Source organism: Lathyrus oleraceus, chromosome 4 (genome assembly GCF_024323335.1).
Source record: "Lathyrus oleraceus cultivar Zhongwan6 chromosome 4, CAAS_Psat_ZW6_1.0, whole genome shotgun sequence".
Classification (NCBI taxonomy): Eukaryota; Viridiplantae; Streptophyta; class Magnoliopsida; order Fabales; family Fabaceae; genus Lathyrus; species Lathyrus oleraceus.
The window spans coordinates 71588182-71660270 of NC_066582.1; the positions used below are offsets into that span (position 1 = coordinate 71588182).

General features: G+C 36.9%; 3 protein-coding genes across 3 annotated transcripts; 2 read left to right on the plus strand and 1 right to left on the minus strand.

Annotated features, from left to right (window-relative positions):
- Positions 1-11706: 11706 nt before the first annotated feature.
- LOC127136073 (50S ribosomal protein L16, chloroplastic) lies at positions 11707-12742 on the minus strand. Its single transcript, XM_051062676.1, has 2 exons — positions 12602-12742; positions 11707-11934 (listed from the first exon to the last, which is right to left on the minus strand). Exons 1-2 carry the CDS (start codon positions 12740-12742, stop codon positions 11707-11709), a joined length of 369 nt encoding a protein of 122 aa, XP_050918633.1.
- A 1582-nt stretch (positions 12743-14324) lies between these two features.
- LOC127136075 (uncharacterized) lies at positions 14325-19865 on the plus strand. The gene is made up of 6 exons (XM_051062678.1): positions 14325-14490; positions 14611-15138; positions 15226-15362; positions 15450-15483; positions 15965-16119; positions 19800-19865. The coding sequence occupies exons 1-6, from the start codon at positions 14325-14327 to the stop codon at positions 19863-19865; spliced, it is 1086 nt and encodes a 361-aa protein (XP_050918635.1).
- Positions 19866-23031: 3166 nt separating this feature from the next.
- On the plus strand, positions 23032-23998 carry LOC127136076 (uncharacterized). The gene is made up of 2 exons (XM_051062679.1): positions 23032-23512; positions 23655-23998. Exons 1-2 carry the CDS (start codon positions 23032-23034, stop codon positions 23996-23998), a joined length of 825 nt encoding a protein of 274 aa, XP_050918636.1.
- The last annotated feature ends 48091 nt before the right edge of the window (positions 23999-72089 follow it).

Here is a 72089-nt window from a genome sequence, read left to right on the forward strand (position 1 = left end):
TTCCCTTGTATAAATTAAAGTTCTGTTATGATATTTTCATTCATGAGTCAAGTCTAATCAATAGCTTGGTCTCATACTCTTCACCGCGACAGGAAGGTTTAGGTTCAGTGACGATTCCTAGCGACGGCTGGAATACCTGAATGTAATGGTGAAATTTAGGTCCAGTGATGGTTCCTAGCGACGACTGGAATACCTGACTCCTAAAGATAATGGTCCCTAGCAACTGCCGGAGAGAAATGACATTTAATGATAATCCCTAGCAACGACTGGGAATGAGTGAGATTTGAATGTGGCATATGCGTGCATGTCCCATTTTAAAGAGTATACTTATGATGTAAAGTTATGTATGCAAAATGTCGATGTATGTTCGGGCTGATGGGGATATGCAATATGCGAGGTTTATGAATTGTGCCAAGTATTATTAGGTTTTGTGGTTAAGGATTTGTTGGGAATGTCAATAATGATTGGGTTTTGGAGGGGACCCAAACAAGATTGGGCTTTGAGTTTTCTTAGGGGAAGTGAATTGACTTCCCAACGTCTTGATCTAGATCTTCTGACATTCAGCCTGCATCTAGTTTATTTATTGTTGGTTGCTGATCATCTTAACGAGGAGACCTTGTGGTGTTCTGGTATGCCAAGCTCATTGGAACTGTGGTTACCTTTAGCTACTTTGAAAGGAGAGCAACTTCAATATTTTCCTTTGAAAGTTTTTTTTTATTTAAACCAAAAATTTCCTCATCAAAATATGCTTCATTCTCCCTATGGAAATCCTATATCCTCATCAATTTACTCCAATCTACTCTATAAAAAATGGTGATATCATCGGAACAGATGGTGAGAATATGTTGATGAGGTATAATGACGAAGGAGAGCCTATAGAGGGTTCCTCATACATTTTCTTTCTAGATAGTGCAGTTTCATGTGGATACCCATCGATAATGTATACATAATCATTGCTTTCACTCCCTGGTGACTACATGGAAGCCTATGAAGATGATTAAGACTAGAATAATCAGGTGTTGAAATATTCTCCTTCACCATTTTCTTGATGTTTACATTTTATTACGATTTATTGGGTTGCAACAGAAAACAAGGTCTAGTTTCATATTTATTGGCAATCTTGATAATTTTGTTTGTTATTCATTGTTATTTATGAATGTGTAAATTTAGAGCGGTAAAAAAAACCCTAAATAAGAAAGCCCCAACAATTAGGTCCTCTATTTAACCCCATTTTTTTAAACCCCCTACTAAATCAATAATTTTTTGGCCCCTTATTTTTAAGCCCTCTCATATTTTTGGTTTTTAAGGGGCCTAAGTGAGGGGCTCAAAATAAAATTTGTTTGAAAAAAATTATTTTATTTTTTAAAATATATATTTTAAAAATAATATATATTTTTGAAAACTATTTTTTTCTGAAAAATTAAAAAAAATTACAAATTATTTTCGAAAAAAAAACGTTAATTATTTTTCGAAAAAAAAAGTTAATTTTTTTTCAAAAATTAAAAACACTTTTTTTTGAAAATAAAAAAATCAATTTTTTAAAAAATAAACATAGCCGATTTTTTCGAAAATATTAAAAATTTTGATTTTTTTTATAACATTGATATTTTTGAAAAAAAATCAATTTTTCCGAAAATAGAAAAAAACAGATTTTTTTTTAAAATGAAAAAGTCAATTTTTTTAAAATAAAAAAATCAATTTTTTCCGAAACATAAAAGTCATTTTTTTCAAAAAAAAACTCAATTTTTTTTATAAATAAAGGAATTCGATTTTTTTGAAAATAAAAAAAAAAAACTAACTTTTTTCGAAAATAGAAAAAAAAATTTGAAAAAAAAAAACTGATTTTTTCTGAAAAATTAAACCGATTTTTTTAAATAAAAAAATTAATTTTTGTTAAACAAAATCGATTTTTTCTTTAAAATAAAAAAAAATCAAATTTTTATGTAATAATTTTTTTTTGATTTTTACAAAAAAAAACTTTAAAAAAATAGTCAATTTTTACTTTTAAAAGTCAAACTTTAAAAAATGAATGGCTCTTAATGTCTCACTTGAATTTTATGGACTTTTAGTTTAGGGGGCTTATATATTTTAGGGCTCATTTTTTTTTTATTTTGGACCCCCTGTATTTTTGGAGCCTTAAAAGTTAGGCCTCGGATCCCTAAATTGACAGCTCTAATTGAGAGTTTGAGGCATTGAAAAATATTTCGGTAGAAAGTATGATTTGTTTTTGAAAATTTAAAAGACTATTTTCTTGTAACTCATTTATAATCTAATGTAAGCATTCTTATAGAGTGGTGAATTAGAGAGCTTCTATCTCCCCTATATTAGATCAATTTTATCTGATTAGGTAAACAACTTATTTGTGTGTTCGCGTCACTTAAATTGATTCATCTTCTTCTCCTTCTCGTCACTTAATCAAAATAACATGAAGTTGAAGATGACTATTCTAATGTTATTGAATTCATTCCTATTCACTTTTAATAATGGGCTAAATTTACCGAGTTTCTCAACGATCTCGTTCTTCATGGATTTTTTTTTAAACTTATAAAAAGACTTGTATCTTCTGGAAAGTTTTGGATTAGATTTTTGGTCCAAATTCTTGAATCTAAAATATCTGTTAGTTAAGAATTTTTGGCCCCAATTCTTGAATCTAAAATATCTATTAGTTATAAATTTTTGGCAAAATTACACGAGGGATTGTTTATTTTTTGCCCCAATTCTTGAATCTAAAATATCTACGAGTCATTACTTTAAGTTAACTAAAGTGTGCACAATTATGTGGCATTAACATTGGTGAGGTTGGAAAATTCAAAATTTCCACCATAATTCTATAATTGTGTCTTCTCAATAAAACTATGACACTTAGGGCCCCCGTTTGATTCCCTTTTTAAATATTGAAAAATTAAAAACTCATTTGATAAATAATTTTTAAAAAAGTGATTTTAAAAACTGTTTTTGTTTTTTAGTTTTAAAAACTAAAAAACCAAAACTTGTAAAAGTTGTTTTACTTTTGAATTTTTAAAACACCAAAACTAAAAACACATGAAAAATTGTAAATTTTCATTATTAATTATAATTACATTGATTTGTTAAATATGAATTTGTAATAGAAAATATGTTTTTGCTATGTTTATATGCATAAGAGAATTATTTGCATCAGAAAAACTCAACAAATGAAAAATACTGCGTTTGCACAAGAGAACACATTTTAATTGGTTGGATATTTTCATGTTTATAACATCTACATTATATATTTATCTATTTTTTATTTTTTAATAAAATTTAATTATCATTCTTTTATGTATTCATTATGTGATTGTTTATGTTTTTTACATGAACATTCCGTAAAATTACTATTTAACATATAGAAAACAAATGAGAATTTGTAAATTTGTAAAATAATAATTTATAAATTTTATCTCTTTTAAGAAAATTAAATTAACAAAAACACAAGTAAAATGATATGATTGGAATAAAATTAACTTACAAATAGTATTTTACAATAAATTATAAAGAGATTAATGGAGATGTACTAACCTAGTAAAAAAAATTTACACGATCATTCAATAAAAATATATCATTTTGCTATATCATATAAATCATTTAAAAAAATTAATATGATTTAGCGGAATATAATCGTTATTGATCGAAAGTGTAAAATAATTTACACTGTATCATCCATTTTCTCAATTGTAAAATAATTGTTTAAAATTTTAAATTAAAAAAAAATTAATTTAATTAATTACTAAAATAATTTTATACTTTTTCTAATAACTATTTAATATAGATAATATTTTATCATTTACTTATAATCACACTATTTCTAAAAGTAAAAATCAAATAATATTTGAATTACTTTTTAAAAACAAATCCACCAAACAAGTTTTTTCTTTTATCATCTCAAAAATAATTTTACAAAACAAAACTTCTAAATAAATTTTTATTTTGTTTTTATCCTAAAAATAATTCTTAAAATTAATTTATAAAACACTTTTTAAAAACAAAAAGTTGAAATTGAATCAACAAAGCCTTAGCTTTTGAAGAGAGACAAAAAAAAGTTGAAAAATTCTGAATTTCAACCATAGTTCTATTATTCTTGTCTCTTATTGTTCTTCCATGACTTCAGAACTTTACATTGTCATGTAATGGTCAGATATCATGAAATGACTGTTAGGGGAAGAAATAAATACTTAGCACTAATTAAGAATCCATTGCATATAAAGTTATACGGCTCAAGATTATTCATTATTATTCAATTTCATTATACCATATGATATGAAGACCTTATTCATAATTAATATTTCACTTTTGATTCAACTTGTTACTTGCGTTCTACCCAACATAAAGCGTAACTGATTCTTTGGGTGAGGACTCTGACCGATACTCCTCGGCCGAGAGTGCTTGGGAGGACGGAACCAAACAATTAAACAAACTAGTGGCCAAATTACAAGATGAAAAACAGTAAGTTAACCAAATTACAAATGAGACCGTTAAATTAATTGATAATTCTTACTTGGTCACTTGAAATGTTTATTTCCAAATTTTAATGTAAAAATTATTTTGTTTACTAAATTATTCTACTATTTATTCTAACGTGAATAGTTATAACGATCTTGTCATCAACAGAAGAAGATTGTCAATCCTCCATTAGCTGGGGACATGTAAAAGGGGCAACAAACCACAAAAAGATGAAGAGTTATCAGTGAAGCAGAGAGAAGAATAATAAAATAATGGTGGAAGTTCATAATTTTTTAACTTTTTTCTCTCTCTCTTCAAAGCTATGTGTAATAGGAGACACATTCCTGAGTTTACTATTTCATTTAATGTCAGCACAGTTAGTGTCACATCATCAATGTTAGGATCACATAATCTTTTTTGGAATGAAATTTGTAAAAATGAGTAACGGTACACACGCTAGTTAACTTAGTGTACCGACTTGTAGCAAAATAATCTTAAATGACTAATCTGTTACAATAAAATAACTTAAAGGATCTCTGACGTAATTTTATCTAATTTTTTTTTTAACATAATCTTTAAGAATTCTATTCTTTGAGCAATGTCTATAAAGACGACCTTCATATTTATTTGGTGTTTCATCTTCCATGATAAGTATGTTCATTATTTCTTGTTCGATCTTGGGAAAATCTCTAAGAATAACTTTAAGAGTGTTCTATACTTCTGTGGAAGAATCACAATTCAAATTTTTAAGATACTCTCTTGTGCTTACAACACTCATCATTAAGTATTCACTACTACAAATAACCCTATTTCACCTCGAACACAAAACAGATATAACTTCGGTCACACATGCAAGGTAATGAAGGATGACCTGAAAACATGTCACTTTACCCATTGATTTTTGAATGACTTGGGGAAAAGTTGCACTGGTCATGGGTTCGATCCCCATTAACTTCATTTTTGAGATTTTTAAAATTGCATTACTTCTTACCTCGGTTTTTAACAATAATCGAGGGGTTCTGTTTATAAAAAAAATTAATATATTTTTTTCCGTTTTAATCTACAAAGAATCAAATTTGTTGACAAATTCTAAATCTTCTTCATCAGTGTTGGTGCAAAGGTAGAATATATGATGAATGGAAATATTCTTATTCAGAGAATGATGGCTACAAAAAGGATTAAAAGTTACAATGATTGACACCCTATTTATAAGCCTCTAACAAACTTAAATATGAATCAAATCTAATATTTAAATCTAATATCTAACAAACTTAAATATGAATCAAATCTAATATTTAAATCTAATATCTAACAAACTTAAATATGAATTAAATCTAATAATTAAATCTAATACCATCCCTTAATTCATATTCCATCAAAACTTGTAACACCAATTCCATCCCTTAATCTGAGAAATTGATCAGTCTTGATAGCTTTCGTCAGAACATCTGCCAACTGCTTCTGAGTGCTGCAGTGTACAACTTCTAACACTCCCCTCTGAACTTGATGTCTCAGAAAATGATACTTGGTCTCAATGTGCTTGCTTCTCCCATGCAACACTGGGTTTCTGGCAAGATTGTTTGCAGACTTGTTGTCAATCATCAGCTTCAGAGGTTTGTTTACTTTAATCTTCAGATCCTGCAATAGATTCAGAATCCACACAGCTTGGCATGCAGTAACAACAATCTTACAATTCTTCAGATCAAATCTCTTCAGAAGTTCTAATTCATACTTGAGCTGATGCAAAATAATACCTTTCTCAGAGTATCTGAACTCCATCCCTAGAAAGTATGTCATTTTGCCTAGATCAGTCATTTCGAATTCATTCATCAGAACTTTCTTGAACTTGGCTATCTCTTGTTCAGAACTTCCAGTCTTGTTTCTCTCTATAGCATCAAGTTCTTCTTTCATGGCCTTCAGCCAGAGCTTCTGCTTAAGAGCCTCTTCTGTACTTATGGGTTCAGAGTCTACTAACATGGCACACTGAATAACTTCTCCTTCAGAGTCTACTTCAGTGTCTTGCAGCATGTCAAATTCTGCATATCTTCTGGGGATGTTTCTGACTCTTTGTGGTCTCTGAACTTGTTCAGAGTCTTCAACTTCAGAGTTTCTACCTTCAGATGGTTGACTTCCTCCAGAGCTTTGACCATCTTCAGGGTCTGGCATATTTCCAGAGTCTGAATTGCCACCAGAATCTGGATTACCATCAGAGTCTGGGTCATCAGAGTCTGGATCATCAGAGTCACCTTCATCTTCTGAGTCTTCTCCAGAGTCAGAATCACTATCAGAATCAGAATCAATATCAGAGTTTACTCCAGCCTCAGAAATTCTGAACTCTGACCTTTCTTCAGAGGTTCTAACATCAGAGTCAGATTGAGACTTATCCCAATTCCAAACTTCTGATTCCTTCACAATCACATCTCTGCTGAATTCAATTTTATTGGTTTCTGGACAATAGAGCTTGTATGCACCTGTACTGTGGTACCCTATCAGAATCATCACTTTGCTTCTATCATCCAGCTTCTGTCTTCTGGCTTCTGGAACATGTTTATAGCAAACAGAACCAAACACCTTCAGATGACTAACACTTTGCTTATCTCCAGTCCACTTCTGTATTGGAACTATTTCCTTCAACTTCTTCGTAGGACATCGGTTGAGTACATACGTTGCAGTGGCAACAGCTTCTCCCCAGAGCTTCTGAGGAAGCTTCTTCTCCTTTAGCATGCTTCTCACCATATCAAGCAAAGTGCGGTTTCTTCTTTCAGCAAGACCATTGTGTTGAGGGGTATAAGGAGCAGTAACCTCATGCTCAATTCCATTCTCCTCACAGAACTTCTGGAACTCTTTGGAGTTATACTCACCTCCACCGTCAGTTCTAAGAATCTTCAACTTCTGACCACTCTGATTCTCAGCCTTCATTCTGAACTTCTTGAATTCATCAAACACCTCGTGTTTAAACTTAATAAGGGATACCCATGTCATTCTTGTGAATTCATCAACAAATAACACAAAGTATTTATTCCCTCCAATCGATGCTACTGGAAATGGACCACACACATCAGAATGTACAACTCCCAAGGCATGTTTTGCTCTTGGAGCAGTTTCTGACGCAAATGGCAATCGTGGTTGTTTTCCTTCCATGCAAACTTTGCATGACTTTTCAGGCTTCTTAATTACAGGAATTCCATGTACCAACTTCTTTGAATTCAGATGTTTTAAGCTTCTGAAATTCAAGTGACCAAATCTTCTGTGCCACAGCTCACTCTCCTTCTCAGCACTTGTTGCACTAAGACATTCTGAGTCTGCAGTTCTGACATTCACCTTGAATGTTCTATTCCTTCCCTGTTCTGACTCCATAATCAACTTCTGATTGCAGTCATACAGCTTCAGAAGATTGTCCTTCATGGTAACTGAGAAACCTTTCTCAATTAATTGTCCCACACTCATCAGATTGCTTCTGATGCCAGGTACATACCACACGTTCTAAATCAATGCTGTTTTCCCATTGTTCAGAATCACTCTGACATTTCCCATACCTTCTGCATTAAGATATTTGTCATCAGCACATCTGATCTTTGTTCTCTTTTCAGAGTCAAAGTCAACCAGCCATTTCTTGTTTCCAGTAAGATGATTTGAACAGCCAGTGTCCATATACCACCAGTCTATCAGATCCATATCATCAGATTCAGAGGCCATCAATAGCACAGATTCGTCATCAGAACTTCTGGCTATATTTGCTTCTTCTGATTTTCTCTCCTTGTTTGACCAACAGTCTCTAGCAAAATGACCGAACTTCTTACAGCAGTAACATTGGATTTTCTTCTTGTCATACTTCTCTTTTCCCTTCTGAGCATTCTTTTGTCTATCAGAGGTTGAGCTTTCTGACTTCTGACCACCATCAGATCTTCTCCTGGCTTCTGACTGCTTCTGATACCTCCTATCAGAAGTTGCTTTCAGAGCCTGCTGCTCTACTTCCCTTTCAGAAGTTCTCTCAGTTAAACGCAACTCTTGCGCTTCTAGACTGCTCTGCAGCTCTTCAATTCTCATGGTGCTCAGATCTTTGGAATGTTCTATTGCTACCACAATGTAATCAAATTGACAGGTAAGGGATCTCAATACCTTCTCCATGATTGTTTCTTCAGAAAGAGTTTCTCCACACGCTTTCATCTCATTAGTGATCAGAATCACTCTGGAGATGTATTCAGAAACTTTCTCATTATTCTTCATGTTGAGATTTTCATATTGCTTTCTCAAGGACTGAAGCTTCACCTTCTTCACTGATGCGTCACCACCATAACATCTAACCAGTGTGTCCCACGCAGCCTTTGCTGTCGTTGAATCTGCAATCTTCTCAAACACATTTACATCAACACATTGATGAATGAAGAACAATGCTTTCTGATCCTTCTTCCTTACTTCCTTCTGCGCGTTTTTCTGTTCATCCGTTGCATCTGCTGCTACCGGAATATAACCATCAGTGACAAGATCTAGAACATCTTGAGCACCGAACAGTACACGCATTTGGATCATCCAACGATTCCAGTTTTTACCGTCAAATACTGGAAGTTTGGTGTTCATGTTGCCGTTTCCGTTCATCTTTCTACCTTGCACAGTACACTCAGATTTCTCACACAGTGTTTCCCAACCCACAGAATTAAAATTCTGATCAGATTTTGTTCAAGATTCAACACGAATCTAAGAATCAAAATCAAACACACAAGACCTCACGTTCACTCGTGTTTCCCGTGTTTCCCAATGAATCCGAACCAGGCTCTGATACCAATTGTTGGTGCAAAGGTAGAATATATGATGAATGGAAATATTCTTATTCAGAGAATGATGGCTACAAAAAGGATTAAAAGTTACAATGATTGACACCCTATTTATAAGCCTCTAACAAACTTAAATATGAATCAAATCTAATATTTAAATCTAATATCTAACAAACTTAAATATGAATCAAATCTAATATTTAAATCTAATAACTAACAAACTTAAATATGAATTAAATCTAATAATTAAATCTAATAATCAGCAACAACACCAATAACAACAATAAAAATAAAATCAATAGAATTCTTAAACATTAAATCTCTACAACAAAAACAACAACAACAACAAATAAACAAAATCAATAAAATCGTTAAATACTAAATTTCAACAATAACAACAACAATATTAAACATTTTACTTTATAAAACTACAACTAACATTATTAAGTTATTTTCATGTTTTTCTAACTAACATTAAACATTTATAACAAAAATCAGTAGAGAAAAGATTATGTTAAGAAACAAACGATGAAATATTTTCCTTCTCTTGCTTTCATTATCGTTGTTTTCAATAAATTAAATTTAAATTTCATCACTTTGCATCCAAGATGAATAATTATGTATTCACATTTTGATGGGCTAACGAGAGTTTCTTGCGGATACTAATATTTCACGTGGATTGATGATTTTGTAATGTTTTGGCCATTGTTACTTTATAAATGGATAACAATGATTTTCTACTTAATTTCTTCATCAAATTGGTCCTAAATAAAGAAAAATAATACAGTACTTTATCTCTCGATTTTCAACAAAACCGAGGTCTTAGGTCAGAATTTTTTTATAAAAAAAACTAAAAAATAAAAGTTGCTGAAATTTGAAGACGTGTCCTCTAAATACTTTATCCCTTGGTTTTCCGCATTCTTCATTAGTCTAATTCGTAAGAGGTTAAATAGAATAATATGGTTGAAGCGTAATTATCATATGTTTATCGTAATGATCATACGTTGTTGATGAATTTAATCTTTAATACTACAATATATGTTTTCTCTATTTCCTTCATCATCATAATATCTTCGCTAAGTTCTTCCGATAATTAAGATATCCATTTTTAAGAGAATTCAGATATCGATAAAAGAATGATGATTACCATATATATCATAAACCCCGCCCAATTCTTTCTAATCGTGCCTCTCGATCTGTCATTATATCCCTAGAAGTAGAAAGAATTACAATCCACATCCCTCCTAATTTTTTTGGAATTTTTGGACAGTTAGAATAGATCCGAAGACCACATGTACTAATCCTTTTTAAATTTAAAAAACTCTTATACCTTAGAGTTAAAACAAAAAATTATTTGTTGATTTCTCGATGTTTTCTGACGTTTTCAACAAAACTCTCTCGTAAAAGAATTTTTACAATGTTTTCGGTGATATCAATAAGCCGTAATTAAACAATTCTTTTTCTAATCATGTCAGTATTGTGCATTAAGGTAGTATATTAGCGATAATATCTTTACCTACGATATATTTTTCCTCCTTACTTTCCATATAATCAACGTGCTCACGTTTGTTTTATATTTTATTCTTTTATTCAATAAAATGACTAATATTGAATATGAGAATAGAATAATACTCTATATATTTATAGAAAATTTGATTGTAATTAGGATAATGACAATCTCAATATATAATATAGAATATTTTAAAACTAAAAAAATAAAATAAAAAGAAAATGAACGAATGACCTATTCGAAACTATACAAATAATCTTATTTTGAATTAGAATTCAATTTTTTTATACAAATAGAATTCTAATTTTTATTTTGAATATATTGAATTGAATATATAATATATATATTTCATTCGTATTATCATCTATTTCCCTCCTATTCATTCAAATCATAAATAATATATCTATATCACGATCTCTTATTATAATACCTCAGGTGCTAATGAAATTATTTTAGTGAAATTTTACTATCTCAATTCTCGGGCTATTACGGAAAAAATTCGAGTTCCTTTTGGATTTCCTTCTTTATCAATAAGAATCGATGCATTATCATCATACTTTATTATTATACTATTACGTCGTTTTACTTCCTTACAAGTACGTACAATTACAACTTTAATGACTTGAGATCTTTCTAAAGATGAATTTTTTCATTACAGCAAAAACAATGTCATCTATATAAGCATATATTCGATTACTAGCTCCTATGATTCGAATACAAATCAATTTGCGCGCTCCATTATTATCGGCTACATTTTAATAGGTTTGATGTTGAATCATATCCTTTTTTCTTATCTTTGAGTCAAAAAGTTGAAGTAAAAATAATATTCTATGCCATAAAAAAAAAGGAGAATTTCCTTTTTCATACTAAAGACCTCTTTCGTTATAGTGATTATTTGGAAAGAATAAATTGAGTTCGTATAACAATTTTGGATGCCTCTATTGAAATTGACTTTCTAGCTATATTTTATGGGACTCCTCTCACTTCATAAAGTATTTTGGCGGGTTTAACGACAGCTACCCAATATTCGGGCAATCCTTTTCCCGAACCCATACGTGTTTTGGTAGGTCTTACTGTAATAGGGTTTTCTCGAAATATGTGTACCCATATTTGTCCACCACGGAAAACATTTTGTGACATTTCTCGTCGACCCGCTTCTAGTTGTCTAGATGTGATCCAAGCGGACTCAAGTGCCTGAAGAGCAAATTTTAGCCATACATGTAAAGAATTAGAACATCTTATAGATTGCATCAAATTCAAATTTACAAATAGTTGGAAAATTCTCTCTCATTGTTCTTTAATGGGTTCAGAATTTTACAAATCATATGAAACAAATGCAGGATAAGGCGAATGCAATTTATGCATAATTATTCGTGAATCAAAAAATCCATCTTCATTCATTCACTCATACAATCATGGTTTAAAATTGTGTACCGCGTCACTTGATACGGCCGTAATATTGCGGTTGCGTCCTGCAACGCATCGGCAACAGACTACAATTGCGGTGTGAATGAAAATCACACAGAACAACCGCATCATTGCTGCAACTTTACCGCAACATAACGGTAATTACCACATCAGAACCGTGTTTCTACCATAATAGGCTGCAACACATGATTCTCATACATAATTCAATTTTGATTTAAAAATAAAACTAAAGAATCAGAATCTTTTATGCAGGAAATGAATCTAGAAAGCAGGAACCTTACCTTTATGTCAAAATTTCTTCTACATCAAGATTGCAAATACAAAAACTAATTACTTTATGTCATTCTATCTGCTCCATTAAGATTCCAAATGCAAGAAGTAGTTTTATTTATATTGTATTTGCTTCAATAATTTTACATTCACTAACTCATACCTTAAAGACTTCATGCTCATCTTCTTCTCTCTTTGTTGCATTTTGTGAAGCAGAACAGGAAAAACTCACATTTTCTTCTCCAATTTCATCAATTTTAAGGTATGAACTTTGAACTCTACTCCACTCTCTCACTTCACTCATATTCTTTGTAGTAGTTTATCATTGTAGTATATTTGTGGTAGATTTTCTTTTAGTATATTCTTCACTCAATTTCATCCATTGTAATAGATATGTGGTGACTGGTTTTTTCCATTTCTATTACAAGAGTGTGAGACCGTGAGAGAGAAATAGAAAAAAAAATTACTTTATTATTGTTGTATTGTGTGGGCATGGCAAAGTATTGGTGGAGTGAGAGAGTGGAGCAGTAAACTTTATCATTATGTTATTTATTTTATTTTATTGACTTTATCACTTGTATTTTTTATTTATTATTTAAAATTTTAGCTAAAATTTTAGTGAATGAGTGGGAGGGAATTTAGAGAGGGAAACTAGAGAGAATAAATTTTAGTGAATAAATGAGAGGGAATAAATTTTATTAGTTACATTTTTAAATAGTATTGGTGAATAAATGGAAGAGAATCTATAGAGGGAATAAATTTTTAATGAATTAATTTTAGCTAAAGTTTGTGATTTTGTGATGCTTGAATAATTTTAATTTTTTTAAGAATTTATAATCTTGTGTCTTGTAGTTAATTATGTAAATATTAAAAAAAGTAAATTACTAAATTTTATTCATCCAATACTTAAAATAAATATTTTATTTTTTTGACAAACACTTTTTGTTTATTTAAATTAATTAATTAAAATTTAAAGAGAATATTATATTTTATTTAAATTTTATATTTATAACTAATTATTTATATAATCAATTAATAGGTATTATTGAATAATGCACCCACGAGAACAATTTCCTACAAAAGGTTTGGATGGTGCTCTAACTTAGGATATTGGATGGTATTTTGGAACACCAAAACCCGAAAATCGCAATAATGTTCGTCGCAAACTTTGTAATGTAGTAATAAAAGGTGGAATTATAAGACTGAAGCAACATATAGCACACATGAAAAGACAGGTTGCAGCTTGTGGTAGAGTAACAACTATGGTTAGAGAAAATATTATGAAACTTTTACTTGATTCAAAAGAGAAAAGAAATGATTCTAAGAGAAGAAAATAAGAATTTGAAGAATGTTTAAGAGGATATGATAAAGATGCAGATGAAGATGTGAATACTCTTATTGATTATCAATTGAGATATGCAACACAAGAAAGTCTTCAATCAAACTGAGAATGGGAAAATATGCAACAGTTCAGATGAGAAACAAGAGCTTCTGAAAATGCATATCAACATGATGGAAGCTCTCGTGTCAGTGTTAGTGGGGCTGAAAGGCCAGAAGACATCTCTTTTTCTTTGAGATATACTAATATTGATCTTGTTAGAAGTCAAAGTATGAAGCAACCAAGAGCTGATAAAGGATTTTTGAAGACTTGGAGAAAAAGATTTGGAGAGGCTGTAAGTAAACTTATAATTTACGAGCGTTTTCCTATGAACTTATCTAATCCTCCTTGGTTGTATAATTTGATTTATACTGCTTCTTAAGTGGGAAAAGCCAAATGCCCAACTCCATATGAAATCTTAAATGTTTACTTAGAAGCTGAATATAAGGAAATGTTGGAGTGGATAAATAGTATGAAAAAAACTTGGCAAGAAAGAGGAGCAACAACAATGTGTGATGGTTGGACAGACAATATCAATCATACTCATATTATGAATTTCTTGGTATATTGTCATAAAGGTACTGTATTTTGGAAATCTGTTGATGCTTCTGATGTTGATAGTAGAAACACTGACTACTACTTTCAATTATTGGATAAAGTTATGGAAGAAGTGGGTGAATAATATGTAGTTCAAGTGGTAATAGACAATGAAGTTGCATTAAAAGCAGTCGGTCAAAAGCTTATGGAGAAAAGGCCATATTTATACTTGTCTTCTTGTGCATCTCATTGTTTAGATCTTTGCTTGGAGGATATAGGAAAAAAGAAAAGCATACATAATTTATTAAGTGAAGAAAAAATGGTGACAACCTTAATCTATAACCACACATATATTGTGAGTCTTATAAAAAAATATACAGATGGTAGAGATATTGTTCGTCCTAGTGTTACCCGATTTGCAACACAATTTCTACAACTTCAAGCAATTGTGAGACGAAAGGAAGATCTTGAAAATATGTTCAATTCTGAAGAATTTAGAAAAACAAAATATCGTAAAGAAAAGAAAGGACCGGGATATGAGGCAAGGAAAATTGTTATGAGTAGGGACTTTTGGAGTAAGGCTAATGATATATTGAAAGTATTTGAGCCAATTGTAAAAGTTTTGAGACTAGTTGATGGTTATGAGAAACCAACAACTGGTTTTATATATGATGCCATTCATCGAGCAAAACAAGCAATTCAACAAAATTCTCGTTATCATTCCAAATATAATGATATCATTGACAAGCGTTGGAAATTCATGCATTTTGATCTTCATTCTACTAGTATGTGAATATATTCTATAATTTTAATTTTGTCATGAAATTTAAATTTATAATTTCAAATCCTTAATAACTGATTTTCACTTCAAGGTTATTTTCTTAATCCGCAATTTCAATATGGAATTGAACGTGGAAAAGTTGTGTATAAAGAAATATTTAATGGAACAACTAATGTAATCATGAAGATAGAAAAAAACATGGATGATCAAATCAAAGCTTTAAACCAAGTAACTAATGGATATTATATTTTCATTTGATAAATTATTTATTAAGAAATTTATTTATGTACTTATATGTTTTGTTATATTACCTAGCTAACACTTTTTAGAGAAAAGAGTGAAACTTTTGGTACACCTCTAGCTCAGAAATCCTGGTCTAAAATGGATGTAGTTAAAATACAAATTTTTTAATAATTTTTTATAAATATACTTTATTTTTTTAATATAATCAATAATGTTATTTTTTTCTTCTTCTTTGAAAAGCCCAATGGTGGAAATACCATGGTTCATGTGCTCCTGAACTTCAACGTTCGGCTATGAAAGTTGTTAGTCAAACAACCTTTGCCACAAACTGTGAGAGAATTTGGAGTACATTTAGCTATATCCGCACAAAGACAAGAAACAGATTGAAATACAAAAAATTGCATAAGCTTATCTTCACACATTACAATATGAAGTTGAGAATGAGGGATAAATTAAGGAAGATTCAAGAAGAGATAGAAGCAAATTTTGATCTGATAAATCTTGACTATATATTTCAAGAAGATTCGTTATCTCATTGGATAGAAAAGAGGGAAAATTCATTATTGGATGGAGTTCAAAAAATGCAGAATGGTTGCCAATAATTGATACAAATGATGAAAATGTTGATGATAATAGTGAAATTAATGAAAGTGGTGGTGGTGGTTTAAGTCCACCAAGCAGTAATAGTGATGATGGGGTAGTAATGAAGTGGATAATGAAGGTGAAGGTGGAAGTGGAGGTGGTAATGATGAAGGAGAAGATGATGAATTTGATCCATATCATGAAACACCACTAAATTATAGGCGTTATAGGAACTTGACTGATATGGATCGTTCTGACAACTTGTTAATTGAGACAAGAGGAAATGTGTCACAATCTGGAAGAAAGGGGAAAGGAAACAAAATGTTCCACCTGAAGATTCTTCCTCTTCTAATATTGCTCATAATTTTAGTGATTTTGGGATTGATGATTCATCACTAAGTAGTTAAGAATCTTATTCACTTGTTTACCAATATTCACATTTCAACTATTATAACCAATATCCTAGTGATCAAGCTCCTCCGTGCTACCAACAATCAACGAATTATCACAATTCTTATCATCAACAATCAAGTGGTGATTTTTTTGGTTATGTCTTTGGACAAGGAGCTACACAAGATGATAGTCAGAATGAAAATACAAGTTATGCTCCTTCACGCAATTCCACTATGTGGTAGAAAGAGATATGTAAGTTATATTTGAAAACATTTGAATTTATATTTAGTTAACTCTATGTGTGAAAAGTCTTAATATTAGATGTAATTTAAAGATACTAATTAGGAGTTTCATCATTTTTTTGCGTGGACATCTTTATGTGACAAAATGATGTTGTTTTTCACCATCAAGATTGCAATATAGGAAATTAATACATTTTTGTCTGTAGTCCTTTTTATTTTAAATTAATTATAACTTATATTATGTGCTTATATTTGATTAAACTTACATTATTATTTATGATAATGTTTGTTTCATTAGAATTCAACTTAAATTATACATAAATATGATACAATAGTTTAAAAGTGAATTAAAACTAATCCACAATTATAAATACAAGAAACATAAATAATTGCAATAATTTTATAATTTTTTTATATTTAATGTGCGTATAAAACTATTTTACGTCGCAATTATTGACCGCAACCGCAATTTAAAACCATGCATACAATCTACTTCTTGTATCTCCGTTACACACAATAGAACCCAGAGATGAAGCAGATCCATAGCTACTGTTCTTCGTCATCAAAGAATAGAAATGTCTAATAGAAACATTATTTTGGCCCAAAGGATGAAAGGAGCCTCGCAGACATCCATCTGGGCCTTTATGAGACTGTGATTGTGTTTGATCACGTGGAGAAGGTATCTATTATTTTGTATGCACAATACTATTGCAAAGATATAATTGTCATGTAACGGTCAAATATCATGAAATGACTGTTACGGGAAGAAATAAATACTTAGCACTGATTCGGAATCCATTACATATATAATACGGCTCAAGATTATTCAGAGATTTGAACGAAGAACCTTAGATGATCCATTTGAAGTTTATAGAGCTTTGAGAGTTATGAATCCAAGTCCATATATGACTTATTTGCAGGTTTATTTTAATGCAACACAAAAATACTTTTTGTACTTAGTAACAAATGAGATTGTTAAATTCATTGATAGTTCTTACTTGGTCACTAGAAATGTTTATTTCCAAATTTTAATGTAAAAAACTATCTGGTTTATCAAATTATTCTACAATTTATTCTAAAGTGAATAATTATAACCATCCTGTCATCAACAGAAGAAGATTGTCAATCCTCCATTAGCTGGGGACATGTAAAAGGGGCAAAAAAAACCACAAAAAGAAGAAGAGTTATCAGTGAAGCTCTTGAAAGATAAAAAGTCATGGAAGAAAAATGAGAGAAGAATAATAGAATAATGATGGAAATTCATAATTTTCCAACTTTTTTTCCATCTCTCTTCAAAAGTTATGTGTCAAAGTTTTATTAGGGAGCCTCATATTTGGGGTTTACTATTTCATTTAATGTCAGCACTGTTAGTACCATATCATCAATGTTAGGGCGACATAATTGTTTTTGGAATGAAATTTATAAAAAAGAGTAACGGTACACGCGATAGTTAACTTAAAGTACTGATTTGTAGTAAAATAATCTTAAATGACCAATTTGTTACGATAAAATAACCTAAAGGATCCGTGGTGTAATTTTACCTAATTTTTTAACATAATCTTTAAGAATTCTATTGTTTGACCATCATCTATAAATATGACCTTCATATTTATTTGGTGTTTCATCTTCCATGATACGTATGTTCAGTATTTCTGGTTTGATCTTGGAAAAATCTCTATGAATAATTTTAAGAGTGTTTTATACTTATGTGGAAGAATCAAAATTCAAATTTTTAAGAAACACTCTTGTGCTTACAACACTCATCATTAAGTACTCACTACTATAAATAGTCATATTTCACCTCGAATGTGAAGGCGATATAACTTTGGTTACACAGTGAGGTAATGAAGGATGACATGAAAACCTGTCATTTTACCCATCATTTTTTGAAGTATCGAAGGGAAAAGTGGCATTGGTCATGGGTTCGAATCCTATGAACTGCATTTTTGTGATTTTTAAAATTGCGCTACTTTTTAACTCGGTTTTTAACAATAATCAAGTGGTAATGTTCTTTTTATAAAAAAAAATTAACCTATTTTTTTCGTTTTAATCTAGAAAGAATAAAATTTGTTGACAAATTCTAAATCTTCATCATCGTCATCAATAACACCAATAACAAAAACAAAAACAAAATCAATAGAATTCTTAAACATTAAATCTAAACAACAAAAACAACAACAACAATAACAACAATAACAAAATTCATGGAATCTTTAAACATTAAATCTCAACATAGTCGTTAAATACTAAATTTCAACAACAACAACAACAATATTAAACATTTTACTTTATAAAACTACAACCTCATCCCAATTCTTTCTAATCGAGCCTCTCGATCTGTCATTTATCCAAAGAAGTAGAAAGAATTACAATCCTCATCCCTCCTAAAACTTTTGGAATTTTTGGATAGTTAGAATAGATTCGTAGTCCAGGTGTACTAATCCTTTTTAAATTTAAAAAACTTTTATACCTTAGAGTTAAAACTAAAAAGTATTTATTGATTTCTCGAAGTTTTATGACTTTTTTAACAAAACTCTCTCGTAAAAGAATTTTTACAATGTTTTCGGTGATATTGGTAAGTGGTAATTGAACCATTCTTTTTCAATTCATGTCAGTATTGTGTATCAAGGTAGTATATTAGCGATAGTATCTTTACCCTCGATAGATTTTTCCTCTTTACTTTTCATATAATCAACGTGCTCCTGTTTTTTTATTTTTTATTTTTTGATTCAATAAAATGACTAGTATTGAATATGAGAATAGACTAATACTCTATATATGTATAAAAAATATGATTGTAATTAGGATAGTGGCAACCTCAATATATAATATAGAATATTCTAAAAATAAAAAAAAAAGATAGAAAGAAAATGAATGAATGACCTATTCGAAACTATATAAATAATCTTATATTGAATTAGAATTCAATTTTTGTATACAAATAGAAATCTAATTTTTATTTTGAATATATTGAATTGAATATAAAATATATATATTTCATAAATAGTGATTGGCAAAAATTTATCAATTCTAAAAAATCCAGATTTTCGCGTGCGAAAATTGACTCTCTGATTTAAAAACTGAAGATGTAATGTTGGGTTAGTCCGCAACTCCTTAAAAAACAATGAATTCTTAGTTCCTTCCTCCATCCCATATAATAAATTATTAAAATTTCTAATTTTAATAGAATATTTTGTATTGACAGGTTCCGTCGTTCCCGTCGCTTTTCGATTTATGGTTAGGTTTAAATTCTAATATGGAGCCTCTTTAATAAGATAATTTTTTTTTGAAAATTTCTTATTTTATTCTTTTTTGTTGAATCAACCTTCTCAATTTTCTAGATTTGTGCCTCTTGATTTGTTTATTCTACGAATATATTCAACAAAATATGGATAAGTTTTGAATATTGATACTTTATTACATTAGTTTTTATGAGATTACCCATAAACATTTACATAGTAGAATAATATATGATTGATATCCTTTTTATATCTTTCTTTCACCCCCTTCATTTATCTATATATTCTTATTGCTTTACAACTAATAATCTGATTTTTTATTTATTTCAATTGTTATAATTATATCACCACATAGATCCTTATTTTGATTTTATATTTTCGGCAGTTCTTTATATCCAGATAATGGGAGGCGATGAATAGGTTTTTTATAGTAATTAATTCTACGGTTTTTTGTAGAAATTTCGCATTGTATGTAAACATGTACAGTTGAGTTCACCAACTCAAATAAGTCATGATCAGTCACCATTTGTATTAAGTTTTCGTTACTGATCTGACAAGAAACCGAGACTTTTGAAACACTGTGCAAGCATTTTTGATACTTTTCGAGTCAATTTTACTTCCAGTATTATATTTAAGCATTTCCATTCATTGTTCTATTTTAATTCTATTTTCGTGATTTTATGCGTGGGATATCTGTATTTTTGTCCGAAAGGTCCAGGTAGAAGAACTAGGGAACTCAGAACGAGACAATGCGAGATTCCAGCAAGCAAAGGAGCAAAAAACCCCGGTACATGAGGCCTGACACGGGCCGTGCCCAAGCCCAAAATTTCCTTTTTCTCGGGCTTTTGTTCGTCGGGCTTTTTCAAAGATATTTTTGGACATGTCCAATTGCTGCTTGGAATTTTCACTATAAAAGAGGATCTTCTGCCTAAGGAAAAATCATCTTGGAATACGGAAAATACAGTATTGTGAAGCAATCAAGTATTATAGAGAGTAAGGCATTCGGAGAGCTGAAGGTTTTCATGAGCGGGAGCGATTGAAGATCAAAGTCATCCTATTACTTGTAATATGTAATTTTTATCTTGTATTTGTTTTAAACAATATGAGTAGCTAAACCCCCCAATGCTAGGGGGTGTCTTTGATTTAGAATTGTAACGAATTTGAGTTTACATTTGCATTTATAATATTATTTTTACGGTAACCTTTTGATGTGTTTATTGTTGTCTCTTTCGGACCAATCGAGATTGATTTGTGGTTATCAATTAGACTGGACCGTCATTGGTAAAGTTTTCATAAGGTTACTCTACATTAGATATCATCTAGGACTAGGGATACCCTATATGAACCAGAGTATTCTTGATATTATAAAGCTTAACGTCACCTTAATTGCCTATGGACATAGAAATTAGGGTAGATTGATTAAAGGTTTTCTCACCAAGGACTTGAGAGAAAATAACCTTGAGAACTGATAGTAATTGATATTTGTTGATGCAATAGTAACTCAAAGTTGTTACAGGGATAAATCATACACCTTCTCTGGTATTGTTCATTTTTTCCTGTAAACCTTTATTTTCATCCTTATTTGCTTTTATCTTTAATCTTATATTTTTACACCTAAAAACCAAATTAATATTTTTTGTTTAATTGAATGATAATTTAAACTCGATATTGATTTGCAGTCCTTGAGATCGACATTCGGGGAATTTCCCCATTATTACTATAAAAGGCAAAATAGTACACTTGCTATTTTCCCGATCAAGTTTTTGGCGCCATTGTTAAGGACTTCCAAAATATAGAGTTTAAGTTTTAAATTCAATTAAAATTTTGTTGCTCTGTAATAAATTTATTTTTCTGTCATGTCATTTATAATTTACTAATTTGTGTATGCGAGGAGAACCTTCAGCTGAATTTCTTTTTGACGCAGAGATCGAGAGAACCCTTCACCGAAGACGCAAAAATCAAAAAGGGGATTCCAAAGAAGAAAGTACCTCTGATCACTCAAAAGTCAAAGAACCAATGGCTAGAGTTCCTCCAATTCCATCTCTTCCACCTCCGGAAAGACTTTTGGGTGACTATGGAGGTGCAAACGCACCGGGTAGACGATTGACCATTGTCAACCAACCGGTGAATGTGACAAATTTTCAACTACATCCTAGCACAATCAATCAATTGGAAAGAAAACCTTTCACCAGAAAGGTTAACGAAGATGCCAACAAACACCTACAAAGATTTCTGACCATGAGCACCACGCTGAAAATTGATGGTCATACTAATGAAGCAAAAAAATTGAGAATGTTCCCGTTCACTTTAGCTGAAGATGCGGAAGAATGGTTCTATTCTCTTCCTGTCGGCAGTATCACATCATGGGAAGAGATGGAAACTGCATTCTTAAATGAGTACTTTCCAGCATCAGTATTCCTGAGATAAAGGTATGAAATTCTTAATTTCAAACAAAAGGATGGTGAATCATTGGGAGACGCTTACAAAAGATTCAAAAGGGTCTTAGTAGCGTGTCCAACTCACAACATGGATCAGACCGAACAAATGCAGATGTTCGTTAATGGGCTGAAAATAAAAACAAAGCAGTTGATTGATACAGCAGCTGGTGGCTCAACAAATTTCTGAACAGCCACTGGTATTAAGAGGATTGTTGAAGCAATAGCTGCCAATGAACATCTAGAATTATACGACAGATGTACTAGTCAGCCAGAGGGGGTGATTGATCTAAAATTAGAAACAAATAAAATCTGTCTGGAAGACACAGTTGCTGCCGAAGTAGACAAGAAGATGAAAGCTATGGATATAGGTACTCAACAGATAGCGCAGGTCCAGCCAACTCAGGCTAGCACTTGTGAAATCTGTAATGGACCTCATCACACGTTCTATTGCTTTTCTACTCCACAACAAATTGAAGAGATCAAATTCTTGAAGCAAAATAATCCCTACTATAACACTTACAACCCAGGTTGGAAGAATCATCCAAATTTTTCCTGGAAAGATCAGAGAGGGAATGTTCCGTAACAAGGTACAGGGCAATATTAGACTCAGTATCAACAACAGTAGCAACAACAGACACCTAAAAAGGCTGAATGGGAAATCTCCATTGATAAATTAGCAGCCAACAACATGCAAATTCAAGAAGAAACCAAGACTAATCAGAAAAACACCACAACCTCTATTAAAAATCTCGAAGTCCAAATGGGTCAGATAGCACAACAGTTAGCTTCATATTCTCAAGCCCCAGGCACCCTACCTAGTGGTACGGTAACAAATCCGCTGGAACATAACATTGTTAACGTTATCGTAACCCAAAGTGGAAAGTCAACGGAGGAAAACAGTGTTGAAAAAGATGGATTGTTAGAAGTGGATTTAGAAATCAAGGAAACCAAGGACCAAGATGATGAAGTGATACTACCACCTGTCAAGGAGAAAGAGAAGGTTTCAAAACCAGTCATCAAACTCCTTTACCCTCCAAGACAGAAAAAGAAAGATCAACATGAGAAAAAATTTGAGAGGTTCTTGGAAATGTTCAAAAAACTGGAAATAAACATCCCTTTTTCTGAGGCATTAGAACAAATGTCAATATATGCCAAATTCATAAAAGACATCATCTCCAAGAAGCATTCCACTGATATAGACCCGATCATCCTAACTGAAACATGCAGTGCCATTCTCCAAGGCATGAAAATCCTAGTGAAAAAGAAAGACACGGGATCGGTTACTATTCCATGCACTATTGGTGATAGAAATTTCAAGAAGGCTCTGATTGACTTAGGAGCAAGTGTAAGCTTGATGCCACTGTCCATCTATAAAAAAATTAGGCATCGGCACTGTTCAAGATACTCGAATGACACTTCAGTTTATGGATCGCTTTGTGAGGCGACCCTATGGGATTGTGGAAGATGTTCTTGTGAAAATTGACAAGTTTGTTTTCCCAGTTGACTTCGTCATTCTGGAAATGCCTGAAGATGAGGAAATTCCTCTCATAATGGGCAGACCTTTCTTAGAAACAGGACGGTGCATGATAGACATCGAGGAAGGAACTCTGACCCTCAAAGTCTATGATGAAGAGTTAAAAATAGATGTGAGGAACACAATGCAATACAAAGATAATATTGGCACAAGCCACACTATAGAGATAATAGATCAAGTAATTGCTCAATAAAATGAAAGGCATAGACCTCAGTCACCACTAGAACGGGTCTTAAGTCTATCAACTTTTGAAAGTGATGAAGATGAAGGAGAGTCTGAGGTGCTTACAATGATGGAAAAACAACCTGAATGGATTAGATCTAGACCACACTGGTGGGAAGATTTAAGACCCCCACCACCATTAGATTTCACTGAAGAACCAAAAACAGGTGTAAATCTAAAGCAGTTACCAACAAATTTGAAGTATGTATTTCTGGACACTGAAAAGAAATGCATAGCTATTGTCAATGCCAGTCTACAAAGTGTCCAAGAAGCAGAACTCATTCAAGTGCTAAAAAAATACAAAGGCGCGATCGGATGGGCAATTGAGGACTTAAAAGGTATAACCCCGACCATTTGCATGCACAAAATCTTAATGGAAGATGATCACAAACTAGTGGTGCAACCACAACGAAGACTTAACCCAACCATGAAAGAAGTGGTATGCAAAGAAGTTGTAAAATTGTTGGATGCTGGCTTAATTTATCCTATTTCCGATAGTTCTTGGGCAAGTCCAGTCCATGTGGTACCAAAAAAAGGGGGCACTACGGTGATAAAAAAATGAGAAGAATGAGTTAATTCCAACCTGAACTGTTACAGGTTGGAGGGTGTGCATAGATTACAGAAGACTAAACATGGCAACACGAAAGGACCATTTCCCGTTACCATTCATTGATCAAATGCTGGAAAGGTTAGCTGGACACGATTACTATTGTTTCCTAGATGGGTACTTGGGGTACAACCAGATTGTGGTTGCCCCTGAGGATCAAGAGAAGACTGCATTCACATGCCCCTATGGTATTTTCGCTTATAGAAGAATGCCATTTGGGTTGCGCAACGCACCAACCACTTTTCAAAGGTGTATGACATCAATTTTTGCTGACATGCTCGAAAAGCATATGGAAGTATTTATGGATGACTTTTCCGTATTCGGTTCTTCATTTGATAATTGTTTGACTAACTTGCCACTTGTGTTAGAAAGATGCCAATAAACAAATTTGATCTTGAACTGGGAAAAGTGTCACTTCATGGTACGTAAAGGAATAGTCTTGGGACACAACCTCTCCAACCAAGGTATCAAAGTGGACATAGCAAAAGTGGAGGTAATAGCTAATTTACCACCTCTGGTAAATGAAAAAGGCACCAGGAGCTTCTTAGGACATGCAGGGTTCTACCACAGGTTCATAAGAGATTTCTCCAAGATCGCAAAGCCACTAACTAGTCTACTGGTGAAGGATACACCATTCCTGTTTGATAAGGAGTGCAGACAAGCATTCGAGACTTTGAAGAAGGAACTTGTGTCAGCCCCCATAGTTATTGCCCCTGATTGGTCTCTTCCTTTTGAGATAATGTGCGATGCTAGTGATAATGCAGTAGGGGCAGTATTAGGGCAACGAAAGTAGAAGCTCTTGCATATGATCTATTATGCAAGCCACGTATTGAACCCTGCTCAAATGAACTATGCAACCACCGAAAAGCAACTCACGGCGGTTGTGTACGCGTTTGATAAGTTCAGATCCTATTTGTTAGGATCAAAGGTAATTGTGTATACTGACCATGCTGCTTTAAAATATCTTTTTGCCAAATAGGAATCAAAGCCAAGGTTGTTGCGGTGGATCCTACTACTACAAGAGTTTGACCTGGAAATCAGAGACAAAAAAGGTAGTGAAAACATTGTTGTTGATCACTTGTCTCGGATGACTCGGATTCAAGAAACAGAAGAAACACACCCCATCAGATATGAGTTCATCGACGAACGTATCCTAGCCGTTACGCATATCCCATGGTTCGCAGATTACGTGAACTTTGTGGTAGGTGGACTAATACCTAATGACTTTGACTCTAAAAAAAAAGTTTTTGCATGATTGCAGGTTTTATGTGTGGGACGATCCATTCCTTTACAAAAAGGGATTAGATGGCCTGGTAAGGAGATGTATTCCGGAGGAAGAGCAAAGGGACATCCTAAAAGCCTGTCACAACTCAGAATATGGAGAAAATTTTAGCGGAGATAGAATCGCAACAAAAGTCCTCCAGTCTGGATTATACTGGCCTACACTATTCAAAGATGCACAAGACATAATAAAAGAGTGCGATAAATGTCAGAGAACAGGAAACATATCCAAGAGAAATTAGATGCCTCATAATGCCATGTTAGAGGTAGAACTGTTCGATGTGTGGGGAGTAGATTTTATGGGACCTTTTCCACCATCCTTTGGAAAGTAATACATTCTGGTCGCGGTGGACTATGTGTCAAAATGGGTGGAAGCAGTCGCACTGCCCACGAATGATGCGAAAGTGGTAATAAATTTCCTAAAGAATTGCATCTTTGCACGGTTTAGGGTACCAAGAGCACTGATTAGTGATGAAGGTACCCACTTCCTTAACAAGCTGATGGAGAACCGGCTAAGGAAATACAATGTCAAGCATAGAATCGCCACACCGTACCACCCCCAGACTAGCGGACAGGTTGAGGTATCAAATCGCCAGATCAAGCAAATCCTAGAAAAGACCGTTAGCGCCTCATGAAAAGATTGGTCAATCAAGCTAGATGATGCAATCTGGGCATACCGAACAACGTTCAAGACCCCAATAGGTATGTCCCCGTATCAACTGATTTATGGTAAAGCTTGTCATTTGCCGCTCGAACTAGAGCACAGGGCATTCTGGGCTACCAAATTTCTCAACCATGATCTGTCCAAAGCGGATAAATCTCGGATTCTTCAATTACAAGAGCTGGAAGAATTTAGAAATCGAGCATATGAGAATGCCAAGATATACAAAGAGCAAACCAAAACATGGCATGATAGGCGCATTCAGAAGAAAGAACTTCAGGAAGGACAACTGGTTTTATTATTTAATTCAAGGTTGAAGTTATTCCCAGGGAAGCTAAGGTCAAGATGGTCGGGACCCTTTGTGATACAAGAAGTATTTCCGCACGGAGCTGTTGAACTAAGAAATCCCGCAAACGGAGACACGTTCAAGATGAATGGGAAGAGAGTCAAACCGTACCTACAAGACCAGGAGGGTGGTCTAATAGACAAAATCCGTCTCACCTAAACAGACGGAGAACCATCGAGCCATGCAACGTTAAACGAAGCGCTTCGTGGGAGGCAACCCACGCATTTTAAATTTAATCAGTTATGTGTGTTTGTAGGTTTACACAAGAGCTCTATAAGGAGAGAATATCACGTCAACAAATGTCTAAGTCATGAAAAAGGATGATCAACGTGGCCAGAGGTATCGGAGGTTGAACAAGAGAAAAAGCCAAAAAACGGCCAAAAGGGCAGCTTGACACAGCCACCCGTGTCAGCTGACACGGGCCGTGTCAGGAGGGTGCAAATTTAGGCCAAAAAGTGGAAAAACAATGGCCTGACACGGCCACCCGTGTCAGCTGACACGGGCCGTGTCAGGAACACTAAAATAGAAAGGGAATTTTTGTTATCAACAATAGTCTGACACGAGCGGCCGTGTCAGGAGCACTAAAGGTAATACCCAAAACATGGTGTTGGACGGTATCCTGACATGCCCACCCGTGTCAGGCAGGCGAAAATTTTAAATTTTTTTTTGGAAATCCGAATTTTTCAGTGGGACCCACCCATTCAAAATCAGCACCAGTCTGCTACAGTTGCTTCGACAGCATTCGGAATTGATTATCCCCACAGAGGTTCATTTCCCTCACCCGATGGTGACAGAGGTTTATTTCCTCACCCGATAGTGACAGAAGTTTGTTTCTCCCCAGTGAGACTCCCAGCAAGTGATCAGCCTTGCTTCAACATATCCCAGATATCGTTCTTTGTGATACCAGTAGGTGTCATGTCAACACCCGCGTGTGTCTTCTTTGTTTTGGGTATCGGTAAACGCCATTGTTTCGGTGTCGGTAAACATCGAGTTCCACCCAGTCATCGGTAAATGTCTGGTCATTTTTTTGGTGTCGGTAAACACCAGTGTTTCGGTGTCAGTAAACATCGAGTCTTTCCCTCAGTCATCGGTAAATGTCTGATAATCCCCAACAGAAATCCCCAGTAGAGTCATCTGTAAATGTCCTATCTGGTTTTCAGTTGCAAATATTTGTCTGTCTCTCACCAATAAATTTCTCATCCCAGTCATCGGTAAATGTCTGGTCATTTCTTTTGATGTCGGTAAACATCATCTTTCGATGTCGGTAAACATCGTGTCTCATCCCAGTCATCGGTAAATGTCTGGTCATTCTTTTGATGTCGGTAAACATCATCTTTCGATGTCGGTAAACATCGTGTCTCACCCCAGTCATCGGTAAATGTCTGGTCATTCTTTTGATGTCGGTAAACATCATCTTTCGATGTCGGTAAACATCGAGTCTCATCCCAGTCATCGGTAAATGTCTGGTCATTCTTTGTTCTCTTGTCAATAAAATCAAAATCCCCAGAGGTCGTCGGTAAACGTCTTGTCTGGTATCACCACAAAGATTTTGTTCCTCCCCAAGCGGAGATGCCATCGGTAAATGGCCCAGTTTTCTTCGATATCGGTAAATATCGAGTTCCCAGTTGCAGCATGCCATCGGTAAATGGCCTTGGTATCGGTAAATATCAAGTTTGCTTTGAAGCCACCATCGGTAAATGGTCTCGCCTCCTTTCAGCATCATTGTTTCCCAGCAGCCATCGGTAAATGGTCCGGCTGAAATTGATATCGGTAAATATCAAGTTTTAACCATCGGTAAATGGTTTCTCTTTTCAGAAATTTTGTTTTCCCCAGCCGCCATCGGTAAATGGTCGTGCTGAAGTTGATATCGGTAAATATCAAGGTTCCAGTTCTTCAACCATCGGTAAATGGTTTTGCTTTTCTGAAGCTGTCTTGCAGTTTGTCATCGGTAAATGACGTGGTTCCTTTTGTGTCATATCCAGTCGGTGCAAATTCTACGGTTCTTTTGTATTCAATCCCTGTTTACCCTGAAAGTCTGACAGCCGTTGCTCTCATCCGTTCGGGTTCCCAGCTGATTGAATAGGGGCAGCTGTAGCACCTCAAATTTGCACCTATCATTATACATACCATTTCATATTAGGTCATGGCATATCATAATCCATTGCATAGCATTTGCATTGTCCCCAGTTGCCTCAAGTGCAAGCAAGCAGAAATTAGGTCAAATTGATCAGGAGATCAGTCCACCAATCAAGCAAGGTTGTTCCTCAAGGAATCAAAGCCCTAGGGTTTGTCCAACAAGTTCACATGCCTTGGGGGTCTTTTTGAAGTGTTCGAGTCAAGGTTGAAAGGCTCAGAGGTCAGCAGTCAATGCATAGCCAGGCAAAAACCCTAGATAGTCAACAGTCAATCAAAGCGGTGGATGGTGGCCATTCTTGCAGAATTTGGGCACCATGATCAATCATCAAGAGTTCATATGTCTTGGGACATCATCTGAAGTCAAAATCTCAAGGAACTAGGGTTTGGAATTCATCAGAAGTGCACAGTCAAGTCCAAAACCCTAGAAAGTCAAAGTTGGTCAACTGTGGTTGATTCTTTGGATTTGATGGATAGAAATGGTTTGAAAGAGCTTATTCATGTCCTAATAGGCCTCATGTGTCATGGTAATTAACATCATGGAAGAATTTGAAGCCAATCAGAAATTTTTCCAGAAATAGCAAGTGGACCTGTAATTTCAACTGCCAAAAATAGAAACTTCTTGATCCTCAACTTACATCATGATACAAGCTTCAAATGAATTTTTGCCCAACATGAAAGTTGAAGGTCTTGTTCTCCCATTTTCAAAAAGTCCAAGAACTCTCAAATCCCATGTGTGGTTGTCAAGATATGATCAAATCATTTTCATCAATTTGTGAACTTCAACTGAGCATATCTCCCAAACCATAAGGCCAAATTTGGTGGGGTTTTTTCCTACAAACCACATTTTTCATCCTCTTTCCAAAAATATAAATTTCATGACCTAAAACCTTGCCAATCAAAATGGCATTTTTGGACCTATTCCTTTAAAAATCAAGGTTTGACTCATAGTTGACTTTTTGATTTAGGACTTTTTTCTCATTTTTGCCAATTGGGAAATGTTTCATATATTATTTGTAATTTGCTCAAAGTCCAAAACCATCATCACATCACCATTTTACCACCATTTTGAACCATAGTACAATCTTGGCAATTTTAGCAATTGGTTGGAAAAGAGCAAAAGCAAGTACAGCATTCCTTTAGCAGACCAAAGACAGCATTTGTGCTGGCCATTTGCAGCATGCTCAGGCCCAAATTTGTGCAGACAAACACACCTCCACTTCCATTTGCTCACACTTAGCAATTTGCAAAATGCATCATTACACACAAAACCAACTTACCATTTGATTAAGTGATGTTAAACAAGTGATATAAAGCCAATTTTCTGCCCATTTGCAGAACCCTAGCAAGTAGACTCAGCAGCCACACGACCAAATTCCTCCTTTTGCTTTCAATTGATTTTTCACCAAATAGCAAAATCCTGCTAAAACACTCAAAAACCCTGGAATCCCCTTCATTGTTTCTCCACAAAAACACCTTGGTGAGCTCTCTTGAACCATCAAATATCATCTGTCTAGCCTTCATCATTTCCTGTTTTCCAAAGCATCTCAAATGGCAGTTAGAGCTGTGAGGTTTTCCATACACCATTGAGCCAAAAGACCTCAAGCTTCCATCATTGCAAGGCATTGTGGACATCTGTATCGGGCTGCAACATCAAAACCAGCACTGCATCTCACTTGACTTCAAAATCAAGTAAGTAATTGACCCTTTCCTTTCACCAAATCATGCTAGGTTTAGGATAGAACATGGTATGCTAGTGTTATTACAACTGGAATCGTGGCAAATGGTTGTGTGTGTTTGAAGATATGCTGACCTGAAGTTTTGTACACCATTGTTTCTTTGCTCGAATATCACTCTATAGTGTGATATACTGAAAACCATTGCTGGATTTGTGTTGATGGATGTTTAATGATGATGTTAGTATGTGTGATTTTGTTTTCTGAGCATCTCGAATTTACGAGCTCAGAATGATGTTGTTGCTGCTGTTCATGAAAACTAATATATTTTCCCAGAAAAACCATATGATTTATGTTGACTGCTTGCTAATACCATGCTGATGTATGTTTGGTCAAGTTATTTTGTTCTAATGTTGGTGACAACATGAATGTACCCTGCTGCAGTTTGTTCTTAAACCTTAAACTGTCCAGGAATTATACTTGTTGGTTGATTATTTGTTGCTGAATAATGTATTGTATGTTGGGTCAAGTCACTTTGTTTTGATGTTGGTGATACCATGTTGAGCACCATGCTATTTGATTGCTGTTGTTTGGATGATTACATGATGATGATGAATATGCCTTGCTGTCTATTTGTTGGTGTTGGCTGCAATTGCCCCATTTCTAAAAACCTACCACTGATGTTGCCTACTGCTGTTATTACCCTGCTGATATTTTGAACCTTATAACATCTGTCCTAGAAATCTCATGAGTATGATGTATGCTGTTTGTTCATGATTGGTTTTTGAATGCAAATTAGTGATGAATACATGAATGCTATGGCTGCATAAACCCTGCTGCAGATTTAAAACAGGTTATGTGTTGTTGTGTTGTTTATTGTTTAAATTTGCTTGGATGCTGTTAAACCTTAAACTGTCCAGTGATTTTCCATGCTGTTTGGCTTTTGGCATTTGAATGTTTGTTTTGAAGTTGAACATGAGTATATCCCCTGCTGCTGTTTTTTTTAACAGAAAACCCTAAGGCTGCCCATGGAAAACCATATGTTATGTATTACATGCTGTTGTCTGTTGTTATGAGAACATTCCCATACCATGCTTTTGAATGATGTTTGGTTTGATTTTTGGTTGAGTGATGAATGATGCTGTTATGATGACCTTGTCCAGAATTTTCTCACAGATGTTTGGCCATGCTGTTGTGATAGCAATAATGAATATACTCTGCTGCAGCTTTAAATTTGTTCATAAAATCCATGCTGTTGTTTGTGGTATTTGGTCATAGGTGTTGGTTTATTGTTTGATTGTGTGTTAATGAACCTACTGCATAGTGTCCTACGGTTGTTATGATAATGCTGTTTGAAAAGGTATGCTATTAAACCTCAGGACCATGCTTAAAATCCATGAGATCATGAATGCTGTTGATTGCTTGATAAGTAAACATTGACAAATGCTATGTTGATTGTGTATTTGCTGTTTGATTTTGCTTAGATGTTGGCTGAATTTGTTTGAAGTTTACCATGAACCATGCTAGTTAAATCCTGCTACTGCTATGCTGACAGCCATGCTATAGATTGATGGTGATTTTGATGAACATGACTTTCAAACCTTGCTGCTATCAAACTACTTTATCCTGTCCAGAATTTTGCTCGAATGTTGTATTGGTGTGTTGCTGAATGATGTTGCTATATCAGTACAATGCTGTTTGTTTGGTTGTTTGTCTATTGGTATTCCAACTGATGATGATTGATGAACACATGAAATTAATGCTGCAAATGCCCTGCTGCTGTTATGTTTATTTTGGTTGATTGTTGTTGGTTTGTTGTCCATGAGGTGATTGGTATGAGGGACATGCTATTGGCCATGACTGTAGGATCTGTTCTATTTGGAAAGTTGTTGATTGAATGTTGAACATTGATGCTGATTGTTTGCAATGCCCTGCTGCTGTTTGGAAGATCCATGTGAACCATGTTTAATTGCCTGTTGTTTGGTTGTTTGTTTGTTGAAATGTCAATTAATAATGATGTTGATAATAACATGAATGCCCTGCTGTTTTGCTATTTTTAAGCTGCCCAGAAATTCATATGATTCGTGGTTGTTGTGTGTGGTTTGTGGCTACGTGATTGTTGCATAACGGTTATTATATGCTGCTGTTCATTAATTGTTTTTTTGATCAAATGCTGAATGCCATTGCCCAAACCCTAAGGCTGCATGAGAGCCCAGAAAAATTAAAGGTGATTGGTTGTTATGGCTTTGTTTACTGTTTTATTGGGGCAAGCCAATCAGGACATTTCCTGGGCGCCCTTGAAACGATGTCGTTTCAATTAGTGGCGCGCAGAATTACATCTTTGCCACGCCTTTGACTTTGGTTTGACCACTTTGCCTTGCATTTTGTTTATGTTTCACCAATTATTTCACTCAACTTAAATAATTAATTTCTCATTCATTTTTTTACCCAAAAATTATGAAATTTTTTACACATGATCACAAATGAGTCTAGAATTTTATGGTGAATTTTAATTAATTTTTGGTTGGCTGGATTTTATTGATAATTATTTTCTTGACATGTATGCCAAAATGATACATTGTGCCATTCTCTTTGTGAAATTATCATATTGCATCCAATGAGCTTGAAATTTTTTGTGATGAAACTAGACACTTTGACCTTTGTCTCCATATAGACTTTGTGCATTTATCATTTGTGGATTGGGAGTTATGATTTTTTGAAGTCATGTGTTACAATTGTTGCTATACCATGAACATGCATCTTCACAAATTTTGTTCACATGCTTCCCTACATCCAATTGACCCCAAATTTTGCATGAATGATCCCTTGTATGTCTAATTGATGTATGAATTTTCTTGGAAATTAATCTTGCTGTTTTCCATTTGATTGAGAATTTTCTTCCATACCTAGTCATTTGTTGACTTTTTGTGCTATGCCTTGCCAAATCTTTTGTGAAATTCTCAAATCATATTGTATATCCATGAAATTTCATATGTGAAAACTAGACTCTTTGAGCTTTGCATTGGTGTTAATCTCATTCATTTCTCTTCTGTTTTCAAATTGATATGATTTTTTGAAGTTGACCCATGCTTGTTGACTTTCACCATGCTTACTTGAACTTTGTATGACTTCATGATTTTAATTGCCTGCCTTCCTCTCATCCAAATGCCATGAAATTTTACATGTATACCATGTTAGATGTTAGGATTGAATGTGATTTATTTCATGATTTTTGAGATTGTTTAGGTTGACTTTTGATGTAAGTCATTCTGTTGACTTTTGTATGCTTTCCTTTGCCTTACTTTGATTTCAAATGTTCATGAAATGATGATGATGCATGACATGATTGTGGGCCCAATTGTGATTGCTTTCTAATTGGTTGACTTTGACTTTGAGTTGACTTTTCCTTGCTGCCTTGACTTTTTCCTTCATGTTTGACCCTAGGCTAGTCCTAGTGGTCCTTTGGACTTATGTTGAGTTTATCTGTTTCAGGTTGAGCATAGTGCTTCCAAGATCATACCAATTTGATTGATGTTTGCTTGTCTATATTGTGCTAACCTTTTGTTTTGTAGGTGACTCATGTAACTTGAGTCTTGCTTTGCACAGTTGACCTCCTGTGGTTGACTGTTTATCCATTTCTTTTGATTTTGACTGTTGACTTGTTTACTAATGAGTTTGACTTTTTTCAGGTACTTTAGTTGCCTAAGTTCTTTGAACTTGCTTGCTTTGCTATTTTAGCATTTGCTTTTGAGGTATAAATATTTCTTCTTCATGTAGTCTGGAGACCCGGTCTGTTATTTGACCGGGCAAACTGTCTGAAGTCCTCCTTAAGAGGCAATGCCTGTGTTTGTTTAAATTTGTCCTAAGCAGGAAAAGTCCTTCAAGTAAGGCAATTGGTGGAAGGTAGGGATAAGCAATCTATCCCCCACTATTCAGTGTGTCCTCTCTTTGCTCCCAGTACCTGGTTGAAGCATTGAGATAAATACCCAAGATCTAATCGAGTCAATAATGGGGAAAGAGTTCCATCTTTCTGGACTCCCCCACTTTCTATTTGATGCTCTCTCTTATTTGAGATAGAAGCAATGAGGCACACCCCTCATCTCCTATTCATCTGCTTCACCTGAGCCCCTCAATGGCCAGGTTAAGAGCGACCTTCACCCATTACAGTGGACTTTCAAAGTCAAACCCTCTTGTGTGAGCCCCCAATTGTTTGGCTATAGAGTGTGCTGTTTGCTATTCATTGACTGATTGCTTGCTCTATGTGCATTTGCTTGCCTATATGTTATGCATTTATCACCATCAATTGTCATTAATGCATGAGCATCTCTTTTGTCTGTTTGACATCATTATTGTTGTTTACCCATTGAGGACAATTGTAAGTCCCACAAGTTGGCATTTGTTCCTATGATATGGAAGTGAGTATAAGACCATCACATTGGCCACTCATCTTACTTTTGTTTTGTTGCCTTGTTTCTTTGTATGTGAGGATACAATTGTAAGTCCCACAAGTTGGCAGTTGTTTTCCTAGGATCATACTGTGTGTTAGAGTAAGTCCCACAAGTTGGCGTCTGACATCCTTGTTCTGCTTTCTTTGTTTGTGAGAGGATGCAATTGTAAGTCCCACGAGTTGGCATTTGCTTTCCTATGATCATGTGTGGGGTTAACCTAAGTCCCACAGGCTGGCAGTTGACTTCCATATTTCTTCATTGTTCTCTTTTTGAGGAGATTAGTGTAAGACCATTGAGTGGCCTCTGATATCCAGTTCTGTTTTAGGAGATTGGTGTAAACCCAGCCATTGGTATCCGATATCCGCTTTTGTTTGTGAGATTGGAGTAAGACCATTGAGTGGCATCCGGTATCATTTATTTGTTTTATCATTACTTACTTTCCATTCCAAAGGACGCACTTGAATCATCCTCTATATGATCTCAAGAAGTGAACCTCCTAAGAAGTTTTACCTTCCATCATCATTCATTCATCCTCATTATGTCCTAGAACCTTTTCACACTTTGATCTTAAACTTGACATAGACATTGTGCAAACTTCTTCATGCTTTCAAACTAAAAACCTGGACTCAAGTCCTTGACTCTTTTTTTGCAAACTCCATTTCATAATACTTCTTTTGAATTAATCTTAATCATACTTTGACTTCACTTTCATAATCACAATCAATTAACTTCACTCATTCACTTGTTTTGGCCATGTCCATTAATCTTTTCATGCATTAGCCGTAGGTTTCAATTATCATTGTGGTTGATGTAAACCTCACCTTATCTTTAGTGAGTCGACAGTAAGACTTCCGTACTGAAAATAGGGTTAACCCCTCTCGTATGTCGAAGCTATCCTCGCATGGTGGATGTTGGTTTTGGTCGAGTGTTCTCCCATTGATAATGAAAAGCCTCAGTGCTATTGTTTAAAATTGAATCCAACTCACTTTTGGAAATCTTTTAGCCGAACTACGGCGTTTTGATCCTTACCTTTGATGGAAGGTACGTAGGCAGCGGGTTCATCCGCTCAAACCCAATAAAACTTGTACATTCTTTTCTCATCATCTCACTCCTGTTTGCACAATGCATATGTCTTAACAAATAACAATCTTTTACAACAAGTGTGAAAAGGGCTCCCTAGGAGTACCTAGGACGTAGTGGGTGCCTAACACCTTCCCATTGCGTAACTTACCCCTTACCCGGAATCTCTGATCTTTTATTAGTTTTCTACGTGTAAAACTTCTTAGGCTTTTGTTCGCTTTTTAGCCAGTCCTTTGGATAAATAAAAGTGCGGTGGCGACTCGAAACTTCATTGTATTGCTTTGCTTATGGTTTAATCGATAAATCATATGGCGACGAATACACCGCTACAGAAAAGTGGCGACTTTGCTGGGGAGATAACTAGTTTCCTTGGCGGTAGTGCCTACTTTTCACCTTTGTTGTGATATATTGTTATTTGTTATTTGATTTATTCTTGTACCATTTGGGATCACTGTATTGATTGTAATGTGTGAATTGCTTGATATACATTGCTGTTTGCTTCGGTGGTCTGTGAGATGAGTTCTATACCCGAACTCGAGTGCACTCTAGGATAGGAGAATGGCATAGTCTTGTCGACTGGTGTGGAGTATTCCTTAGCCAGTTGACTTGCGAGCCCATTCACTTGGTGGAGGTCATGTTGAACTAATAATGTCACACAAGTCATTTGTGGTTAGGCATTATTCTTTCAATCATGTGCCGCAGAAGCCAAGGACCTTAGTTTACCAAACCCATCTTGGCCTATTTTTAGGACCGTAGTGCGGAGGTCGTTCAGATGTCAGTTCTGATACGATTGTCACGCGATACTACACTCATAAGAGTTTCTCTTGAGAATATTCTTGGAATACGAGTATTCGTTCCTCCGATAATATTCGAAAGATGGAACGATGATTATGGGAACTTCTGATAGAACATGTCTGGCAGGTTTAAACCCTAGTACACTCCTTTTGGGTGGTTCTTAACCGAGCCCCCATGCTCGTGACTCTCAACAAACCCTTGATTCGTGGTTGAGTCGTTCAAACACCGTTAATATCAATGGATCCCGGATCGGGTGCAAAACCTAAAATCCACCAAAGCGGCTGGTTGATATTAGGGATGTTTGAACCGGTTCATGTACCGTTAATATCAATGGAACTTGGGTGTCGATAAGGTGAAAACCTAAATCCACCAAAATGGATGATTGATATTAGGGATACATAGAGCTTTCCCACGACCTTTGTTTGGTGTGACTTGCTTGATTCTTGAGTGTGTTTGTTGCATTCATACATTCATGCACTCATCCGCATACATGTCATCATCAGAAAAAGAAAATGTTCAAGGAACTTAAAGGGTTTATTTGCAAATTTTTCAGACAATGGAAAGACCAAAAAGACATACAAAGAAATACAGCTTCAAGCAGCCTGATGTAAAAGAGTTAAGGAATCTGACATCATATGTATTAGATCCCTTGGGTTTCAAAGCTCGCTATGGGAAGCTTCTGCCTCTGCTCACCACTCAGGTTGACGAAGGGTTGATGAGTACTCTTGCTCAGTTCTACGATCCGTTGCATCGTTGCTTCTTATTCCCAGACTTCCAGCTACTGCCGACTTTGGAAGAATACTCTCACCTCATTGGGATTCCGATTCTGGATCAAGTGCCGTTCAGTGGCCTAGAGAGTATTCCATCTGCTCGAGAGATTGCTAGTCTGTTGCACATAGATGAAGATCTGATTGAAGCTAACCTGACTACCAAAGGCGGAATTCAAGGTTTTCCTTCCGAGTTCCTCATTTCCCAAGCTACTTTTTATGGGAAGGCCATGAGTGAGGACGCCTTTGAGGCTCTGTTTGTGCTACTCATCTATGGGTTGGTGCTGTTCCCCAACTTCGACAAGTTCGTTGATATGAACGCCATTAGGATCTTTGCAGTCCTTAATCCAGTTCCGACCTTGTTGGGTGATACATATGTCTCCATGCACCTGAGGAACATGAAGAATGGAGGAGTCATTGTCTGCTGTTTACCCCTGCTGTACAAGTGGTTTATTTCGCACTTGCCGCAGACAGTCGCTTTCAAGGAGAATAAGGGATGTCTACGGTGGTCTCAGAGACTCATGTCTCTCACCAATGATGATATTACCTGGTATGATCGCGTGTACGATACCGTTCAGATCATCGACTATTGTGGGGAATTCCCTAATGTGCCTCTTCTTGGTACATGTGGTGGGGTTACCTACAATCCTATTCTTGCACGACGTCAGCTTGGGTTCCCCCTGAAGGATAAACCTAATAACATTCTGTTAGAAGGCGCGTTCTTTCAGGAGGGTAAAGATCCCCAAGGCCTGAAAGCCAGATTTGTCCGTGCTTGGCGCAGTATTCACAAGAAAAGTAGGAATGAATTGGGTCCAAAGAACTGCATTGCTTTGGAGCCCTATACCTCCTGGGTCAGACAGAGAGCTGCCACCTACCTGATGCCGTATGATCATCCAAGACCTACACCGTTGGATATGGCTGGGCCTTCAACCCTCCCTACCCAACGTGTAGAGGAGTTGAGAGAGGAGGACCTTTCGCGTGCCTGGATCCGTGAGAGGGAGGAATTGCTGCAACAGCTCAAGGAGAAGGATGCTATGATTGAGTTTCTCGAGCACCGAGTGATCGACGATCCGAACGACACTTGGACTTCTCTGCTTCCTCAGTCATCCAAATTCTGGAAGAGGAAGTATGATCGACTTGCCAAAGAGAAAGCTGACATGGAGGCTGCCTATGAGAGGGAGATCAAGAAGTTGTGCACTTCCCGTCTTCCAGCATCCCGAGCTTCTAGGGATCCATAGGATGTTATTTACCTTTTCTCTTTGTAATGAATCAGAAACGCTGTATTTCTTTGTCTCAAAATATATTGAATGAAATATTTCCGTGAGCAAACAAAAATGTCTAAATATTCAAAATATTGCAAACAATACCCTAAGGGTTCCTTGAAAACAGAGCATTTGCACAAGCATTGCATGCATCATACTCATCTCATTTGCATAACAGGTGTTCTCAGGCCATCTTCTCACTTTGATTCCTGTGTCCAGACAGGATAGCTGACCAAAGGCCGCACCGCTACTCAACGAGGCTCAACCATCAACGTAACATGGATCAAGTACAAGCCGAGTTGGCAGAGATGAGGGCAAGCATGGCCCAATTTATCCACATGATGCAAGGGGTTGCGCAAGGCCAAGAAGAGCTCCGAGCAATGGTCCAAAGGCAAGAAGCCACATTGCCACCGCCCAACCAGCCTCTGCAAGAAGGAAACCCAGTTCCTGAGGTCCCTGCCGCTGCTGTTCCCGTCAACAACTACGCTGTGGGTGAAGAGTTGAGGGGTATCCGAGTCGACGGTCAACCGATTGCTCCGGATGTTGTTAGTCCCAGAGTCATCCATGCTCCGGTCCGTAACAGAATTCCAATTGTTGACAGACAAGAGGATTTATTCACTATGCTCAGCGAAGACGACAATATCTTGGGTAGAAATGATGCGAGAGATCGCAAAGTTGAGGCCCTTGCTGAGAAGATCAGAGCAATGGAATGTCAAAACTCCCTCGGTTTTGACGTTACGAACATGGGATTGGTTGAAGGACTCAGAATCCCGCACAAATTCAAGGCGCCGTCATTCGACAAATACAATGGTACCTCTTGCCCTCGCACCCACGTGCAGGCATATTACCGAAAGATATCCGCATACACTGACGATGAGAAAATGTGGATGTATTTCTTCCAGGATAGTCTATCTGGGGCATCCTTGGACTGGTATATGGAATTGAAGCGGGATTCAATTCGGTGCTGGAGAGACCTGGGTGAGGCGTTCCTCAGGCAGTACAAGCACAACATGGACATGGCTCCGACCAGAACTCAGTTGCAAAGCTTATGCCAGAAGAACAATGAAAGTTTCAAAGAGTACGCCCAGAGATGGCGCGAACTAGCTGCGAGAGTTCAACCCCCTATGCTGGAAAGGGAGTTGACTGACATGTTCATTAGCACTCTGCAAGGTGTTTACATGGACCGGATGGGAAGTTGCCCATTCGGAAGCTTTTCTGACGTCGTTATCTGCGGCGAAAGAACTGAGAGCCTGATCAAGGCTGGGAGGATCCACGATACTGGTTCCTCATCGTCATCAAAGAAACCCTTCTCTGGGGCACCTCGCCGTAGAGAAGGAGAAACCAATGCTGTACAGCACAGAGGGAGTGCTTACAGAGCCAACAACAGGGACCAGTATCGTCCAATCGCCGCAGTGACCATTCCTGCGCCTCAACCGCGTCCACAACAACAAAGAGTTCAACAACAACCACAACAACCGCAACGACCTCAACCACAGCAACAACAACAGCAACGTCCTTTTCAGCAGAGACAGAGATTGAATCCTGATAGGAGATTTGACCCTCTGCCCATGTCGTACGCAGAACTACTACCCGAGCTACTCCGGCTAGGGTTTGTAGAGTTGCGTACGATGGCAACTCCTACTGTGCTGCCACCCGGCTACGATGCGAATGTAAGATGTGACTTTCACTCTGGGGCACCAGGCCACCATACTGAAAGATGCCGGGCGTTTCAGCACAAGGTCCAGGACTTGATTGATTCCAAGACAATCAACTTCTCTCCGGTTCCGAATGTCGTGAACAATCCTATGCCACAACATGGGGGGCATAGGGTTAATAACATTGAAGATGGGGAAGCTGAAGACCTGGTAGTGGATGTTGAAGGTGTTCAGACGTCTCTGTTGGTCGTCAAGGGCCGATTGTTGAAGGGGGGTGTTGACCCGGGCTGCGATGAAGATTGTGTGGGTTGTTCAGAATCTACCAATGGTTGTGACCAGTTGAAGGCTGGTATTCAGAGGTTAATGGACGAAGGCTGTCTACAGTTTAGCCGTGCTACCAGAGATAATGGGGCAGTGTCTACTGTCACCATTTTTTATAAGCCGGCTGAAGGAAGAGGACGTGGGGCTGTCAGTACACCCACCACCAGCAATACTCCGGTTACCATTTCTGCTCCGGTAACCATCAGAGTACCTGCTACTATTGTTGCGCCTGGCAGAAGGCAGAATGAAAATAGTAGAGCTGTGCCCTGGAGTTATGACAATGCCTATCGCCGAGATAGGAGGGCTGGTAACCAGACAAGGCCAGTTAACCAAGCACCGGTTACGATCAGTGCTCCTGTGAGGATCCCTGCTGTTGCAAGTCCGGTGGTGGACAATGTGGGAGGACAGGGAGGCTTCACAAGGAGTGGACGACTGTTTGCGCCTCAGCCTGTGAGGGATGCTGCTGCTGAGTCATCCGCAAGAGCTAAGGGCAAACAGGCAGTGGTTGACGAAGAACCGGCTCAGAAGGAGGCTGAGGGTTCTTTTCAGAAAGATGTTGAGGAGTTCATGAAGATCATCAAAAAGAGTGACTACAAGATTGTTGATCAACTCAACCAAACTCCGTCGAAAATCTCGATACTCTCCTTGCTGATGTGTTCTGAGGCACATCGGGACGCCTTGCTGAAAATGCTGAACATGGCATACGTCCCGCAAGAGATATCGGTCAACCAGCTGGAGGGTGTTCTAGCAAACGTGAGTACCAGGCATGGTGTAGGTTTCACTGACCTAGACCTAACACCTGAGGGTCGTAATCACAACAAGGCCTTGCACATCACTATGGAGTGCAAGGGCGCAGTATTATCTCACGTGCTAGTGGACACCGGGTCGTCCCTGAATGTCCTTCCGAAGCAGATACTGAAGAAGATAGATGTCGAGGGAGTCGTGCTCACTCCCAGTGACCTGATCGTGCGTGCATTCGACGGATCCAAACGTTCTGTGTTTGGTGAAGTCACCTTGCCAGTGAAGATAGGTCCAGAAGTCTTCGACATCGTGTTTTATGTGATGGACATTCAGCCTGCTTACAGCTGTTTGTTGGGGCGTCCTTGGATACACGCCGCTGGAGCAGTCTCGTCAACTCTCCATCAGAAACTCAAATATGTCTGGAACGGTCAGATCGTGACCGTCTGTGGTGAAGAGGAGATTCTGGTGAGTCATCTCTCCTCATTCAAATATGTTGAGGTGGATGGCGAGATCCATGAAACCCTGTGCCAGGCATTTGAGACTGTGGCATTGGAAGGTGTAGCTTGTGCAGAGCAGAGGAAGCCGGGCGCTTCAATTTCATCGTACAAGCAAGCCAAGGAGGTTGTTGACTCCGGTAGAGCAGAAGGCTGGGGCAAGATGGTTGACTTGCCGGTTAAAGAAGACAAGTTCGACATTGGGTACGAGCCTCTCGCAGCAGAGCAGAGTGTACAAGCAGGTCCGAGCACCTTCACCAGCGCTGGGCTGATGAACCATGGGGACGTCTTTGCTACTGATGGTGAAGACAGTGATCATGATTTGGATGTCTGGGTCCGCCCTTGTGCACCAGGCGAGGTTATCAACAATTGGACAGCAGAAGATGTGGTCCAAGTTACTCTACTGACAGAGTAATTTTCTTTTGTTTTTTCATTTTTGCATGAAAACCCTACGTTCCGCCCAGGGCGTAGTGGTTCATTGTAGGGCCACATCATGTTCGCAATGTTTATAAATAAAGGACGTTTTTTCAATCAAATTTTGAGATCTTTGTCTTTCTATTTTCTGTTTTTCCACTTTTTCAAAATATTAAAAATGGCAATGTTTTTGTTTTTTGTGACTTTATTGAAATCTTTTTTCTAAAAACAAAACATTAAACATGCAGAAGTGATCTTTTGGCACCCACTGTGAACGACTCTGTTATGGCTCAGTATGATTTCAACAATCCCATCTACCAAGCTGAAGAGGAGAGTGAGGAAGACAGTGAACTCCCTGCAGAATTGGTCAGACTACTGAAGCAAGAGGAAAGGGTCATCCAACCTCACCAGGAAGAGTTGGAAATTGTCAATCTAGGTACCGAAGACGCCAGAAGAGAGATCAAGATTGGGGCTGCTTTAGAAGACTCTGTCAAGAGGAGGCTAATCGAGATGCTGAAAGAATATGTGGAAATATTCGCCTGGTCATACCAAGATATGCCGGGTTTGGATACAGACATTGTGGTGCATCGGTTACCTCTCAGAGAAGAATGCCCGTCGGTCAAGCAGAAGCTTCGCAGAACTAGTCCTGATATGGCTGTCAAGATCAAAGAAGAGGTTCAAAAGCAGTGGGACGCAGGTTTCCTGGCTGTTACCAGTTACCCACCGTGGGTTGCCAACATCGTTCCAGTGCCAAAGAAGGATGGCAAAGTCAGAATGTGTGTCGATTACCGAGATCTGAATAGGGCGAGTCCGAAAGATGATTTCCCATTACCTCACATCGATGTATTGGTGGATAATACGGCTCAGTCCTCGGTATTCTCTTTCATGGACGGTTTCTCAGGCTACAACCAGATCAAGATGGCGCCAGAGGACATGGAAAAGACGACATTCATTACACCTTGGGGCACGTTCTGCTACAAAGTGATGCCATTTGGGCTGAAGAATGCCGGTGCTACCTATCAGAGGGCAATGACGACTCTCTTTCATGACATGATGCACAACGAAATCGAAGTGTACGTGGATGATATGATTGCGAAGTCGCAGACAGAGGAGGAGCACTTGGTAAATCTGCAGAAGTTGTTTGACAGACTGGTCAAATTCAAACTGAGGCTGAATCCGAACAAGTGCACGTTTGGGGTAAGATCCGGGAAGCTCTTGGGCTTCATTGTCAGTGAAAAAGGGATTGAGGTAGATCCAGCAAAAGTCAAAGCTATTCAAGAGATGCCTGAACCGAAGACGGAAAAGCAAGTCCGTGGGTTTTTAGGGAGGTTGAACTACATTGCAAGGTTCATATCTCATCTAACTGCTACATGTGAACCAATTTTCAAGCTTCTCAGAAAGAATCAGGCGATCAGATGGAATGACGACTGTCAGGAAGCTTTTGACAAAATCAAAGAATACTTGCAAAACCCTCCAATCCTTATCCCTCCAGTTCCAGGGAGACCACTGATCATGTACCTATCAGTCACCGAGACTTCGATGGGGTGTGTATTGGGTCAGCATGACGAGTCTGGTCGAAAAGAGCATGCCATATACTACCTGAGCAAAAAGTTTACCGACTGTGAAACAAGATATTCACTGCTCGAGAAAACTTGCTGTGCTTTGGCCTGGGCTGCTCGCCGACTAAGGCAGTATATGTTGAACCATACTACTCTGTTGATTTCTAGGATGGATCCTGTGAAATATATCTTTGAGAAACCTGCTCTCACTGGACGTGTTGCCCGTTGGCAGATGATCTTAACGGAGTATGACATTCAGTACACGTCTCAGAAGGCCATCAAAGGTAGTATTCTGTCAGACTATCTTGCCGAACAACCGATCGACGATTATCAGCCTATGATGTTTGAATTCCCTGATGAAGACATCATGTACCTAAAGACGAAAGACTGTGAAGAACCGCTTGTCGAGGAAGGACCGGATCCTGATGACAAGTGGACACTGATGTTCGATGGGGCTGTGAATATGAACGGTAACGGTGTTGGGGCAGTGTTGATCAATCCCAAAGGTGCTCATATACCTTTCTCTGCCAGATTGACTTTCGATGTCACCAACAATGAAGCTGAGTACGAGGCTTGTATCATGGGGATAGAAGAAGCCATTGATCTGAGAATCAAAACAATCGACATATTTGGAGATTCAGCTCTAGTGATTAATCAGGTCAATGGAGATTGGAATACAAACCAGCCGCATCTGATTCCGTATAGAGATTACACCAGAAGAATACTGACGTTCTTCAAGAAGGTGAAGTTGTATCATGTCCCCCGGGACGAGAATCAGATGGCTGATGCCTTGGCTACTTTATCTTCCATGATAAAGGTTCATTGGTGGAATCAGGTGCCACATGTTGCTGTGAATCGACTCGAGAGGCCTGCATATGTGTTCGCAGCCGAGTCTGTTATTGCTATTGATGATAAGCCGTGGTATTATGACATCAAGAACTTCCTCAAGACTCAAGAGTATCCTGAGGGTGCGTCGAAGAATGATAAGAAGACCCTGAGAAGGCTTGCTGGAAGCTTTTATCTGAATCAGGATGATGTGCTATACAAGCGGAACTTTGACATGGTTCTGCTCAGATGCGTGGATAGACACGAAGCAGACATGTTAATGCAAGAAGTGCACGAGGGTTCGTTTGGTACACACGCTGGTGGTCATGCAATGTCAAAGAAATTGCTGAGGGCCGGATATTATTGGATGACTATGGGATCCGATTGCTTCAAATATGCTCGGAAATGCCATAAGTGTCAAATCTATGCTGATAAGGTGCATGTACCACCAAGCCCGTTGAATGTCATGAACTCGCCTTGGCCGTTCGCCATGTGGGGCATTGACATGATTGGAAGGATTGAGCCTACTGCTTCTAATGGACATCGCTTCATCTTGGTCGCGATTGATTACTTCACCAAGTGGGTGGAAGCAGCTTCCTATGCCAACGTCACCAAACAAGTGGTTGCCCGGTTCATCAAGAAGGAAATCATCTGTCGTTATGGAGTTCCCGAGAGAATCATCACTGACAATGGTTCGAATCTCAATAACAAGATGATGAAAGACTTGTGCAGAGATTTCAAGATTGAACATCACAATTCTTCTCCTTACAGACCAAAGATGAACGGTGCTGTAGAGGCGGCTAACAAAAACATCAAGAAGATTGTGCAGAAAATGGTCGTTACGTACAAGGATTGGCATGAGATGTTGCCTTTCGCTTTGCATGGATACCGTACTTCAGTGCGTACGTCGACTGGGGCAACCCCCTACTCCCTTGTGTATGGTATGGAAGCAGTCTTACCAGTTGAGGTGGAGATCCCTTCTCTGAGGGTATTATTGGATGTCAAGCTGGACGAAGCCGAGTGGATTCGTACAAGGTTTAATGAGTTAAGCCTTATTGAAGAAAGACGTTTAGCAGCTGTTTGCCATGGGCAGTTGTATCAGAGAAGGATGAAGCGAGCCTTTGATCAGAAAGTGCGTCCTCGGACATTTCAAACTGGCGATCTAGTTTTGAAGAGGATCCTTCCTCCCGGTGCAGATAACAGGGGCAAGTGGACTCCTAACTATGAAGGTCCATATGTTGTGAAGAAGGTCTTCTCCGGTGGAGCCTTGATGCTTACAACTATGGACGGTGAAGATTTTCCTTCCCCTGTCAACTCAGATGTAGTCAAAAAATACTTCGCGTAAATTGACCCGCTGGACAAAAAGAACAAAATAGTCCAGGCAAAAATGGGCATCCCGGCGAACCAAAAAACAGAAAGAAAAGGTTCGGGCAAAAGTTAGGGATAAAAATGGAAAAATTGTACACCCGGTAAGTCGAAAACCCGCAAGGGCGGCTTAGGCAAAAATGGGTATCCCGGTGGATTGAAAACCCGAAAGGGCGATCCAGCCAAAAGAGGGATTAAAGCGAAGACTACAGTCTGAGTCATCTGTACTTCGTCATGCTTCGTCAGCTACCATCTCGACAGATGTGATCGGTCCAGTCATTCTTCTCAGAAAGCAAGGAATTGGGAGGAAACTGATGATCTATGAGTTATAACAGAGTTGGGAAACAGTGGATGCCGTGTTCACATTGCCATTAGGATAGTTTATTTTTTCCTTTTGTGCGCAATTACCTCTTTCTAGGAATTGCTTCCCAATGTATTTTGCCTTTTCAGGCACACTTTCAATCAATAAAAGTCGCTATTCAGATGAATTGCCCTTGTTTTTACTTTTACTGTTTTGTTTGCGAAAACGTCCGATTTTTGATAAACATTGCATATAAAAACATGAAGGCTAAACAATGACGTGCAGAAAGATTAAAACATTTGAAAATCATTTTGAATGTTGAGGACACTTGAGCGTATCTTGTCCATGTACTCCCTGGGGCATCTGTTGTTCTGATTTGCGGGTCGTCACCTGTGAATATTTTCCCCAGTAAGGTCGTCGCCTGTGAGCACTCTCCAGCAGTGCTTTCCCCAGACAGAATCATTACCCTAGTCTATGGATTGTTCAAGCCTTCCCCAGCGAAGCAGTCATTTCTCCAGCGGAGATTATCCTACCAGAGGATTGGATGAGTTATCGTGGCAGATCGATATCCGCATCCCCAGCTGAGTTGATTTCTACTCGTGAATATTGTGGGTCGTCCCCGGCGGAGTAGCGGTTATTTCCCAAAGCAGTCTGTTTTATCTGAGGGTTGCATGAAGCCTCATCCCCAAAGAGTCGTATGTTTTAGCTTCCCCAGCGGATTTTTTTATTTCCCCGAGCGGAATTTTTCATGGATTGATTGGGCTATCCCCGGCAGGTTTCCCTTTGCTTTCCCCTAGCAGGTTTGATTCATTTCTCTCCAACAAAGTTGTTTCATTACTCCCCGGCGAGTTGCTTTGTCTTCCCCTAGTGGATTTGTTTTGTTGGCTCCCCAGCAGCGGTTTGTATTGCTTCCCCCAGTAGATTTCATCTTGAAGATTTCTCAGCACAGTCGACCTGTGTATCTCTCCCCGCAGAGTTCTCATCATATTGCATTGCATATAGTAATCTTTGCATCCTCAAAATTGCGTAGCATTTCCATTCCAATATGGAGCATTACGCCATAGAAAAATTCAAACATATGCATTCATGTGTTCGAAACCACATCAGACCGCACCCCCGGCAGAAGCGGATCATTTTGTTCAAAATCAGCACCAGTCTGCTACAGTTGCTTCGACAGCATTCGGAATTGATTATCCCCACAGAGGTTCATTTCCCTCACCCGATGGTGACAGAGGTTTATTTCCTCACCCGATAGTGACAGAAGTTTGTTTCTCCCCAGTGAGACTCCCAGCAAGTGATCAGCCTTGCTTCAACATATCCCAGATATCGTTCTTTGTGATACCAGTAGGTGTCATGTCAACACCCGCGTGTGTCTTCTTTGTTTTGGGTATCGGTAAACGCCATTGTTTCGGTGTCGGTAAACATCGAGTTCCACCCAGTCATCGGTAAATGTCTGGTCATTTTTTTGGTGTCGGTAAACACCAGTGTTTCGGTGTCAGTAAACATCGAGTCTTTCCCTCAGTCATCGGTAAATGTCTGATAATCCCCAACAGAAATCCCCAGTAGAGTCATCTGTAAATGTCCTATCTGGTTTTCAGTTGCAAATATTTGTCTGTCTCTCACCAATAAATTTCTCATCCCAGTCATCGGTAAATGTCTGGTCATTTCTTTTGATGTCGGTAAACATCATCTTTCGATGTCGGTAAACATCGTGTCTCATCCCAGTCATCGGTAAATGTCTGGTCATTCTTTTGATGTCGGTAAACATCATCTTTCGATGTCGGTAAACATCGTGTCTCACCCCAGTCATCGGTAAATGTCTGGTCATTCTTTTGATGTCGGTAAACATCATCTTTCGATGTCGGTAAACATCGAGTCTCATCCCAGTCATCGGTAAATGTCTGGTCATTCTTTGTTCTCTTGTCAATAAAATCAAAATCCCCAGAGGTCGTCGGTAAACGTCTTGTCTGGTATCACCACAAAGATTTTGTTCCTCCCCAAGCGGAGATGCCATCGGTAAATGGCCCAGTTTTCTTCGATATCGGTAAATATCGAGTTCCCAGTTGCAGCATGCCATCGGTAAATGGCCTTGGTATCGGTAAATATCAAGTTTGCTTTGAAGCCACCATCGGTAAATGGTCTCGCCTCCTTTCAGCATCATTGTTTCCCAGCAGCCATCGGTAAATGGTCCGGCTGAAATTGATATCGGTAAATATCAAGTTTTAACCATCGGTAAATGGTTTCTCTTTTCAGAAATTTTGTTTTCCCCAGCCGCCATCGGTAAATGGTCGTGCTGAAGTTGATATCGGTAAATATCAAGGTTCCAGTTCTTCAACCATCGGTAAATGGTTTTGCTTTTCTGAAGCTGTCTTGCAGTTTGTCATCGATAAATGACGTGGTTCCTTTTGTGTCATATCCAGTCGGTGCAAATTCTACGGTTCTTTTGTATTCAATCCCTGTTTACCCTGAAAGTCTGACAGCCGTTGCTCTCATCCGTTCGGGTTCCCAGCTGATTGAATAGGGGCAGCTGTAGCACCTCAAATTTGCACCTATCATTATACATACCATTTCATATTAGGTCATGGCATATCATAATCCATTGCATAGCATTTGCATTGTCCCCAGTTGCCTCAAGTGCAAGCAAGCAGAAATTAGGTCAAATTGATCAGGAGATCAGTCCACCAATCAAGCAAGGTTGTTCCTCAAGGAATCAAAGCCCTAGGGTTTGTCCAACAAGTTCACATGCCTTGGGGGTCTTTTTGAAGTGTTCGAGTCAAGGTTGAAAGGCTCAGAGGTCAGCAGTCAATGCATAGCCAGGCAAAAACCCTAGATAGTCAACAGTCAATCAAAGCGGTGGATGGTGGCCATTCTTGCAGAATTTGGGCACCATGATCAATCATCAAGAGTTCATATGTCTTGGGACATCATCTGAAGTCAAAATCTCAAGGAACTAGGGTTTGGAATTCATCAGAAGTGCACAGTCAAGTCCAAAACCCTAGAAAGTCAAAGTTGGTCAACTGTGGTTGATTCTTTGGATTTGATGGATAGAAATGGTTTGAAAGAGCTTATTCATGTCCTAATAGGCCTCATGTGTCATGGTAATTAACATCATGGAAGAATTTGAAGCCAATCAGAAATTTTTCCAGAAATAGCAAGTGGACCTGTAATTTCAACTGCCAAAAATAGAAACTTCTTGATCCTCAACTTACATCATGATACAAGCTTCAAATGAATTTTTGCCCAACATGAAAGTTGAAGGTCTTGTTCTCCCATTTTCAAAAAGTCCAAGAACTCTCAAATCCCATGTGTGGTTGTCAAGATATGATCAAATCATTTTCATCAATTTGTGAACTTCAACTGAGCATATCTCCCAAACCATAAGGCCAAATTTGGTGGGGTTTTTTCCTACAAACCACATTTTTCATCCTCTTTCCAAAAATATAAATTTCATGACCTAAAACCTTGCCAATCAAAATGGCATTTTTGGACCTATTCCTTTAAAAATCAAGGTTTGACTCATAGTTGACTTTTTGATTTAGGACTTTTTTCTCATTTTTGCCAATTGGGAAATGTTTCATATATTATTTGTAATTTGCTCAAAGTCCAAAACCATCATCACATCACCATTTTACCACCATTTTGAACCATAGTACAATCTTGGCAATTTTAGCAATTGGTTGGAAAAGAGCAAAAGCAAGTACAGCATTCCTTTAGCAGACCAAAGACAGCATTTGTGCTGGCCATTTGCAGCATGCTCAGGCCCAAATTTGTGCAGACAAACACACCTCCACTTCCATTTGCTCACACTTAGCAATTTGCAAAATGCATCATTACACACAAAACCAACTTACCATTTGATTAAGTGATGTTAAACAAGTGATATAAAGCCAATTTTCTGCCCATTTGCAGAACCCTAGCAAGTAGACTCAGCAGCCACACGACCAAATTCCTCCTTTTGCTTTCAATTGATTTTTCACCAAATAGCAAAATCCTGCTAAAACACTCAAAAACCCTGGAATCCCCTTCATTGTTTCTCCACAAAAACACCTTGGTGAGCTCTCTTGAACCATCAAATATCATCTGTCTAGCCTTCATCATTTCCTGTTTTCCAAAGCATCTCAAATGGCAGTTAGAGCTGTGAGGTTTTCCATACACCATTGAGCCAAAAGACCTCAAGCTTCCATCATTGCAAGGCATTGTGGACATCTGTATCGGGCTGCAACATCAAAACCAGCACTGCATCTCACTTGACTTCAAAATCAAGTAAGTAATTGACCCTTTCCTTTCACCAAATCATGCTAGGTTTAGGATAGAACATGGTATGCTAGTGTTATTACAACTGGAATCGTGGCAAATGGTTGTGTGTGTTTGAAGATATGCTGACCTGAAGTTTTGTACACCATTGTTTCTTTGCTCGAATATCACTCTATAGTGTGATATACTGAAAACCATTGCTGGATTTGTGTTGATGGATGTTTAATGATGATGTTAGTATGTGTGATTTTGTTTTCTGAGCATCTCGAATTTACGAGCTCAGAATGATGTTGTTGCTGCTGTTCATGAAAACTAATATATTTTCCCAGAAAAACCATATGATTTATGTTGACTGCTTGCTAATACCATGCTGATGTATGTTTGGTCAAGTTATTTTGTTCTAATGTTGGTGACAACATGAATGTACCCTGCTGCAGTTTGTTCTTAAACCTTAAACTGTCCAGGAATTATACTTGTTGGTTGATTATTTGTTGCTGAATAATGTATTGTATGTTGGGTCAAGTCACTTTGTTTTGATGTTGGTGATACCATGTTGAGCACCATGCTATTTGATTGCTGTTGTTTGGATGATTACATGATGATGATGAATATGCCTTGCTGTCTATTTGTTGGTGTTGGCTGCAATTGCCCCATTTCTAAAAACCTACCACTGATGTTGCCTACTGCTGTTATTACCCTGCTGATATTTTGAACCTTATAACATCTGTCCTAGAAATCTCATGAGTATGATGTATGCTGTTTGTTCATGATTGGTTTTTGAATGCAAATTAGTGATGAATACATGAATGCTATGGCTGCATAAACCCTGCTGCAGATTTAAAACAGGTTATGTGTTGTTGTGTTGTTTATTGTTTAAATTTGCTTGGATGCTGTTAAACCTTAAACTGTCCAGTGATTTTCCATGCTGTTTGGCTTTTGGCATTTGAATGTTTGTTTTGAAGTTGAACATGAGTATATCCCCTGCTGCTGTTTTTTTTAACAGAAAACCCTAAGGCTGCCCATGGAAAACCATATGTTATGTATTACATGCTGTTGTCTGTTGTTATGAGAACATTCCCATACCATGCTTTTGAATGATGTTTGGTTTGATTTTTGGTTGAGTGATGAATGATGCTGTTATGATGACCTTGTCCAGAATTTTCTCACAGATGTTTGGCCATGCTGTTGTGATAGCAATAATGAATATACTCTGCTGCAGCTTTAAATTTGTTCATAAAATCCATGCTGTTGTTTGTGGTATTTGGTCATAGGTGTTGGTTTATTGTTTGATTGTGTGTTAATGAACCTACTGCATAGTGTCCTACGGTTGTTATGATAATGCTGTTTGAAAAGGTATGCTATTAAACCTCAGGACCATGCTTAAAATCCATGAGATCATGAATGCTGTTGATTGCTTGATAAGTAAACATTGACAAATGCTATGTTGATTGTGTATTTGCTGTTTGATTTTGCTTAGATGTTGGCTGAATTTGTTTGAAGTTTACCATGAACCATGCTAGTTAAATCCTGCTACTGCTATGCTGACAGCCATGCTATAGATTGATGGTGATTTTGATGAACATGACTTTCAAACCTTGCTGCTATCAAACTACTTTATCCTGTCCAGAATTTTGCTCGAATGTTGTATTGGTGTGTTGCTGAATGATGTTGCTATATCAGTACAATGCTGTTTGTTTGGTTGTTTGTCTATTGGTATTCCAACTGATGATGATTGATGAACACATGAAATTAATGCTGCAAATGCCCTGCTGCTGTTATGTTTATTTTGGTTGATTGTTGTTGGTTTGTTGTCCATGAGGTGATTGGTATGAGGGACATGCTATTGGCCATGACTGTAGGATCTGTTCTATTTGGAAAGTTGTTGATTGAATGTTGAACATTGATGCTGATTGTTTGCAATGCCCTGCTGCTGTTTGGAAGATCCATGTGAACCATGTTTAATTGCCTGTTGTTTGGTTGTTTGTTTGTTGAAATGTCAATTAATAATGATGTTGATAATAACATGAATGCCCTGCTGTTTTGCTATTTTTAAGCTGCCCAGAAATTCATATGATTCGTGGTTGTTGTGTGTGGTTTGTGGCTACGTGATTGTTGCATAACGGTTATTATATGCTGCTGTTCATTAATTGTTTTTTTGATCAAATGCTGAATGCCATTGCCCAAACCCTAAGGCTGCATGAGAGCCCAGAAAAATTAAAGGTGATTGGTTGTTATGGCTTTGTTTACTGTTTTATTGGGGCAAGCCAATCAGGACATTTCCTGGGCGCCCTTGAAACGATGTCGTTTCAATTAGTGGCGCGCAGAATTACATCTTTGCCACGCCTTTGACTTTGGTTTGACCACTTTGCCTTGCATTTTGTTTATGTTTCACCAATTATTTCACTCAACTTAAATAATTAATTTCTCATTCATTTTTTTACCCAAAAATTATGAAATTTTTTACACATGATCACAAATGAGTCTAGAATTTTATGGTGAATTTTAATTAATTTTTGGTTGGCTGGATTTTATTGATAATTATTTTCTTGACATGTATGCCAAAATGATACATTGTGCCATTCTCTTTGTGAAATTATCATATTGCATCCAATGAGCTTGAAATTTTTTTGTGATGAAACTAGACACTTTGACCTTTGTCTCCATATAGACTTTGTGCATTTATCATTTGTGGATTGGGAGTTATGATTTTTTGAAGTCATGTGTTACAATTGTTGCTATACCATGAACATGCATCTTCACAAATTTTGTTCACATGCTTCCCTACATCCAATTGACCCCAAATTTTGCATGAATGATCCCTTGTATGTCTAATTGATGTATGAATTTTCTTGGAAATTAATCTTGCTGTTTTCCATTTGATTGAGAATTTTCTTCCATACCTAGTCATTTGTTGACTTTTTGTGCTATGCCTTGCCAAATCTTTTGTGAAATTCTCAAATCATATTGTATATCCATGAAATTTCATATGTGAAAACTAGACTCTTTGAGCTTTGCATTGGTGTTAATCTCATTCATTTCTCTTCTGTTTTCAAATTGATATGATTTTTTGAAGTTGACCCATGCTTGTTGACTTTCACCATGCTTACTTGAACTTTGTATGACTTCATGATTTTAATTGCCTGCCTTCCTCTCATCCAAATGCCATGAAATTTTACATGTATACCATGTTAGATGTTAGGATTGAATGTGATTTATTTCATGATTTTTGAGATTGTTTAGGTTGACTTTTGATGTAAGTCATTCTGTTGACTTTTGTATGCTTTCCTTTGCCTTACTTTGATTTCAAATGTTCATGAAATGATGATGATGCATGACATGATTGTGGGCCCAATTGTGATTGCTTTCTAATTGGTTGACTTTGACTTTGAGTTGACTTTTCCTTGCTGCCTTGACTTTTTCCTTCATGTTTGACCCTAGGCTAGTCCTAGTGGTCCTTTGGACTTATGTTGAGTTTATCTGTTTCAGGTTGAGCATAGTGCTTCCAAGATCATACCAATTTGATTGATGTTTGCTTGTCTATATTGTGCTAACCTTTTGTTTTGTAGGTGACTCATGTAACTTGAGTCTTGCTTTGCACAGTTGACCTCCTGTGGTTGACTGTTTATCCATTTCTTTTGATTTTGACTGTTGACTTGTTTACTAATGAGTTTGACTTTTTTCAGGTACTTTAGTTGCCTAAGTTCTTTGAACTTGCTTGCTTTGCTATTTTAGCATTTGCTTTTGAGGTATAAATATTTCTTCTTCATGTAGTCTGGAGACCCGGTCTGTTATTTGACCGGGCAAACTGTCTGAAGTCCTCCTTAAGAGGCAATGCCTGTGTTTGTTTAAATTTGTCCTAAGCAGGAAAAGTCCTTCAAGTAAGGCAATTGGTGGAAGGTAGGGATAAGCAATCTATCCCCCACTATTCAGTGTGTCCTCTCTTTGCTCCCAGTACCTGGTTGAAGCATTGAGATAAATACCCAAGATCTAATCGAGTCAATAATGGGGAAAGAGTTCCATCTTTCTGGACTCCCCCACTTTCTATTTGATGCTCTCTCTTATTTGAGATAGAAGCAATGAGGCACACCCCTCATCTCCTATTCATCTGCTTCACCTGAGCCCCTCAATGGCCAGGTTAAGAGCGACCTTCACCCATTACAGTGGACTTTCAAAGTCAAACCCTCTTGTGTGAGCCCCCAATTGTTTGGCTATAGAGTGTGCTGTTTGCTATTCATTGACTGATTGCTTGCTCTATGTGCATTTGCTTGCCTATATGTTATGCATTTATCACCATCAATTGTCATTAATGCATGAGCATCTCTTTTGTCTGTTTGACATCATTATTGTTGTTTACCCATTGAGGACAATTGTAAGTCCCACAAGTTGGCATTTGTTCCTATGATATGGAAGTGAGTATAAGACCATCACATTGGCCACTCATCTTACTTTTGTTTTGTTGCCTTGTTTCTTTGTATGTGAGGATACAATTGTAAGTCCCACAAGTTGGCAGTTGTTTTCCTAGGATCATACTGTGTGTTAGAGTAAGTCCCACAAGTTGGCGTCTGACATCCTTGTTCTGCTTTCTTTGTTTGTGAGAGGATGCAATTGTAAGTCCCACGAGTTGGCATTTGCTTTCCTATGATCATGTGTGGGGTTAACCTAAGTCCCACAGGCTGGCAGTTGACTTCCATATTTCTTCATTGTTCTCTTTTTGAGGAGATTAGTGTAAGACCATTGAGTGGCCTCTGATATCCAGTTCTGTTTTAGGAGATTGGTGTAAACCCAGCCATTGGTATCCGATATCCGCTTTTGTTTGTGAGATTGGAGTAAGACCATTGAGTGGCATCCGGTATCATTTATTTGTTTTATCATTACTTACTTTCCATTCCAAAGGACGCACTTGAATCATCCTCTATATGATCTCAAGAAGTGAACCTCCTAAGAAGTTTTACCTTCCATCATCATTCATTCATCCTCATTATGTCCTAGAACCTTTTCACACTTTGATCTTAAACTTGACATAGACATTGTGCAAACTTCTTCATGCTTTCAAACTAAAAACCTGGACTCAAGTCCTTGACTCTTTTTTTGCAAACTCCATTTCATAATACTTCTTTTGAATTAATCTTAATCATACTTTGACTTCACTTTCATAATCACAATCAATTAACTTCACTCATTCACTTGTTTTGGCCATGTCCATTAATCTTTTCATGCATTAGCCGTAGGTTTCAATTATCATTGTGGTTGATGTAAACCTCACCTTATCTTTAGTGAGTCGACAGTAAGACTTCCGTACTGAAAATAGGGTTAACCCCTCTCGTATGTCGAAGCTATCCTCGCATGGTGGATGTTGGTTTTGGTCGAGTGTTCTCCCATTGATAATGAAAAGCCTCAGTGCTATTGTTTAAAATTGAATCCAACTCACTTTTGGAAATCTTTTAGCCGAACTACGGCGTTTTGATCCTTACCTTTGATGGAAGGTACGTAGGCAGCGGGTTCATCCGCTCAAACCCAATAAAACTTGTACATTCTTTTCTCATCATCTCACTCCTGTTTGCACAATGCATATGTCTTAACAAATAACAATCTTTTACAACAAGTGTGAAAAGGGCTCCCTAGGAGTACCTAGGACGTAGTGGGTGCCTAACACCTTCCCATTGCGTAACTTACCCCTTACCCGGAATCTCTGATCTTTTATTAGTTTTCTACGTGTAAAACTTCTTAGGCTTTTGTTCGCTTTTTAGCCAGTCCTTTGGATAAATAAAAGTGCGGTGGCGACTCGAAACTTCATTGTATTGCTTTGCTTATGGTTTAATCGATAAATCATATGGCGACGAATACACCGCTACAACCATCACTTCCACTCTCCTATTGCCAAAACACCCTTCACAAATATTACTCCACTCGTCGTCCTCGTTCTAACCGCGGTTTCGGAATTTCCTAACTCCCTATTTCAAATAATTTCTATTTTTGCAGGTCCAAAATTTCCCCGAGGAGAATTCTCACCGGAAAGCAACAACTTGCGGAGATGGAAAAGTCACGGAAGCGACCAAGCCGGAATCCAAATCCACATAACATCGTGTTTGACAATCCAGAACAAGAAAAGAGGTATCAAATCCACCAAAAGCGAAAGCTCACGCCGACAAGGTACATGTGTGAGCATACTCTGAACACACTGGGGCTCAAATGGAGGTATACCGGATGTTCCACGTTTTAGGAATGATAGAGTTCATGATCCTGGAAGCGCCGACATACGAGCGCATCACGCTCGAATTCCTTAGCACGTTGGAACAAAGCCATCAATGTAGTTGTCGTTGTAGTAGACTATCTGGGCAGAGTTGACCGAGCCAACTCCGAAGGCATCTCCGTGGGTGGCATGATCACCCAAATCGCTGAGCATTTCGGGTATCAAGTTGTGTTACTCGAAGACACGCCAATTACAGGTAAGACCAAAATTGACATGTCCGCTCTAATTCAACAATGTATGATTGTTGTCGCCCCTACTTACTATTATGTGCTTATCCATAAGAGGTTTATTATAGCTCTGCCGGATTCAGACAGAGTTGCTATTACTGATTATGCCAACTGGTTGTATGTGAGCGCTGACTCCGATGCGGAGGAAGGCTACGACACTGACCATTTTACTGCAAGTGATCAGTTTGTAGATGATCAGGTGGATGCCACGGAGGCAGAAGAAAAGGAACCTCAAGCACCTCAGGAGCAGTTTATACCACCACATCAGGAACCTACCCAGCAGGAGGCAGGTTCATCTTCCTGGTCCACTGACCAATGGACTTGGGTATAAACCGAAATAGGTGACTTAAGGACGGAACAACAACGGAAAGGAATTGAGAAAGCCCGATAGGGGGCAATGTTGGACGAGATGAGCAACATGATGCGGCAGTTGATGATGCATTTTCCATAACCACCTCCTTAGTAGGGTACTGTGAGTGTCCTCCTTCGCTCTTGTTCGCAAACATTGAGGCCAATGTTTAGTTCAAGTATGGGGGAGATTTTATGTTTTTTATTGTTATTTTTAGTATTTTGTTATTTTATCTCAGTATTGTGTTATTTTACTTTTGTGCATTCTAGATTTGGTTTTTCTGTTTGAAGGTACATTATGTTGCGAGTGTTTCAAGTATGTTGTGATATGTTGGAAATAGTAATGATCACAATTGGGAGTGGGTGAAAGGATCACTCCATTTACCATTGCTTGTTGTGAAGGATCTCCCCAGGAAGTTGACACTGTTGAAAGTAAGATCGGATGCAACGTATACAGCTTAACCAACATAAGTGTCCTGTACATTCTGAAGTAAGGAAGAAATCGCACCAGGCTAAAGAGTACTGTGGGTACTGTCAAAGCTTAAACAAACATGGTGAGTCATAAAAAGCCAAACACGTTGATCATCATGAGCAATATTCAGGTTTGTCTTTATCACTCTAAATTTGCGTAGATTCTATGGGACTGTCACTACATGATTACACACACTGAGGCACTTTGTTTGAAATTAACCCCGAGCCTTTCTGGCCATCCTAAATAATTATATCCCTTGTTAACCCCATTTGAGCCTGTATCCATTTGTTTACTTACACCCCATAAAATGTATCCCTTGGCCAAAACACTTCCTTATCTTGTTTAGAGTCATGTTAATACATTTAAAATTATGTTGAAAAGCCAAGTTTGAGGTAAATACCCCAAAAAGCTCCCAAAGCCCAAGAAAGTGAGAAAAAAAAATGAAATAGGAAATCATCGAGAGAAAGAAAAAAAAAAGAAAAAATTATAACTCGAAGATTCAAAAAGAAGCACGGAAAAGGGCACTCGGTGGAAAACTAGAAAAAAGAAAAGAGAAAACCAAGCAAAATAAAAACAAACACAGTAGGTAACTTCGACTCTGAACCAAAAACCACTTGTTTCCCATTTTTGTTTGAATATCCACACTCTAACCCAAGCCAAGTTACAACCCAAAAGACCTCAAAAGTGTGTGTGGCGTATGTATGTGATATGAAAAAGAGAGACTATTCAAACTTGCGAGTTGATATTGCATATTCTGAATTATGAGTGAAAACACTTAACCCCAAGAGAATTGGTGAGAATGTAATTTAAGCTGACAGGTGAAACGGTGCTTTGAAGTGGAAGTGCGATTGAAATCTTACAAGGAAAAAGCAGGACTTATGGAAGGAAGAGGGAAGACGTTAGCGAATGATCTCAGCAGTGTTAGGAAACATAAAAGAATTCGGAGGAGTGACACACAGTGTTATCTGAAACATTACTTGCGGACAAGTAATGAGCTAAGTTTGGGGTTGTGATCAGTCACCATTTGCATTAAGTTTTCGTTACTGATCCGACAAGAAACCGAGGCTTTTAAAACATTGTGCAAGCATTTTTGATACTTTTCGAGTCAATTTTACTTCCGGTATTATATTTAAGCATTTCCATTCATTGTTCTATTTTAATTCTATTTTCGTGATTTTATGCATGGGATAGCTGTGTTTTTGTCCGACATATCCAGGTAGACGAACCAGGGAACTCAGAACAAGACAATACGAGATTCCGGTAAGCAAAGGAGTAGAAAACCCCGGTGCAGGAGGCCTGACACGGCCACCTGTGTCACCTGACACGGGCCGTGTCAGGCAAAGGAAGGCGTGATGTAGAAGACAGTGGCCTGACACGGCCACCCGTGTCAGTTGACACGAGCCGTATCAGGCATCATCCCAAACCATGTCACCCATGTCAGGGGCGTCTCAGCTGGGACAGTAGGCTGACACGACCACCCGTGTCAGCCAAAGCCCAAAATTTCCTTTTTCTCGGACTTTTGTTCGTCGGGCTTTTTCAGAGATATTTTTGGACATGTCCAACTGCTGCTTGGAGTTGTCACTATAAAAGAGGACCTTCTGCCTAAGGAAAAATCATCTTGGAATACGGCAAATACAGTATTGTGAAGCGATCAAGTATTACATAGAGCAAGGCATTCAGAGAGCTGGAGGTTTTCATGAGCGGGAGCGATTGGAGATCAAAGTCATCCAATTACTTGTAATGTGTAATTTTTATCTTGTATTTGTTTTAAACAATATGAGTAGCTAGACCCTCCAATGCTAGGGGGTGTCCCTGATTTAGAATTGTAACGAATTTGAGATTACATTTGCATTTATAATATTATTTTTACGGTAACCTTTTGATGTATTTATTGCTTTCTCTTTCAGACCAATCGAGATTTATTTGTGGTTATCAATTAGGATGGACCGCCATTGGTAAGGTTTTCATAAGGTTACTCTACAGTAGATATCACCTTGGACTAGGGATACCCTGTATGAACCAGAGTATTCTTGATATTATAAAGCTTAACATCACCTTAATTGCCTATGAACATTGAAATTAGGATAGATTAATTAAAGGTTTTCTCACCAAGGACTTGGGAGAAAATACCCTTGAAAACTGGTAGTAATTGATATTTGTTGATGCAATAGTAACTTAGAGCTGTTACAGGGATAAATCATACACCTTCTCTGGCATTGTTCCTTTTTCCCTGTAAACATTTATTTTCATCCTTATTTGTGTTTATCTTTAGTCTTATATTTTTACACCTAAAAACCAAATTAATACTTTTTGTTTAATTGAATGATAATTTAAACTCGATATTGACTTGCAGTCCTTGAGATCGACATTCGAGGAATTTCCCCATTATTACTATAAAAGGCAAAATAGTACACTTGCTATTTTCCCGATCAAGTTACTAATCAGAAATCGTACCAAGGCATCTTTCATGGTCCAACCTTGCGTCTAGGATTCTCGATACGAGTCACAGATCCTTGTATCATGATTTGACTTTCTCGTGTATTTTGGATTCTAATGGGACTCGTACCCATTTTAAGAATCGTCTCTCCTTATGGGACTCAATCCCCATTTTGAACATTATTCCTCATATGGGACTATAACCCACTTTGAGTTTCACCCTGTAGATTTCGGGTTCCTCGTGGGAATTTAACCCATTTTGAGAATCATCGCTCCATATGGGACTCAAACCCATTTCGATCATTTTCCGCATATGGGACTCTAACAAACTTTGATGTCCACATCATCAGTAAAACTCTAATCCATATGGTCAATGCGAAGCAATAGTGCATGTATCCATATTCTTACTTTTCACAAGCATCACAATTTGGGACAGGCACAACAATAGGGTTGTTTATGAATACATGACTAGTCTACTAAATACAATGTGATTGTACTCAACAATCACTAGGTGATCACAACAACCAATTATCATGTTATCAACTCGTCTATTCTAAAATCACCTCTTTTACCTTAATTAATTAACACTAGTCGATTAATCAATCCTAAACATGATTTCTGACTTTCTCTGATTTCTTAAGGAATACCACTAGTCAGCTTCAACATACCCAACTTTACACTATTATGAGTCCTTTCACAGAACAGACTCGGATATCTAAATGGCTCGATTAATTCTATTTCTCAAACCATAAACATCGACATATGCAATGACTTTCTGCTCAAAGCATCAGCTACGTCATTGGCTTTACCAGAATGATAACTCAAACCAAACTCATAATCCTTCATAAATTCGAGTCATCCCCTCTGCCTCATATTCAACTCTTTCTGATCAAACAAGTACTTCAAACTCTTTGTAATACAAAATAGAATGATAAAGAAGATAGCGTATGAAAAACAAAGTGTATCAACTTGATTACATTTTACTACGAAGAAGCTTATAAGGACGAGTTTTTTGCATGTAGAAGAAAGAGATATTAGGGTTTTATTTTGAGAGTGACACTTATTCGGTGCTGACGCTTATCACCACGGTTGTTAACAAAAACCGTGATAAAATGTAAGTACTATTCACAACAGTTTCTGATAACATTTATGGTAATAAGTATTTTAATATTAATATATTTATAGGACTTTAAGAACAAACCCTTTTTGTAACTAAAAAAAATAAAAAAATTATTGGTGATGGAAATCGAAGCAAGTAAACTTTCATCTATCACAAGGATTGTTATTAAGGACCGTGATGAAATGTCTTTTAATAAAATAATAAAAAAACCAGGTGGACAAGAATGTGTTATTATTACGATTGTTTAAACGACAGTAGTAATATGGTGTTACCAAAGATATATTTTGTAGTAGTGTTAGTACCATGCAAAATAGTTGGATTATGATTAAGGTTGAATCCATATACTTCTCTAGTTCCAAATATAAGAATCATATATTGACATCTAGACCGTACTTTGGGTCATTAAGAAGATTTGAGAGCTTGATTATGTTAATTATGACTTTATTTAAGTGCAAGTGGATTGAGATCAACACCGATGTACAAATCGATCAATTAGAGTTCACACTAGTAGACATTCACAATGAAGCTTATATGAATGAACTATTCAACATGGAATCCCAAGAAAAACAATTTTTTCTATCATTAGTCCTTCTAACAATAGAAGGTCAGGTGTTCGACCATGAAAACATATTCTTCATAGTTATGAAAATGAAGATTTAACTCTTGATATTTCTGAGACCCTTGTTTCACAACACACGTGCGTATCTTATATAAAAAAGTGGTTTAAATGATGGGCATGTTATTTGTTATGCTCATCAAGATTTAACTCGGAAGTCGGTTATGCATGGGGAAGGTATTAGCACCCCTCACATCCATGGAAACCACTTGCTTGTAGCAATGCATATGGATGTTGTTTATCTGTATGTTGCTTGTTATCGATGAATGAGATGAGATAATAAGGTGGGAGAGAGAATAAGTTTTAAATTAGTGTGCTCGCGAAGTATTTGGGCCCTTGTACCTACGTATCCTCATACGTGTAATGAGGAACTCAGAGCTTCGTAGTTCCGCTCACAAACAGAGTATTTGTTTGGTTGTTTTTCTAAACATTGATAATGTTCACTTGCTACTGTTCACTTTCTTATACACTCGAGCATTAGAGCGGGAAGTATTTGCTTGTTTGCGGTAAAGTGGATGTGCTTGGATCACACTCTAGCAGTTAAACATTACTTGCTCACACATGGAGGCTTAAGCATAGGTCAGGGTAGAACGAAAGTAACATGTCCTGTTTTGAGAGGTTTGAAGAGATGCACTGAGGCAAAAAGATGATTTGATTTGTTGGTTATGATTGATTTTAGTACATAGATAAATATCAGACCCTTGGCTAGGTACAATCAATAATCTGAATACTTGGGAGTTGAGAGGACAATGGTATCCTAACCACCCTTTTCATCCAAAAGAGATTTGAATTGTGAAAGAGTTTGGCAAGTATAATCATTGGTACTTAGAGGGAGACAAGTATTTGACTCTTGACTAAATACGACCAACAATCAGAATACTCGGGAGTCGAGAGGATGATGGTATCCTAACTACCTTTTTTCTTCCTCATAGCACCTAGATTGAACCTCTTCGAATCATTAGATGTTTTAAGAGAGAAGTCAAGTGTCGGGTCCTCAAGCTAGGTACAACCGACAATCCAAGTACTTGAATGTTTTGTACAAGCACGTACATCCTATTTTTGCATTCATTTTGTTATGAAAATGTTTTGAAAAAAGCACTTGATGTTGGATCAAATGTTTGAGTTTATTATGAAAAAGTGTGTTAAGAATGGAGGAGAGAGATATAATGGGATAGACAAAAGAATGAAGAAGAGATGGATATGTATCATGGAATGGATGGGAGATACTTGATGTTGAATAAAGTACTCTCATTGCTATGATGTGAGTTTGATTTGGAAAACACTTGACGTTGGATCAAGTATGCACTTTGTCTTTTGAAATGGTTTATTTTATCGTTTGTGTTTATCTTTAGTTAGCATGCATGATGAACTAATAAAAGTAAATATAATCTATTACACTTGCATGGGGAGGGGGACATATAACCCATAATGGGGGATGGAACCATACAATACAAATGGGAATGGAAAGATATTAAACAAGTTACAAACCAAGTACTATGCCTAAAACATACAAGCGGCATGGTATCCTCACACAATACAAGGCTATTGAAATGGATTAGAGGCATTAAATAACTTGGATCCAACTTGAATCTCAATGACACATGTGGGAAAAAGCATGAATCAAATGGTATTAGTATGCATTAACAAATGAATTAGAATGGAAATTAAATGCTGAAACAAATAAGATGGATCATGAAATAACAAAATGATGATGAAATGATAAGATGATCATGGTAAGCATAATGGACATACAAGCATATATCACATTAAATCGGAATGTCATTTTCAATTTAATCAAATTATCCACAATCAAAACATGAATAATTAAAGTGGGATTAAAATGGAATTAAAATGGCATATGGCATCATAATGCAACCAAATCAATTCTATCCTAACTAGACATACATGTTAATTGGATTAGAAAGTCAAGATAATGGATCAAAATAAAAAAAAAAACATAACATGGTCAATCAATTATTTTTAAAGGGATTTTTGCATGGCTAACCAACAAACAAACCTAATCATGTCAAATTTTAATCTAGGTAAATTTCTATAGTTAGGTGTATTTTTATTTTCCAAAAAATTTAAATCAAATTCTAAACAATCAACAATTAAAATCAAGAACTATTATTAATATCACAAAAAAGAATTTAAATAAGAATTGAAAAAATGAATAAAAATATAGTGAAAATGAATTAATAAACTAAATTGGGCCAGAGGGTGTTTTTAGATTCAGGGTGTAAAGCTGAGAAAGGCGTGTGGGCCTTGATGGCTAGGCCCACTGGAATTGACCTTCTAGTCAGGGGGTGCAGGGAAGCATATTGAGGTGATGACCATGAAATCCAGTCTGGGCCAAACACATTGAGCCCATTAGAAGCAATCCATAATTCAATTGACCACGATTCATCATTTGGGAAATTAGGCACATGGGATAAAAACAAAACACAATTGAATTTAAAAAGGACTAAAAATGCAAGCCTGGTCAACAAAACCAGCTCAGACACTCCTCAGGTCAACACCACCATGGACCACCACGCCAGACATCTCTTCCGGCTGCGGTGGCCACCACAAACAAGTATTTCAGCCATCATCATCTTTGTCTCAATCTCCTGATCATGAATCTACCAATGGTTTCACCTAATTTCTCGTCTAAACCTAAAACCGATTCCCAATCTCCTAGAACCCTATAAACAAAATCTTAAATCACACCATGCACACGAGGATTCAAAGCCTCGGGGGTTGGGGCTTTGAATCTCCTCTCCATCCTCTACATGTTAGCAACCAGAATTGAAGGAATGGATGATTTTGGGATTTACCTTGTCGTAGAAAGATGAAGATGATGATGAACGCAAGTGAACTCCTATTTGTAGGTAAGCATTGATTCTTGCTCTCTTTATATTGGTCCTCCAACTCTCTACGTCTTCTTGTACTTCTTTTTCGCTTCTCTGAGTTCTTTTCTTTGATTTCTCCTTCTGAATTGTTGATGTTGAATTCGAAACTGAAAGGTGATTGAGAGAATGGTGATTTTGTGAGAGTGAAGATGAGGGAATGTGTGAGGATTGAGAAGTGATTGCAATGATTATGTATAGATTTTGGTTTAGAGTGCAATGATTGGAGAGAATTTAATGTGAAAAATGATTGGAGTGTGATTAGGGTCAGGGTCAAAACTGATTTTGTTTAGGCTGGAAATAGTATTTATAGGTGAGTTTTTGACCTTGTTGCCACTTAGTTTAATTTTTATTCCCATAATGCCACTATCTGAAAATTATTTCCTCCAATGCCATCTTTTTTGTCTTTTTGTGGCAATATTTTAACATTTTTCAGGATCCTCCATCCTAGATGGCGGACACCCTAGAAGTGCAGTTGGGGTGCACCATCTGGGATGTAGCACTTTTTTTTTTTTTTTTTTTTTATTATTTTCTGAATTAATTTTAAATGATTAAAATCATTATTTAATATTAAATATTAAAAAAATATTATATTTAATATAATTAAATTTAAAAAATATTAATAAATTAAATACTTTTTTACATAATATTTTTAATAATTATTTAATATTAAAAAATTAAATACATTTTTATATAATACTTATAATAAATATTTAATATTAATTAAAAATTAATATTAAAAATAAAATTGAATAATTTTTTAAAATAAAAAATAAATAAATTATTATATAATATTTTTAATAAATTTTAAAAATTAAATAAAAAACTAATATTTTATATAATATTAATTAAAAATGATACTTACAATGTTTACATTCTTAATATTATTTAAGTATAATTACAAATTACAAGACATTAAAAAGAACTTAATTTCTACGTTGATTGGGATCTTCATCGACGAAATGACTACCGATTCCACATCTTGCATGAACTCGAACCCGGTGACCACGATCAAATGGTTGTGTTGAGGTAGGTATATGAGGGGCTGTTGTTGTGGACAGATAAGTCGTGGTTTGAATAATGGGTGGTTGTTCACGAAAAATTTCGAATGCTTCGAAATTCTCAAAATCCATATTAGGAGAAAAGTTGTTTAATATTTGTGTAAATGAGACGGGGTTTGGGTTTGAAGGTTTTATGGTTGCGATGTAATAGTCGCTCAAATCGGTGGTTGTTGATTGTTGATGTATAGTTGAACAATCAAAGTTATGTGGTGGGATGGGTGTGTAGTTATGTGGGAGGCGTATGTATGCTTGTTGTTGGGTTTGATAAGTGTAGTTTGTAGGGTTTTGTGGTGTTTGATATGGGTAATTAGTTGGTGTTTGTTGTGTTTGTGTGTGGTAGTTTGGTTTTTGGTATGAGGTGTGTTGTGTTTGGGTTTGGTAGTTTGGTTGATGGTATTGGGTGTATTGCGTTTGTTGTTGGAAGGGTTGTGTATATTGAGTTTGTGGTTCATATTATGTGGAAGTCGATGTTTGCATATAATGTTGGTTGGGAAGGATTCATGTTTGGGGGTTTTCTAATTGTGGTCGTGGTGGAGTCGACATCTGTGATGTGGAACAGTGCTGACAGGGGTCAATAAGTAGTTGTTTTATTTATGTGTATTTTAGTGGAAGATGTCGAAGCCAATTAATATATTCTTCGGTTGGCTTCATTTCTCCCTAAAACGTTACCCTGGTCAAACATAGTTGGTGTCTGTTTTCCCAAAGTTATTATTCATTTCTATTCAACGTTGTGTAGCTATAATTCCATGACTCTTGCATAGTCATGGTATGTTGTTCTTGGAGGCATTTAGGAGGATTGGGTTTGTCTTGATAATACCCAAATTGCAATTTTACCCTATACGATTGATGCATTTCGACGATCCAAAAGCACAAGATAGGGGTCATTGCATTCCAAATAAAATGATCATCATTCTCCAATGAGGGGTATCCAAGATATGGCCTCCATATAAACTATTAATGTATAAAAAATATACGTTAGTGTACCATTTATTGTTTAAGTGTTTTGAAATAAAAAAAAAGTAGAGAAACCAATATTACGTTGGTTGACGACATGTGATCGAACATGACACGGTAACCGTCAAGGTAATGGCGAAGATTTTTTAGAACAATTTTTTTTTCTTGTTGGTCGAAGCCCATCTAAAATAATTGAGATTACATTGAAAAATTAACATATTTAAACACACAAATGAAAAATAATAGATTTACATGAAAAAACTAAGACTTACATTGATGCATATGGGTGAGTTGGAACGGCTGAACTAATTGGTGCTATAAATGGGAATCATGTAAATCCCCATGCTTGTAGCAGAATAACCCCCCCCCCCCCTCATACCATCAACATCAATGTTAACTACTTTACACATTTCCCTATATAGAAATGCTAACACAATCGATCCCCAACTATATTAACCACACTGACGCAAATCCTGAACAAATGGTATCCACATACTATGTACATCTTTGGACGATTTATCAGGGAATAAGGTTAGTGAAATGCACAATATATTATAAATTCTTGTATGTATAATGAGTTCGTCATGGGAATAAGGTTAGTGCAATGCACAATAAGGATAATGACTATGAAGAAGCGCGGTACGTAAATACGCAAAATCTTTTCAATGGAGAAAGTGACAACTCTGACAACGATATCCCCGTGGTGCATCAACATGAAGTGCTGAACCTGTACAATCCACTACTACACATGAGAAATCCCATATACTTACATGACGAAGATGCATAAATATTTGAAACCATAAAGCCACTTCAGATAGAAGGGGGGTTGCTTGGCATGGAATTTAATAGCAAAGAAGGATGTGTATTAGCCATTCGGTAATTTCACATCAAAAATTGTCTTGATTATACTGTTTATAAGTATGATTCTAAATGACTCATAATCAAGTGTGTTAACGAGGAATGCACCTTCAAATGCAAAGAATATGTGGGGAAGGGGAGTGGTACATGAGTGATCACTAAGGTTAGTGGTCCACACACCTGCATGTCTTCCATAATGTCTCAAGATCATAGAAAACTTGACTCTAATCTAATATGTGACAATATCAAGTCTCTAACCAACAATGATGCCTCACAAAAGGTGAAACACATCATCGCTCATATTCGGGAGACATTCAATTACACAATCTCTTACAAAGAGGAATGGATTTTAAAGAATAAGGTTATCGCTCTTATTTATGGAAACTGGGAGACTTCATATAACAACCTGCCGCAATGGTTGTTGGTCATGAAAACATTTCTACCAGGTACTATAATAGAACTCGAGACCCTTCTTGTATTTTCAAGGGAGGGATACAAATTAGTGGTGCTAGAGTTTTTCACCGTCTTTTTGGGCTTTCCAACCATGCATCAAGGGTTTTGAATTCTACAAACCGATGGTTCAAGTAGATGGCACATGGTTATATGGAAAATACAGGGAAACGTTATTAATGGTTGTGGCACAAGACGGAAATAGGAACATATTTCCAATAGCTTTTGCATTGGTAGAGGGTGAAACTGGAGAAGCATTGAGTTTTTTCTTGAGAAATCTTAGAATGCATGTTACACCACAACCCAACCTATGTTTAATATCAGATCAACGTGAGTCAATAAAGAGTGCCTATAATAACCCGGATAATGGCTGGCAACACCCTCCCTCATCACACGTCTATTGCATCAGGCATATAGCGCAAAATTTTATGAGGGAATTCAGAGACAAGGAACTTCGAAAAAAAGTTGTTAACATGGGTATTTTCCTTAACATATCTTTGTTAACATATCTAACAATAACTTCTATATACTAATTTATTTTTTGTTTTCATACACAGGGTATGCATTAAACGAGGCAACATATGAATACTACAGGGGAGAGATACGTAAAGTTAACATAGCAGCGTTACACTGGGTAGACAATATTCCAAGAGAAAAATGGACGAGATCATTCGATGGTGGGAAACAATGGGGTCATATGACTATCAACCTTGTTGAATCAACGAACTCAGTTTTAAAATCCACACGCAACCTACCTATTACTGCTTGGTAAAATCAACATATTATCGATTGGGTAGACTATTTGGGAAAAGAGGATATGACTGGACTAAAATGTTGGGTTTTGGCCAACTGTTCATTGATAACTGCATGAAGGGAATTGAGGAGGAGATAATCAAATCAAATAGCCACACGGTATGCAATTTGATCGTCAGAGGTTCTGCTTCCTGGTCCAAGAAACTATGCATCATAATGACGGCAAGCCGACTACCCATTACAACGTTGACCTTTGGAATCTGACGTGTGAGTGTGGAAGATTCCAAACGTTTCATGTCCCTTGCTCACATGTTATTGCAGTGTGTTCAATCATAAGATAAGGCTATTATATGCATATAACTGATGTGTTCAAAGTTGTAAACGTATTTAAGGTCTACGAGGAGAGTTTCCTCAGGATCCCAACCGAAACAACTTGACCACAATATGAAGGTGACACACTTTGCCACAACGACAACATGCGGAGAAAAAGAGAAAGGTCGCCTAAACAGTTGCCGGATTAGAACTGAAATGGACAACGTTGAAAAAGAAAAAAGGAGGTGTGGTATTTGCCGAGAAATCAGACATATGCGTAGAAAATGTCCAAACAGGCCTGGCCCTTCTACTTAGTTATATCTGAAGTTTTAGTCTATTCAATCGTCGTTATATTTCGTGTATTTTCTTTTTCAACAACAACTTTTATTTAGAGCGTAACATTTTCGTCTACAACGCATGAAAGGTGACAACATAATAACAACTTCAAATAAAGATAAAACACAACAACTATTCCAACATGTTATAACAGCTAATCACTCCAACACCTTTTATCATATTATCATATTAAACGACAACAGCTAAAACAAGTGGATTTTCAACGCCTCGACTAACTTTTCCACTATGCGTAGAAAACATACAAGTAACATCTAGATCATTTTCTACACGATCCCAATAATGCATGTATGTACCATCTGGGCTAGCATCCGTCAGAGTTATGTAAGGACAATAATATTCAAGTTTTCTAACACGTCGAATCGGACCACCCAACTGTCCAAAACTAGCGTTGATGGCAGAAACCAATTGTCTGAATTTCCATTGTGGATTCAAACAAACCCTCATGTGCTTATCTGTTTAAAAAAACAATACACACACAGACATGATTCACAAATATGTGGAACAATTATTTAATACAACTAATAGATTCATCTGTCTTATGTTTCCTCTATTTATAGAAAACCTAGTGGAATGAAAAAATAATATTATAATATTGTTTAGGCGAGAAAAAACTATACCAAAAAATTATTTGGGCGGGAAAAAATATATTATACATTTATTATGTACAAAATATATTATTAATTTTTTTTATTTAATTTTTAAAATTTATTAAAAATATTATGTAATAATTTATTTAATTTGTTAAATAAAAATATTCAATTTTATTTTTAATATTAATTTTTAATTAATATTAAATATTTATTACAAATATTATATAAAAAAGTATTTAATTTATTAATATTAAATCATTATTAAAAATATTATGTAAAAAAGTATTTAATTTATTAATATTTTTTAAAAATTTAATTATATTAAATATAATATTTTAATTAATATTTAAAATTAAATAGTAATTTTAATCATTTAAAATTAATTCAGAAAATTACAAAAAAAAAAAAAAAAGAGTGTTCCATCCTAGATGGCGCACCCCAACTACACTTCTGGGGTGTTCGCCATCTAGGATGGAGGGTCCTGAAAAATGTTAAAATATTGCCACAAAAGGACAAAAAAGATGGCATTAGAGGAAATAATTTTCAGATAGTGGCGTTATGGGAATAAGAATTCAACTAAGTGGCAACAAGGTCAAAAACTCTTTATAGGTGGTTTAGCTTAGGGGTTGTGAATGTGCCAGTTATAGAAGTCATGAGTTTATTAGGAAAATCCGGAATATAGGTAAGTTTGTTATTATTCCGTTTCTGATTTGTCAATCCTTAGGCCAAGTCCAATTGGCAATTTTCATTCTGTTACTCTGCAATTTTGTTCAGTTATGATAGTTGTCGTTTTTGAATGGTTAGGTTGCGGTTTAGTTGAATTGGTGGTATGGTTTAGTTTTTGTTTAGTCATGATGCTTGGATGTGAATATCAGTCTATGATGGTTATGTGAATGATAGTCCTGTATGGATTCTAGTGCATGTGTATTCTGCATAAGTGTTTATGAATGTGATGCTTTGATTTGGTAGGGTTATATGGAGTGGTTTTGGTTTAAGCATGTATGCAGTAAGCTTAATGAAGGTTGCATGCTCTGACTTGGTCCATGGTTCTACAACAGATATGAATCTGGACTTGTGCAACGTGTGTGTTCAATTCATGTTGGTGGTTTGTAGCATTGGTTTGTGCCTTCTGCAACATGTATGGTATTATGGTTCTGTTGGTTTGTTCCTGATTGATATAACATGGTTATTCGTAGAATTGAAATATGATTCCACAATGTTTTGGCTTAGGTATTGCCTTCTGTCATACCCCAAAATTTGCCCATTAATCTTGCAAAACATTTCTCGAAGTACTCCAACTTATTCTGCAAGGCATTGACCTTAAAGGAACAAAAGCCCAGCTCACAACAGACCCAATCCAGAAAAAAGCCCAAACTAGCTTGCTC

What these genes read in the sequence shown, in the direction of transcription:
- LOC127136076 (XM_051062679.1), top strand. Translation starts at nt 23,032, where the DNA reads ATGGGTCAGATAGCACAACAGTTAGCTTCATATTCTCAAGCCCCAGGC. An exon ending in ATGCAGTGCCATTCTCCAAG is followed by an intron (nt 23,513 to 23,654) that starts GCATGAAAATCC and finishes TAAAAAAATTAG; the next exon opens with GCATCGGCACTGTTCAAGAT.
- LOC127136075 (XM_051062678.1), top strand. Translation starts at nt 14,325, where the DNA reads ATGTGTGATGGTTGGACAGACAATATCAATCATACTCATATTATGAAT. An exon ending in TAAAGTTATGGAAGAAGTGG is followed by an intron (nt 14,491 to 14,610) that starts GTGAATAATATG and finishes CTCATTGTTTAG; the next exon opens with ATCTTTGCTTGGAGGATATA. An exon ending in TGAAGGTGGAAGTGGAGGTG is followed by an intron (nt 16,120 to 19,799) that starts GTAATGATGAAG and finishes TTGTATTGACAG; the next exon opens with GTTCCGTCGTTCCCGTCGCT.
- LOC127136073 (XM_051062676.1), bottom strand. Translation starts at nt 12,742, where the DNA reads ATGAGTGAAGTGAGAGAGTGGAGTAGAGTTCAAAGTTCATACCTTAAA. An exon ending in ATGAGCATGAAGTCTTTAAG is followed by an intron (nt 11,935 to 12,601) that starts GTATGAGTTAGT and finishes TTTGCTCTTCAG; the next exon opens with GCACTTGAGTCCGCTTGGAT.